Below are 72,089 nucleotides of genomic sequence, written 5' to 3' on the forward strand. Positions count from 1 at the left end.
ATTTCGGAAGAAAGACACTAATATATAATAATCAAGCATAAATTTAAGAAGAAACCATACCTTTGATGTTGTTAGACAAGAAAAACTAAGAAAAGATGACAAGCAAGCACTTTGATGAACACCCTTTCAAAAACCCTCAAGAACACGCCCAGAAATCTTGCACAATAGCAAGAATTGATGAAAACCGTGTTAGGGGTTTTGTTCGTCTTGAAAAACTACTCAAGATGGACCCAAGAATCAGAGGATTTGGTGGAAAATTGAGGGAGTTATGGTAGCTTGAAGGTCTAGGGTTTTTGAGGAAGATGATGGAGAAGATGAGGGAGTTGGGTGAGTTTGGAGAGAGAGAAAGCAGGGAATTTGTGGTGAAAAAGTGAGGTAAGATGATTGGGGTTCGAGTTTGTGGTGCAAAATAGGTTTGGAAGAGGTTTGGTAAGGTGAAAATGGGTTTTAAATCGTTTTTTATGACCTTAGAACGAATCTGCGTCGGAACCATTTTGGGAACCCGTCGCCGACGGGTCCCACCCCGTCGCCGACGGGCAATGGATTTGAGAGGGGGAGACGACGGGTTATGTATCTGCCGACGGAGAAAAGGGTGCCTACGGGCATTTTTAGAACCTGTGGCCGACGGCCACCACCCCGTCGCCGACGGGTAGTGTATAATATTATTTTTTTTTTTTTTTTTTTTTTAGGAAGAAAATTATGAATATTTACCAAAGGGACTATTTACATCAAAAATTCCTAAAAATATTAAAAATATTTTTGTGATTTTTATAAATTAAAAATTTTTAAACAAATAACCGTTAACGGCCCTACCACCCCCCAAAAAAATCGTGTATTGTCCTCAATGCACCAAATCAAGTCTAAATCATACCTTGTATCTTCACGACCCGTTTGGAATGCCCGAACTTCACACAATCAAGAAAGGTTAGTATGAACCGGAAACGATTCACATCCAATTACGCAAACAATTGAATAAGTGTACATAACTTTACAAAACGTGTTACCGGACCTTTTTAATTTACCTCATATGTTGGTACACTTCCCAAGAAACATACCAACTCCACATTTGCATCCTTTTTCTCTTCATTACCATCAAGGAATGGTTTAAGACGGTGACCGTTAACCGTTTGCTTCGACCCGTCCTTCGGGTCCTTGATTGTAACATCGCCAAGTTTCCCGACCCGTGTTATCACATACGGGCCCATCCACTTGCTCTTGAGCTTTCCCGGGAAGTATTTAATCCTCGAATTGTAGAGCCAAACCTTTTGGCCTACTTCAAACTCTTTTGGCTTCAACTTTGCATCGTGTGCTCTCTTCATGTCATCCTTGTACTTTGAAGCACACTCGTACGCTTCTTCCCTAAGCTCCTCCAACTCACAAAGCTTCAACTTTCGCTCCTTTCCTGCATCGTCATATTTCATGTTAACCTCTTTTATAGCCCACCAAGCACGATGCACAAGTTCCACCGGCAAGTGACAATTTCGCCCATAAACTAAGCGATAAGGAGTAGTTCCAATAGGTGTTTTATGAGCCGTTCTATAGGCCCATAAAGCATCATTCAACTTTGTTGACCAATCCTTTCGGTCGGGTCGAACAGTCTTTTGCAAAATTTCTTTTATTTGCCTATTGGAAACCTCAACTTGACCGCTTGTTTGTGGGTGGTAGGGAGTAGCAATTCGATGGTCAACACCATACCGTTTCAAGAGTTTGCCAAAATTAAAGTTCTTGAAATGAGATCCCCCATCACTAATGATTACCCGGGGAACCCCAAATCGAGAAATTATATTCGTTTGAACAAAATTGCAAACAACGGTATGGTCATTTGTTTTGGTGGCAATCGCTTCGACCCATTTGGATACATAATCGACCGCCACCAAAATGTATAAGTTGCCATGTGAATTAGGGAATGGGCCCATGAAATCGATCCCCCATACATCAAAGATATCTACAATAAGGATCGGTTGCATGGGCATTTCATCCCTTTTAGAGATACTCCCCAACTTTTGACACTCAACACAGTTTTTAGCGAAATGAAAAGCATCCTTAAAAATAGTCGGCCAATAAAGGCCGCTATTTAGCACTTTGTGCCCTGTTTTGTGACCACTAAAATGGCCCCCACAAGCAAATGAATGCAAGTGCATCAAGACGCTAGGAATCTCCTCGTCGGGTATGCATCTTCGAACGACTTGATCCGGACAAATCTTGAATAAGTCCGGTTCTTCCAACGTGTAGTACTTGATTTGAGACAGGAAATGCAACCTCTTCCTTCTATCCCAATGAGCCGGTAAGTCACCTGTAACCAAATAGTTAACAATATTAGCATACCATGGTAATATTCCAACTTTTAAAATGTGCTCATCTGGAAAAGTCTCATTAATTTCTTCACGGGAAGAATCCTCTACACTCAACCGAGACAAATGGTCCGCGACCACATTCTCACTCCCTTTCTTATCTCGAATCTCCAAATCAAACTCTTGTAATAGGAGTACCCATCGTATCAACCGCGGCTTAGCATCCTTTTTCTCCATGAGGTACCTGACAGCACTGTGGTCAGAATAAATAATAACTTTGCTACCCCATATGTAAGCCCGGAATTTATCTAATGCATAAACTACCGCAAGTAGCTCTTTCTCAGTTGTTGTATAGTTAAGTTGTGCATCCGAAAGAGTCTTACTTGCGTAGTAAATGGCAACCGGCTTTTTGTCTACCCGTTGACCCAACACGGCCCCAACCGCATAGTCGCTTGCATCACACATAATTTCAAATGGTAATGACCAATTTGGTGATTGCAAGATTGGGGCTTCAACCAATTTCTGTTTCAACACATTAAAGGCATTTTCACACTGTTTGTCAAAATTAAAGTCTCGGTCTTTTAACAAAAGATTACATAGAGGTTTTGTAATATCACTAAACCCTTTTATAAACCTCCTATAAAATCCCGCATGACCTAAAAACGACCTAACACCTTTAACGGTCGTGGGATAAGGTAGAGTAGATATGACTTGTACCTTAGCACGATCAACCTCTATCCCACGACTTGACACTACGTGCCCCAACACAATTCCCTCTTGAACCATAAAATGGCTCTTTTCCCAACTTAGAACCAAACTAGTTTCAACACATCTCTTTAACACTTTATCTAATTGGTCCAAACAAGTCTCAAACGATGATCCAAAAATTGAGAAATCATCCATGAAGATTTCTAAAGACTCTCCCACCATATCGGAGAAGATACTCATCATGCACCTTTGAAAGGTGGCGGGAGCATTACATAATCCAAACGGCATCCGCCTAAATGCGAAGGTACCGTAAGGACATGTGAAAGTAGTCTTTGCTTGATCTTCCGGATGGATGGCAATTTGGTTATAACCAGAATAACCATCTAGGAAGCAATAAAATTTTTGCCCCGATAATTTCTCAACAATTTGATCAATAAACGGTAAAGGAAAATGATCTTTAGAAGTTGCGTTATTCAACTTCCTATAATCAATACAAATTCGCCACCCGGTTACCGGCCGGGTAGCTACCTCTTCACCTGCGTCATTTTTGACGACTTGTATGCCGGCTTTCTTGGGAACCGTTTGTGTTGGGCTTACCCATTGGCTATCCGAGATCGGGTAAATGATACCCGCATCAAGCCACTTCAACACCTCTTTCTTCACGACCTCCCTCATGTTCGGATTTAACCGTCTTTGCGCATCTCTAACGGGAGTCACATTCTCCTCCGTGATGATTTTGTGCATCACCACCGAGGGACTAATACCTTTTAAATCCGCGATGGTCCATCCAATCGCCGCCCGATTGGTGACCAACACCTCCATCAACTTTTTCTCTTGCTCTCCGGTTAAGTTGGATGCAATGATAACCGGGAGAGTATTGCCCTCTCCAACATAAGCATATTTGAGATGCTTTGGCAATGCTTTCAACTCAACTTCCGGAGGCTCCACTAAAGACGGCTTCAATTTAGTATCAATGCTCTCCGGTAAGCTCTCGACTTGGTGCGTCCATGTCGGTTTTCCTTCTCTAACCGCAAGCACCTCTAAACTCCTCACTTCCTCGTCCATACTTCGTTCCACCTCCACCTGTGACCTGTCAAACACATAACAATCCTCCATTGTGTTTTCCCCATAAACGACTGTGTCGCAAAGAGGTATGCACGTGTCAACAATGTCTGCCATAAAGCATTCATCATCAACTGGAGGGTTCATAAGCCCGGAAAAAACATGCAACTTCAACCTCCGGTTTCCAAATGTCATGTCAACCGTCCCCGTTCTGCAATCAATTTGAGCATTTGCAGTTGCTAAGAACGGTCGACCCAAAATCACCGTAGGTTGCTTGGTTGGGTCCTTGGCCACATAATCAAGTACAAGAAAGTCCACCGGATAGTAAAAATCCTCGATTTTCACTATCACATCCGAAACAACTCCACGGGGTAGTTTAGGTGTCAAATCGGCTAACACCACGGTGGTGTTTGACGATTGAAGTGGACCAAATTCATATTGGTCATATAAACTACCCGGTAGGATGCTTACACTAGCACCAAGATCTAAAAGTGCCCGGTTGATTTTAAAATCGCCCACTTGAATTGAAATGATAGGCGCACCCGGATCTTGGAGCTTAGGTGGAAGTGTACCCGAAAGGATCGAACTCACATTTTCGGTTAAATCTAATTTCTTTGGAAATTTGTGAGTGCATTTTTGGGTACACAAATCTTTCAAATACTTAGCATAAGACGGTACTTGTTTGATTGCATCCAAAAGAGGTAAATTGATTTTTACTTGTTTGAAAATTTCCAACAACTCTTCTTGTTGTGGACCTCTTTTGTTTACAACCTTTTTCGTCGGTCCCTTCAATGCTTCGGGATAAGGGGCGGTATTAACCTCCACACCCGTTTCCTTAGCCTTGGGGACGGGGATGGCCACAACGGGGGTAACATTATTCTTTTTCAAATCGTTTTTGTTTTGACCCGTTTGGCCATCCTCAAGCTCATCATCACTAGCATCTTCCACCACCCCTTCAACAAATTGGGGTGGTGGTGTTTTGACACCATTACCAACAACTCTACCACTACGTAAAGTAACTTTATTAATTGGTACCTCACGTGTGTTCCTTGAATTCGACCCTTGATGCTTAGGGTTTACGGTGGTGTCACTCGGAAGCTTTCCCGTACCTCCCTTGATTTGGGCTACTTCTTCCGCTAGTTGGCCCACTTGCTTTGCTAATGCCTCATGTGCTTTGTCTCGAATCTCATTCTCCTTCTTAGATTCTTGCATCATCGAGAGCATTACATCCATCTTTGTATTCAAATCATTGCCACCGGTTTGGTTGTTTGACCCACCTCCGTTACCGCCTTGATTGTTGTAATTCTTTTGGTATCCACCTTGGTACCCTTGATTGTAATTTCGTTGGTAGCCTCCTTGGTTACCACCTTGGCGGTTTTGGTATGATGACCCGCTTCCCCCTTGATTACCCGCTTGGAAATTCGGGTTCATTTGATTTGAAGCATTACCATACCGAAAGTTGGGGTGATTTCTCAAACCCGGATGGTAAGTGTTGGAGTTCATGTCATATTGCTTCCTATCTCCATACACTTGATTGACTTCTTCGGGGTAACCACTCGAACCCATTGAACATTGCTCGGTGCTATGTCCAATATCACCACAATCCTCACATACTTCGAATTGAACCGCGTTCACCTCTTTCTTCTTTTTCAATTGAGCTATCTCCCGTTCTAAGGAGGAAATCTGATCCTTGGAATCAAGATAGGGAAGTGATCGGGAAACCGGATGCCTTTTTGCTCTATCGGCCGATTCTTTTTGCTTGGACCGTTTGCTCATCCTCTCCAAAAATTCCCAATCGTCATCCTCATGGTTGCTCAAAAGGGTACCATTGCTTGTCGTCTCAAGCCGATTCCACGTCGCATCATCCAAGCCCCGTACGAAACATTTCACCAGTTCCCATTTTTCTATTTGGTGATGTGGGCATCTCCTCATTAGCTCTTTGAATCGGGTGAATGCTTCATGTAACGGCTCACTTGAAAGTTGACGAAATGACCGAATTTCATCCCTAGCATCATCGGTCTTGGCCATGGAATAGTATTCATCCAAAAATGCTTGTTGCATTTGTTCCCAAGTTCGAATACTATTGGGCGGAAGTGTAAAGAACCACTGCTTTGCCTTATCTTTCAATGAAAACTGGAATAGGCGAAGCTTCACTTCCTCTAATGCGAAATTGTGTCCTCCGATAGTGTCACAAATGGATGAGAACTCCGTCAAATGGTTGTACGGCTCATCGTTAGACCTTCCGTTGAAATGAGGAAGGATATTGATGTAATGAGGTTTACAATCAAACATCCTCCTTTCACATACTATTGGAGAATTGTTTTCGGTCACTATCGGTCGGAAACGGTCATTGACTCCCCGTGGAGGTTGTTGACGACGTTGTGGCCCGTTGACTTCTTGATCGACTTGTCTCCGATTATCCCGTCTTTCATCCCTTCGCTCCTCTCTTCGATTATCTCTCGGGTTACCACCTCCCACAAAACGAGGAATCCGGTTAGGGTTTACATTGTTGTTGTTATTGTTGTTGTTGTAAAACCCTTCATTCCGGTTTCGTCGGTTGTTGTTTTGTGGTTGACGGTTGTTCCCATAACCCTCATTTCTTCCACCTCCATAACCATATTCATCTTCCCCAACGTAATTGGCGTTTTGAGACCCAAACTCCTCATCATCATACCTTCGAGCATTATATACGTTTCCCCTATTCAAGTAACCCCAATCTTCATCATCATTGGCTCGATCATCATAATAACCCCCATCGTCCGAATTTTCCGTATGAATACTCACGTGTTCCGGCGATTGATAACCGGGAACACTATACGGTTCGTCATCGGGAATTGCATTCCGTAAATCGTCAATGTTGAAGAATGGGTCTTCATTCACGGGATTGTCGTGATCACGGTTACCTCTTCGATCGGAGTTGACATTCCGATCATCAAGGTTAATAGGCAACGATGCTTGTCGGTGAATAGGTTGTTGCTGAGGTGTTCGTTGGTGTTGTTGGTGTTTTGGTTTCGGAAAGGTGGAGTGGGTGGTCTTGCATTGGTGTTACCACCCGGTAGCTCTTGAGCGGGGAAAAAGGTTCCTCGGGTTTGGAATTGATTTGGGTGGAGGTTTTGGTTTGGGTTAAATTCTTGGTTGGAATTGTGGTTCGCCATTGAATCGGTTTCAATGGTCGGTGTGAGTGGTGGTGTTCGGTTGGTTTGATTAGAAGCAAGAGTTGCTTCTAACCGGCTTGCTAAGTTTCTTCTTGCGAGTCTTTCAATTTCCGGTTCGTAGACTAGAGGTGAAGTCCTCCCGGAATTTCGTGTACGCATGCACTACCTGTAACCTGCACAAGTAACACACCCCGCGTAACAAGGAAAAAGACAATACAACAAGAAAGCAAAACAAATTAAACAGTTAATCACACAACTTCAAACAATATCCAAACACAAAGCGCACGCACTCCCCGGCAGCGGCGCCAAAATTTGATCGGAGTGTCGCGCTCCGGTCAAAGATAATATTTATATACCCTAATTACCCTTAACAAATAGCTAGTGGTAGCAAGGGGTCGAACCACGAAGAGTATGTGGTTTGTGTGCGGATTTGATTGAATTATGAATAGTTGTCACTTTTATGAAGCTTGCTAACTTGTTTTTTTTTATATTTTGGTTTGATTGAAAGATGTGAGTTGAAATTACTAAAACGATTAACTAAAATTAACTACTAAATGCAAGAAGTGAAAATGATTGTTTAAATAATAAGAAGAAAACAAGGCTCACACCCGGTTTCAACAATTGCAAGACTTAGGGTTACTATGTATTTTAATTAATTTTACTTGAAATAGTTCGTTAACGGGTCGCAATCACAAAGCTTAGGTGTCAATCGCTATCAACGTCGTAAACAACGGACCATGATACACTTTGTTACTTTGGATTAACAAATCCTACCAAGAGACAAGGCATAAATACGTGCATTCATTTCACAAAGTCAAATTTAATCATTCACTCGACAGTTTGCAAATTCAATACCAACGTAGGACAATTGTCTAAGATTCAAACGCAATTCAAGTTGTCACAAAACAATTAACAAAACATAATAAACCCTAAACCTTACAAAAGTCTACACCGGGGTGAAACCTCCAAGAAACTAGCCGCTCATGGTATAAACGACACGATCAACGGATGCACAAGACTTCAATTGGATCATCTTTGAGCTTGAGGATGGATGGTGGAATGATTAGGGTTTAGGAATGGTTGGTGGTGATGGATGGATTGAAGGTGGAAGAATGGTTATGATAGTGATGAACTAGGGTTTTGATTCGGATGGTGATTTGGTTGTTGAGAAGATGGATTATGGATTCGAGATCAAGTGGTAGTCAAAGATGGATGAATAATGGCTCCAAGTTATGTTTTCAAACTCCAAAGAAGTTGTAACTCCCGAATTGAAGGAGTTAGGACCAATAAAAATCGAACTAAACCCCCAAATGCGCAAATTCCCGTTTCTGATTTTGGCAGGCCGTCGCCGACGGCCCTCAACCCGTCGGCGACGGGTCTTGGATTTCTTGCTTTGTCCCGACGGCTAAAATACCTGGATACGGTCAAAACTAGCCTACGGGTATTTTAAGGGGGCGTCGCCGACGGCTTGGGACCCGTCGGCGACGGGTTCTCAAAACTTGATTTCCAGCTTTCGCTTGTTTCGCTCCCGTTTGATCCGTAATGCGTTCCAATGTTCCGGTTTTCAATCCGATGACCCGTAAAGCTCCCGAAAAGCTCCTTAAACTCCATCAAACCTGCAAAACACATTCTTGATTAAAAGTAGGCTATTCGAAACTAAAACTTACGTAAAAACGTTAAGTTAAACAATAACAAGCACCGGTTTTCAACCGCGTATCACAAGACATTTTGGTTGGTTATTGATAAGTGACTTATGTAACGGGGCTATGTGTCATATGATAAAAGCATGGTGGATACGCCGCTGGTACTTCCTATATATAAGTGCTTTTACCGTATTATACATCGTTGCATTATATAAACCACTTGGGCAACACATGAAACATTTCATACATAAACATGACATTGTTTTACAAATTACATATTTTATACAAATTCACTTTTACTTGGTTATTCATTTAACCATGCATTATCATTTCATCATCATTTGATTTTCATTGATTTTCACATGGTTTTACAAAGGAAAACATTTTACAAGGTTCATGACTACATTTTATTAAACTCTCCTTTCAAATACAAGTCATGAATCTGCATAAACAAAACCTATGTATCTCACAGGCATTTTTATGCTGACGTACCTATTTTTACATGTGTTTCAGGTGCTAATGCATGATGATGCTTGTGCTTCACTTTGGCGGACTCGGGCCTTAGTGACTTAAAAGACAGTTATTATGTTAGTTTAGTTGAACTCAAAGACAATGTAACTTTAAATTTTAATAATACATAACTTTATTTACCATGGTTGTTGAAACAATAATTCTGTCGCCACTCACCTCCCCGGCGTTTCCGCCGCGGTTTGTCGTTTTACGCGGCCGGGGTGTGAAAGACGTGAAATTTTAAGGACATGCTTAGAAATCAGTAACTAAGGTCATTGTCCTTTCACATGTCCAAAATTCTCGTTTTAAAGTTAAAAGGGCGTTATGGTCAACTTTTAAGCATTTAACGGAAATGTGCAAAAGACCCGGACAAACAACGAACCGGTCACAGAGGGTTATACCATCATGTAACTTGGTCCTAAGATAGTCCTAAGGCATATCTAAGTCATACCATAACGGGTCAGAACTGAAGTCAAAGCAAAAGTCAAAGTTTTGCGACTTTCGGTTCCGAACTGGGTCTAAACAGTAAATGGTCGGATCAAACAAGCTTAGTCCGTTTATAATACTTATTATCATGTTGTATGAGTGTTAAAACAGGTTACACGCCATCTACATTACTGATTATGCATTAAATCAAAAATTAGCATTTTGTTGACTTTTTCTAAGCAAGTTTGACTCGACATTTGGACTAGTTAGAGTGGGAATCAGAGGGTGCCCTTTTAAGGGTTTAATGCCCACATAATTACCAACATATAACTACCTTTGATTCGACTAATCACTGGACCATTTGTGATTAATCGTTAAGTCAACCGTTAATTACGACGGTTTGACTTTTAAGCTATAACTAAGCAAAAACTTAACTAAGAAAGGTTAAGGGTGCTTACCAAAGTCCTATGCACGACTAGGGATGGCTTGGTTCTGCTTTGGAGCTCCAGAAGTCTTCACAATTGCAGATTGAAGTTGTGAACACAATGTTGCACATGAAGGCCTTATATAGTGCTTATAAGTCACTAGATTGTTGACAACCAAGGCTACAACTGATCATTGATCATCAACAAGTGTCCCTAAGGGCTCTAAAGCATGTAGGGGGCGCCCATGCTGCATCATTAATGGATCTAAGTCGGTTAGAGTGAAAAAGGCAGGCATGGAGCAAAAGATTTCGGATCAGATAGGCCCACGCGCCACGCGAAGCCCCCCCCCCCCCCCCCCCCAGGGACCGTCGCGTCGCGCGATGCCCCTTCTGATCAAATCTTTAACTTTTGATTTTTTATGTTTTGGTCCTTGCCCTTTCACAACTTTGTTTGATCTTATTTCTTGCATTTTGAATCTGCTAAGTTGACATATAAGGGCTTCAAGATATATACCCACTTCGTTAAGTCCTCGGTTAACTGTATTGTCACTCGCAAGTCACGAACTTCATTGTTGACGCTTTCAACCCCTTATGAACGAATTTGATCATAACTTCCTCATACGATAACGAAACCTTATGAAATTTTTGTCATGTATTCAAGTGAGCATAATTTACCGTTACAAAGCTCCGGGTTTGTCAAAAGGTCACTCAGAGGTATAACTTAAACATGTTGAAATATTTGACCCCTGTAGTTTGTAATTCTTCACTTTCTTCCACATTTCGTTCCGTATGATCCATGATTCATTCGTTTGATGGTACGAGCATCATTTAGGGTTACTGTACAGTATATTTATCCCTCGTTGACATTTTGAACCCTCGGATTCACATACTTTCTATGTTTGTCAACTTTAGTCCTTATTTAGTATCTCTAACCACGTGTAAACTTATGACACGTGTCAATACATTATAGGACGCAAAATTTCGAGGTGTTACATCCTCACCCCCTTAAAAGAAATCTCGACCTTGAGATTTATTGAAATAAATGAGGGTACTTTTCTTTCATCGTGGACTCTACCTCCCACGTGTACTCGGGACCTCTACGGGCATCCCATTTTACCTTCACAATCGGTATGTACTTCCTGCGAAGTTTCTTAACCTGTCGATCCTCGATCGACACAGGTTTTTCAATGAACTTTAAGCTCTCGTCGATGTGTACATCTGTATGTGGTATAACCAGTGACTCGTCAGCGAAACACTTTTTCAGATTACAGATGTGGATACCACTGAGCTCTTCCGGTAAGTTTAATTTGTAGGCAACCGACCCGACCCGTTAGATTACCTCGAAGGGTCCAATGTATCCCGGGCTTAACTTGCCTTTTTTACCGAATCGCATCACCCCCTTCCAGGGTGATCCCTTAAGCAATACCTTCTCGCCTACTTCGAAATTGAAAGGCTTACGCTTCAAATATGCGTAGCTCTTCTGCCTGTCTCGGGCAGCTTTCAATCGATCGCGAATTTGGACAATCTTGTCCGTCGTTTCAAATATTATATCAGGTCCTGTCATCTGGACATCTCTAACTTCTGCCCAACAAACGGGCGTTCTACACTTTCTACCATATAAGGCTTCAAAAGGTGCAGCCTTAATGCTCGTATGGTAGCTGTTGTTATATGAGAACTCGACTAATGGTAGGTGGTTATCCCAACTGCCACCTAAGTCGATCGCACATGCACGAAGCATGTCTTCCAACGTCTGAATTGTACGCTCACTCTGTCCATCTGTCTGAGGGTGGTAAGCCGTACTGAAGTTCAAACGTGTGCCCAAGGATTGTTGGAAGCTTTTCCAAAAGTGTGACGTGTATCTGGTATCTCTATCAGAGATAATAGACACAGGCACGCCATGAAGGGCTACAATCTTATCTACAAACAACTGGGCAAAGATATCGGAGCTATGAGTCTCCTTTATGGGTAGGAAATGTGCTGACTTAGTCAGTCTATCAACTATTACCCATATTGTATCGTTTCCCTTCTTTATCTTTGGCAACTTGGTGATGAAATCCATCGTCACCATTTCCCACTTCCACTTGGGAAGTTCAGGCTGTTGTAGCAAGCCTGACGGCTTTTGATGTTCAGCTTTCACTTGCGCACAAGTCAAACACTTTGCTACGTAGGTGGCTATAGACTTCTTCAAGCCTATCCACCAAAAGTTTGCCTTCAAGTCCTGGTACATTTTATCAGCTCCAGGATGAATGGAATATCGGGAACTGTGGGCTTCCTGAAGGATAACGTCACGAAGACCTCCATAAACAGGAACCCATATCCTTCCATTCAATCCCAGAATTCCGTCTTTGCCATAGGATAACTGCTCTTCAGTCACTCCTAGCTTTTCGTTAGGATAGTTAGCTTCTAACACAGCTTCTTTCTGTGCAGCTAACAATCTCTCATTCAGACTGTTCTTGATTTCAATGTTCTTGGCATTGATTCTTATCGGTTTCACTCTTTCTTTTCTGCTCAAGGCATCTGCGACTACGTTGGCCTTGCCTGGATGGTATCTCATTTCACAGTCATAGTCGTTCAGAGTTTCCATCCAACGTCGCTGCCTCATATTTAAATCTTTCTGATTGAACAGGTGCTGGAGGCTCTTGTGATCAGAATAGATCACAAATTTAATGCCATACAAATAGTGTCTCCATAGCTTTAATGCAAATACAATGGCACCCAACTCCAAGTCATGGGTGGTGTAATTCTTTTCATGCACTTTTAATTATCGTGAAGCATAGGCAATCACCTTGCCCTTCTGCATAAGCACACAACCCATACCGGTGTGCGATGCATCACAATATACGACAAATTCTTCCATTCCTTCCGGCAATGTCAACACTGGAGCATTGCTTAGCTTCTGTTTAAGGATATCAAAAGCTTCTTGCTGCTTAGGGCCCCAATTAAACTTTATACCCTTCCTAGTTAAAGACGTTAGGGGTGCAGCAATCCTTGAGAAATTCTCAATGAAGCGTCTGTAGTATCCTGCTATGTAACACCCCGTGTTTTCGAATGTCAAAGTCTAAGTCCAAGCCAACTTTGACTTTCTTTGACTGTAGATAGTCAATTTTATGTTTTAGTTGTATTCTGTGGAGTAAGTGTTGTAATCAGCAAGAATCGAAGTAATCGAATGTTTAATCAATGCGACCGATTTACGACTGTGAATAGTAGGAAGTAACAATGCGATAAAGTTAATCAATCAATAATCAAGTTAATCGATTCATCAATCAAACTCGAGACTCGAACTCTGGTATTGTTATATATGTGTGTGTGTGCCTTATGTGTTACCTGTGCGTGTTTACTTTATGCTTTGTGTGGTATTCAAGCGAATCAATCAAAAATCGAATCAAAACTCGAAAAGCAATCGAACTCAATCGAGACCGACATCGAAACAAGAAATGTAGATGCTTGTATGTAGATATAGTGATTGGGACTGAAAGTAATTTGACTAGGAACCCTATCGTATTCGTATCATCGTCCATCGAAATCGAAACATCGAAAATCGTCGCGAAATACTCAAAGTGGGTCGCGGATCGAACAGGAGGCATCCTGATCGAACAGGCCAGCCGATCGGCTAGCATCTTCCTAGCCGATCGAGCAGCCCACTTGATCGGAGCTCCTGGTCGATCGGCTGCCACTTTCCTCTTTTGGAGCCTATAAATAGGGTTGTCATTGTCACACTTTCTATTTTTGGAAAGCTCTGACCGAACCAGCCTTCTTCTCATCTTTTCTCAGATTTCTCTCAACTCCGGTAAGTTTTCACTCTAATTCTTGTACGTTTTTTATCATTGCATGATTCTACACCTTTCTATCTTTCAAAACTTGGATTCTAACCGTGAAATCAACAAGATCTAAGTGTTCTTGGGTGAGGCCATCATGGTGTTCTTGAAGAACATCATGTTTTGGTCTCATTCAACCATGAATAGCTTAGATCTGACCGATTTCCACATAAACAAACTAAGATTCTTACAAATCTTAACATTTTTATGAATGATTTCCAACTTTCTTCAACCTTTTTACACCCGAAACCTTAAAACCGGTAGAAACGGAGCTTGGACCGGCTAACTAATCATTCTAACAGTTAAGAGGTTCAAGATTCGGATTCTATGTACAAGGTTCACCGACAATGGGTTAAACTCTAACCCAACGTTCCGAACCGTTCACCGACCGGACTTGGGTGATTCCCGTCCGAGCCAAGGAAACAAGTAGGAACGGAGAGTATCATAGTTCAACTCGTTATCAAGTTACCTCAAAAGAATGACAAATAATCAAACAGCCAAGTGTCAGACGAAAGGCCGACCAGGTCAGAAATGCTGGCCGAACGGCTGGGCTGTTCAAACAGCCCAGCCGATCGGACATACCAGCCGATCGACCGGGCCAGCCAATCGGCTAGCACATGGTCCCACACTTTCAAATTTCATGAAGCATAGTATTGAGGAAGGGATGTTCGATCGAACCGCGTTTGGTGAACATTACTCTTCGGATCATGAGATACTACTCTTCAACACTTGATCGATTGTACCACTCGTTCGTAGTAGGGAATGCCAGCCGATCGAACAGACTGTTCGATCGAGTGACATCCTGTTGAGAACCACTTCTAAATTTCCCAGCCGATCGGGTAAGCCGGCCGATCGAACGGACCGTTCGATCGATCGACCTGAAAGGTAAGAACACTTTAGTGTTCTCATATACTGCAACGAAAACTTCAAAAGTTCAAATCCTCAAACACAAACACACCAGAGGAAGAAACAATCCACTCGAATGGCCCAGCCGATCGAGCCTGTCGGCCGATCGAACAGGACTGTCCAACGGATATACCAGCCGACCGAACAGCCTATTCGATCGAACCTGCCGTTCGATCGACCAGCCTATTCGATCCATTCACACTTGTTTACATCTTCGCGTTACTCATTGTTGTGCTATCGAACTATTCAGGCTAATCTTACTCTCAGCGCTCCCTTCAATCCATAATCAATCACTGTGAGTATACTCGATCCCTTTTTGCTTTTAGCACTCTTGGGTGTTACATACGTTGCTTATATCAAAACACAAACGATCACACTACTCAAACTATTTGAACGCTAACCAATATGCATGTATTACGTGACTTAATGAATGCTTGTTGATTGTGTTTACACGTGGAATGCTGTCTACCTGCCTTAACGACGTAGTACTATAGTTTGGACTCGGCACCCATTCACACGGGGGTTGTTAAGGACAATTACTTGCATGGATTACGGTGGTAATCATGTATTGCGAACCGTCTCAGACGGTCAACCCGCAGTCATTGGTATCGATAGGTCCATGTCGAAAATTAACATGCTTCGTTTTCCTCTGTGTACGTGCTGGTTATGCGTAAACTATTCGAACTCTATATGCTATTATCAAACTTGTATGCTCACCTTTACATTTTATGTATTGACTTTATTTTAACGTATGTGACAGGTGCTTAAGTTGCTAGGATGCTTAGGTGCATGGTGATGTAATCGAGGCTAGGGAGGTCTAGAAATAATAAACAATTGTCTGTAATAAAAATCTGAGTTGTCGGAACATAATTACTTGTTTGGTTGTTATCTGTAATAATATGTTTGTTTATTCGGGATACGGTATGGGACGTATCTTTAACTGGATTATATAAATAGTTGTTATGGAAACTCCTAGACAATCTGTTTCGCTCAGTGCCGCGCCCCTATAGGGAATTAGGTTAGACACGACCTAGTCCGGGTCGCTGTCTTAGAGACCTAGACTATAGTTAGGAACCAACAGACCCAGTTTATGTGCCTTATTCTACAATTCTTTACTATCACTGCACTCGAATTTTCAATTAAAGTCAGGCGATTCAGTCAGGAATAGGTGTGAAAACCGCAAACTCCCGACTAAATTGGTTGACTTGTGATGATTTTATCCATTTATTTATGCTTGTCATAATATTTCCAATTACATATAAGGAGAATTATACCAAATCAGGAGTGAAACCCTCATTTTGATGGAAAGTTCTCCTTAAATTTTCTTAAAACTAGGATGAAATTGCTAAGCCAAGGGGTGAAACCCTAACCTTGGCAGTTTGTTCTGGACTTTATTTATCTCACCAAGGCCTCGATGGACTCCAATGACCTGAACTCACAAGTATGACCTAGGGAACGCGTGTGAAATGCCCAAGAATTGAGGCAGAAACACGACCCCTAGAGTCGAAAATGATGACAAGTCTACTGTGAATAGTCGAGTTGCCTTGGGTAGTCGATGTCTAGTAGCCGCAGACAATCTATCTCTCGATTTTTTTTATGTGTTTCGATTCTGAGAACCGCAGCCGTGTACTCGGATGACTCGTTGATTTTATGTGTTTTCTGTGTGCTTTATCTGTTTACGTGTTTATAATTTTGGATATTATTCGATTTTACTGCCATTTCGATCAACACACACAACTCACATTTGCTGTTCTATCTCAATTCGACATCCAGTTGTCGCAAATCTAGACGATGTCATACTATGTTATGCTATACGACAAAGTTAGGCTATACTATACGGTGCTATGCGATATGCTATCCGAACGACACGTGAGCTTTGAAGGATAGGTTTCTGTTTTCTGACTGCTTCTGTGATTAAATATCTAGGTACTTATGTGCTTCTGTGTTTTGTGCTCTACGTGCTTGTGTGTTTTTTTATGACTTATGTGCTCTATGTGCTTCTGTGCTCCGTGATTAGGTGTATCTGTGATTCTGTGCTTATATGTTACGAAATTTGACGTAATTCTAAGCTTTAGATAAGTAGTAGACGTGTGAGGTAAGATTCGATTTCGTATGTTGAGTCCCGTGACGATGTCTAATGCAGACAATGTCGTCGTCTGGATCCCGACACTGTCTGACTCGCCAAGAAAAGAGAGACCGACGCCTCGCTGAGTGGCGAAAGCCGTGAGTGAGGTGTATGAAAATGCCAGCAAAACGTCTGAAGAATCCCGAGCTGAAAACCCTAAGGATTCAAGCAAGGCTGCTTTCAGCTTCAAGCAGTTCAAAGCATGCGGACCAAAAGAGTTCACTGGCGAAGATGGTCCTACAGCCATGTTTCACTGGTTCGACTCAGTCGAAGTCACTCTGCGCCAAAGCGGATCTCCTAAACATCTCCGCACTCTCAATGCTACTGGCGTCTTCCAGTCCCGTGCTCTAGACTGGTGGACGGCCGAACGAAACAAGCGCGGAAATGATGCAGCTTACGAGCTAACATGGGAGGAGTTGAAAGCAATTATGATCGACGAATTCTGCCCTCCCCATGAGCGCCAAAAGTTGGAGGACGAGTTCTGGGTAATCAAGCAGAAGGATGGAGACAACGCTGCTCTCACTGCACGCTTCAAGCAGCTTAGTATCATATGTCCCGACCAAGTCAAGACCTCAGATCAAGCTATCAAGAAGTACAATCGAGCCCTGCCCGACTGTGTAGCCAACTTTGTTCACGCCGCCAAGCCAGCAACGATCGAAGAAACCTACCTACTCGCCGCTGAGATCAATGACAAGCGAGTAAAGTCTGGTTTCTGGGATAAGCAAACCAAGTCTCTGCACCAAGCCACCGCAACACCCACCGACTCATCTGCTCAATCCTCCAAGTCATCGAGAAGGAAGAAGAAGCACAACAACAACAGCTCCAGCAACAAGAACTGCGCTGTGATAACTACTGCTGCTCCTCTTCAAGCTGTACCGGTTCAACAGCAACAGCACCAGCGCTCAGCTCCAGTGATCAATGCACCGCCAGCGAAGCGTGCATACACAGGCCCTCACCCACTCTTCCCGACTTGCTCTTATCATCATCCAGTGGGTCTGGCTTGTCGTTTTTGTGCTCACTGCAACCTTTACGGTTATTTCACTGCGAACTGTCGCTATGGTCCCCGTCAAGCCCCAGCTCAAGCCACTGCCAACCAAGCTCTACTCCCTGCCCCTCAAGGCCAACAAGCAGCTCAAGCACCAGCAGCCAATGCTCGAGTCTGCTTTGCATGTGGTGACCCTAACCACTTTGCAAACAGGTGCCCGAACAGGGTGGTTAAGCAAGAGCCCCAGCAGCAACAGCAGCCTCAGCAACAACAACAGCCTCAGCAACAGCAGCAAGCAGCCCATGCCCGAACTTTCAACATTAATGCCCGTCAGGCTCAGGCGGATAACAACGAGGTTAATGGTACGTTCCTTGTGAATGGTATTGATGCATCATGTTTGTTTGATACTGGAGCCGATAACTGCTTTGTGTCATTTGAATTCGAGAAGCTCCTTAGTCGTAAGCGCTCTTATCAGTCCTCGTCATTTGAAGTCGAAGTCGCTACAGGAAGAACTATTGTCGTTAATTCAGTACTCCGTGATTGTACTCTCGAACTCAACAATCACATTTTCCCAATCGACCTTATTCCAATGCAACTCGGAAGCTTTGATGTCATAATAGGCATGGACTTTCTTCGCGAAAACCATGCTGAAGTTGTGTGCTTTGAAAAGATGATTCGATTCTCGCTCGCGAATGGTGATCTATGTGTGTATACGGTGAAACGGCGTCGAAAAGTCTCAAGCTTATGTCATGCGTCCAAGCTAGCAAGTATCTCCGCAAGGAATACCGAGCCTTCTTGGCCAACATTGTAGTAGCGGAGAAGGAAAAGAAAAAGAAAGTTGAAGTCAAAGACGTTCCAGTGGTTTGTGAATTTCCTCAGGTGTTCCCTGATAATCTTCCCGGACTACCACCAAGTCGAGATATCAACTTTCGTATCGACCTCATTCCTAGAGCTAACCCCATTGCCAAAGCCCCTTACCGACTCGCACCATCCGAAATGAGGGAACTCTCGAATCAACTCCAGGAATTACTCGAAAAAGGCTTTATTCGCCCAAGCACCTCTCCTTGGGGCGCGCCAGTCCTCTTCGTCAAAAAGAAGGATGGATCGTTCCGGATGTGCATCGACTATCGGGAATTGAATAAGCTAACCATCAAAAACCGATACCCCTTGCCCCGAATCGACGATTTGTTTGATCAGCTACAAGGTGCATCATGTTTCTCTAAGATCGATCTGCGTTCAGGATATCATCAGCTACGGATTCAAGAGGAAGACATTCCTAAAACCGCTTTTCGAACCCGTTATGGCCATTACGAATTTGTTGTTATGCCCTTTGGTCTAACCAACGCACCCGCGGTTTTTATGGACCTTATGAATCGCGTGTGTAAGCCTTACCTTGACTATTTCGTCATCGTGTTCATCGACGATGTCTTGATTTATTCCAAAACGAAAGCCGAACACGCGCAACATCTACGTTTGGTTCTCGAGTTACTCCAGGGGAACCAACTCTGTGCCAAGTTCTCCAAGTGCGGATTCTGGTTGGAGGAGGTTCAGTTTCTGGGTCACATCGTGAATAGTCAGGGTATCCATGTCGATCCTGCGAAGATTGAAGCCGTCAAAAGCTGGATTACGCCTAAGAACCCGTCTGAAGTTCGTTATTTTCTCGGACTAGCGGGCTATTATCGACGATTCATTGAAGGATTCTCCAAGAACGCTGTGCCACTTACCGCTCTTACTCATAAAGACAAGCCTTTTATGTGGGGAAACGCACAAGAGACCGCTTTTCAAACCCTCAAGCATACGCTGTGCAACGCTCCGATTCTTACGCTGCTCGACGGAAGCGACAACTTCATTATCTACTGTGATGCTTCTAACCTGGGTCTCGGCTGTGTCCTCATGCAGCGAGACAAGGTTATAGCCTACGCATCTCGTCAGCTCAAGATCCACGAGAAGAACTATACAACCCATGACCTCGAGCTAGGCGCGGTTGTCTTTGCATTGAAGATCTGGCGACACTACCTGTATGGCACTAGGTGTACAATCTACACTGACCACAGGAGTTTGCAACACATCTTTAATCAGAGAGAGCTTAATATGCGTCAACGCCGATGGGTAGAACTTCTCAACGATTACGACTGTGAGATTCGCTATCACCCAGGCAAGGCGAATGTGGTTGCCGACGCGCTCAGCAGAAAGAGTTACGTGCTCAGTACCCGAAACGTCCAAGCCCAGCACAACCTCGAAACCCTTATCCGCGAAGCTCAACATGCTTGCTTTAACGAGCGTACATTGAAGAAAGAGAGGATCTATCACGATGGAGCTCAGTTGGTAAGCAAATCCGATGGGATATTCTATTATCTGGACCGAATTTGGATCCCTAAGCGGACCGAATTGCGAAAGATTATCATGAATGAAGCCCACAAGTCCCGGTATTCTATTCATCCAGGCGTAGATAAGATGTACCAGGACCTACGCTACAAGTACTGGTGGTCGGGCATGAAACGAGATGTCACACCCCCAAAATCCACACGCGGAGTATCACCGCTTGGGAGCGTGACTGACCAGGATCAAGCCACCAATCATATTGAACATGTAATTAATCTTAAGTAAAATAAATGTAAACCATCCATTCAATACGATAGGTGTTCAAAACATAACCATAGTTTCAAAGTGTAGCGGAAGCATAGTAAATAAACCAACAATAGTTAATAGTTTTAAATGTCATAATAGTTCAACGTAGAAATCACGATCCTTGCCCACAACGACCCGCTTCTCCAGTGCAAGCTCCAAGTACCTAACGATCTGCAAGGCATGTAACAGAATGATCAACAAACTAGTTGAGCGAGTTCACAGTAAGTAAATGCGTAACAGTAAGTAACGGGTGGCTCTACAGGGCCAATAGTAAGTTATACAGGTGGGGGCTTCCCATGTTATGTGACCACTAGACTATTCGTATCATCCCTGTTCTTCGTCCGAGAACAGTAGCGCGTATGGGGTGTGCGTAGGTTTTACGCACGTATCCTTCATAACCGAGGATAGAAGTAAGTAATGCGTACACGTAGGTTTTACGTGCGTGCCTGACATCCGAGGCAGTAATTGGCATGTGACCACGTAGGTGTTATCCCAACCTACGGAACCGTCCTGACATCCGAGGACCATGATAGGTGATAGTCTAGGAAAAGCATATATACGTTCTTAGTCAATGATAACCTTTAACCCATTCCCACGACCCGGGAATCCCATGCCTTAGTAGGAGTGTGAACTCACCTTGGTTTGCTCGGTATGCTAGGTTATGCACTCACAAGTAATTAATCACGTCCTATTGTATGCACGTATACAAATCAGTTCATGTTCGCAATGATACGCATGCAATCTAATGTCACATAGTGCTTGATAGCCAATATCATGCATCAATCATGTATCACATAACAGTCAGTTTGCACATCGGCACAACACGTATCATTTCACATTTAATCATCAGCTAGTGTGCACGAATACAAATGTTAACATTCATCACCAAGCATGGCATGCCAAATAAATCAAGCATACATTCCATCATTCAAAGTATGTTTATAACCCCCCATTATCTTTCGACCCAACTGTTATCTTTCGACACAACAGTTATCTTTCGACATATTAGTTATCACAGTTATCTTTCGGACCAATTGTTATGTTTCGAACCAAATGTCATCTTTCGACCAAATGTCATCTTTCGACCAAATGTCATCTTTCGGTCAACACTACTATGGTTCGGTCAATGCTATCCTTCGGTCAACACTACTATGGTTCGAAGGACAAGTATCTTTCGGTCACAACAACTATGTTTCGACTAACAAGTATCTTTCGGTCACAACTATGTTTCGAATAACTAATATCTTTCGATAAATATCAGTTACGTTTACTCAAAGTTTCCAAGTTTATCCGTGATTATCAATTAACACAAATTCAAGTATTCGGTTACCTCAGAATCGATCAAACAGGGAGTTTCATAGTAAACCTCATGAACCCTAATTTAACCACATGAACAATAATAACACTTAATCATATTATGTTCCGGTTCCATGAACAATAAAAATTCCGAATTGCATAATATCACAGCCGATCCACAAAACATTATCATTAAACATCATCACAACAGATCCGATTAACATACACATCCGATTAACATCCATATCCGATTAACATACATATCCGGTTAACATACAAGCAACATATCGCAAGACAATTGATAAATCATGAAATCATATACACTCAAAGCATCATCTATTAACATAAACAACATCACACACTAACCGGAAAAAATCTGGATTACGGAACGAGATCTTCGAACAGAGAATGGGTCTGCTATGCCGTCACACACACACAATGGAACTAGGGTTTTTTGAAATAACTGCCGACTTACATGCATTCACGTATATAAAACGTATCACAGGAATGGGCCAAGCCCATTAGAAAGACTGGGCCGAAAGATGTCGAAGGATCCTATCTTTGCTCGAAGGATAGAGTCCTTGGTCGAAGGATATGTTTCGTGATCCTTCGAACCGAAAGTTGATCCTTCGAATCGAAGGTTATCTTTCGTGATCCTTCGATCTGTATGTCATGTTTCGTGATCCTTCGAAGGTTGGACCTACCCTTCGGAGGATCTTTATGTTTCACACTAACAAGTTCACACATTTGACAAGTTTCACAAATACAACCAAACAATCAAACCATAAATAACTTCATGGTAATCAATACATGATCGTGCAATAAATATGAAATAGAAATTTTGGAAATTTGAGTTGTCACATTATCCCCAACTTAAAAGAAATTTCGTCCCGAAATTTGGTACGCACTCACTGAGGAAGCTGGGTAAGTTACATCGTTCACTGGTTTTCCTGGGGTGTCACATCATCCCCCCGTTGATTTGGAATTTCGTCCCGAAATTCAGTAGTAGTAGCTTCAGCCTCAGAAGTGGATGCATTGGTTTCGAATAGCTGGGGGTACTTTTCTTTCATCTGGTCTTCGCGTTCCCAGGTATACTCTGGGCCACGCTGGGAGTTCCAACGAACTCGAACAAGAGGGATTCTCTTGTGTTTGAGGACCTTAACATCCCGGTCCGTGATTTCAACTGGTTCCTCGACGAACTGCAACCGCTCGTCGATAGTGAGTTCCTTAAAAGGAACTATAAGGGTCTCATCTGATAGGCATTTCTTCAGATTCGACACGTGAAATACATTGTGAACTCCACCGAGTTCAGCTGGTAGGTTTAATCTGTAGGCTACTTTGCCAATCTTTTCTAAGATTTCGAATGGTCCGACGTACCGCGGATTCAGTTTGCCTCGTTTACCAAATCGAACCACACCCTTCCAGGGTGAAACTTTCAATAAAACCCGGTCCCCGACCTCAAATTCCAATGGCTTTCTACGCTTGTCCGCGTAGGCTTTCTGACGGTCGCGTGCTGCCGCCATGCGTTGTCGTATCTGCGCAATCTTTTCTGTGGCGTCCACTACAATCTCTGGACCCGTAATTTGACTATCCCCCACCTCTGCCCAACAGAGAGGTGACCGGCATTTACGTCCGTACAATGCCTCAAATGGAGCGGCTTGAATGCTGGTGTGGTAACTGTTATTGTATGAAAACTCCACTAAAGGGAGGTGCTTTTCCCAGCTGTTGCCGAAATCGATAACGCACGCTCGAAGCATATCTTCTAGAGTTTGGATAGTTCGCTCAGACTGCCCATCCGTCTGAGGATGATATGCTGTGCTCATGTCTAATCGTGAGCCGAAGGATTTGTGCATCGCTTGCCAAAGCTCTGACGTGAATCGTGCATCGCGATCCGAAATAATAGAGGTGGGCACTCCGTGCCTCGAAACAACTTCTTTAAGATAGACGTCTGCGAGAGTGGAGAACTTGTCCGTTTCCTTGATCGGCAGGAAGTGTGCAGACTTGGTGAGTCGATCAACTATGACCCATATTGTATCGTTCCCACGCTGAGATCTAGGTAGACCTGTAACAAAATCCATGGAAATTTCTTCCCATTTCCATTGCGGTATCTTAGGCTGCTGAAGTAGACCAGCTGGTTTCTGATATTCAACCTTGACTCTCGCACAGGTTAAGCATTTTCCAACGTACGTAGCGATATGAGCCTTCATACTAGGCCACCAATAAGTAGTGCTGATGTCGTGGTACATTTTATCCGACCCTGGATGTACCGAATAGCGAGACTTGTGAGCTTCATCCATTACAAGTTCGCGTAAACCGCCATAAAGTGGGACCCAAATACGCCCCGTTACATAGTAGGCGCCGTCTTCCTTTTGTTCCATGCGTTGCCTTGAGCCGCGTAAGGCTTCAGCTTTGACGTTTTCGGGTTTCAGTGCTTCTAACTGAGCAGCTCGTATCTGTGCAGGAAGGCTAGACTGAATCGTAAGCTGTAGCGCTCGCACGCGCCGAGGTAAAGTGTCCTTTCGACTGAGGGCATCAGCCACAACATTGGCTTTGCCTGGATGGTACTTGATGGCGCATTCGTAATCATTCAGTAGTTCAACCCATCTTCGTTGACGCATGTTCAAATCCTTTTGCTTAAGAATATGCTCGAGACTCCTGTGATCGGTGTAAATCGTGCACCTGGTACCGTACAGGTAGTGTCGCCATATCTTAAGCGCGAAAACAACAGCTCCCAGCTCTAGATCGTGCGTCGTGTAGTTTCGTTCGTGAACCTTGAGTTGCCGCGAAGCGTAAGCAATAACTTTATCCCGCTGCATCAATACACAACCAAGCCCCTGTATCGATGCGTCACAATAAACCACGAAGTCATCCGTGCCCTCTGGCAATGAGAGAATAGGTGCGCTGCAAAGCCTATCCTTTAAGTACTGAAAAGCGGTCTCTTGCGTATTACCCCATCTGTAAACGACACCTTTCTGTGTTAGCATAGTAAGTGGTTGCGCGATCTTTGAGAAGTCTTTAATAAATCGCCTGTAGTAACCCGCCAAACCCAAGAATTGGCGTATTTCTGTCGGTGTACGTGGTGCTGGCCAGTTTCTGATCGAATCAACCTTGGATGGATCGACATGAATCCCATCCTTGTTCACCACATGGCCTAAGAAGTGGACTTCACGAAGCCAGAAGTCGCATTTTGAAAACTTTGCGTACAATTGCTCTTTTCGAAGAAGTTCCAAGATAAGACGTAAGTGCTGCTCGTGCTCCTCCTGACTCTTGGAGTAAATCAAAATGTCGTCGATGAAAACGATAACAAACTTATCAAGATAAGGTTTGCACACCCTGTTCATAAGATCCATGAAGACTGCAGGCGCGTTCGTAAGCCCGAATGGCATGACAAGAAACTCGTAATGACCGTAGCGAGTTCTGAAAGCGGTTTTGGAGACGTCCTCATCCCGGACTCTCAGCTGATGATACCCTGACCTTAAATCAATCTTGGAATAGTAACACGACCCTTGCAACTGGTCGAATAGGTCATCTATGCGCGGAAGAGGATAACGGTTCTTCACCGTCACCTTATTGAGTTCGCGGTAGTCGATGCACATCCTGAACGTACCGTCTTTCTTCTTCACAAATAACACTGGAGCTCCCCAAGGCGAAGAGCTTGGACGAATAAAGCCCTTTTCCAAGAGCTCTTGTAGCTGCTTCGACAGTTCTTCCAGTTCGGTTGGAGCTAAACGATACGGTGCGCGGGCTATTGGTGCTACTCCAGGAGCTAACTCAATCTGAAACTCGACTTGACGATGAGGAGGTAAACCAGGTAAATCTTCAGGAAACACTTGAGGAAAATCACGCACAACTGGTATATCCTCCAGCTTCTTTTCCTTTGCTGATGCGTCAGTGACAAGTGCCAGAATGGCAGTATGTCCCTTTCATAAACATTTCTGCGCCTTTAAGAAAGAGATGATGCCAACCACAGCACCACTCTTGTCACCTTGTACTTCGAGAGGTTCTTGGCTGGAGCGAGGAATACGAATAACTTTTTCTTTGCATAAGATCTCCGCATGATGTTGGGATAACCAATCCATACCGATGACGACGTCGAAACTACCCAAAACTATGGGTATGAGATCAATCGAGAAAGTCTGACCCGCTAGAACAATACTACAACCCTTGACTACATGAGCGGCCTCTACACTTTTACCATTGGCTAGTTCTACGACATGTTTGGTGTCTAGGGGTGTTGGTGTACGTTTTAATAATTTACTCATTTTCAATGACATATAGCTTGTATCAGCACCCGAATCAAATAAGACAGTAACATAAATATCGTCGAGAAGAAACTTACCCATAACCACATTGGGATCATTCACTGCGTCACCCCGACCTAGCACAAAAGCACGACCCCGAGCTTCGTTGCCATTGTTGTTGTTGTTTCCCCCGTTATTGTTGTTATTGTTCCCGTTGCCCTGATTGTTGTTGTTGTTCTGGTTCCTGTTTAGCTGAGGGCAGTGTCTCTTGATGTGACCTTCAGCACCACAATTATAGCACCCCTTGTTGCCCTGTTGCTGATTCTGCTGTGCCGGTGGCTGCTGCTGATCCTGATTCGCAGGACGAGGGCTTCTACAGTCTTTGGCCTCGTGACCCATCTTGAGGCATCTTTGACAACGGCCCTTGTTACACTGGCCGTTGTGGTGCCTGTTGCAGTTGTTACACTTTGGAAGGTTTCCGCGATATCCACCCTGCCTGTGGCTACCTGACGACTGCTGGTTAGGGCTTTGATAGTTGCCAGTCTTTCGCTGCTGATTCTGGGACTGAACCGAAACTGATGCTTTGCTTGAATCCCCCTCCCATTTCCTCTTGTTGTCACTGAGGGTAACGGGAGTAGCTGAAGGAGTGACTGTAGCAGTAGCGCTGACGCGCTTAGGCAGTTTATTCTGATCCACTGCCTGATCGGTGATGCGATGAGCGAGACGCTGGATTTCCTGGATGTTGTTGAGGTTAGCCGAGGTAACGTGGCTCTGTATTTCTGGTGCCAAACCTTTGAGATACAACTCAATACGCTTGTATGGAGGGTCCACCATAGTTGGACATAACACAGCCAACTCATTTGATCTCTTGGTGTAAGCTTCGATTTCCGAACCAACCATTTTCAAGTTATACAACTCGTCCTCCAACTTGTGAATGTCTTCTCTAGTGCAGTATTCCCTCTTGATCAGTTCTTTGAAATCATTCCAGGGTGTGGCGTTAGCAGCTGCCAACCCTAAGATCTGCACTTGTGCGTTCCACCAAGTGAGCGCAATCCCTTCAAGTGTGCCAGTGGCGAACTTCACCCTGCGAGCCTCAGGGCATTCACACATTTCGAAAACCGACTCGAGCTTTTCAAACCAGTGGAGGAGTCCAACTGCTCCCTCCGTGCCACTGAACGAGCTAGGACGACAATCCATGAAATTCTTGAAGGTGCACCCAGGTTGTTGCTGAGCGGGTTGACCTATTGTGTACGAATAGGGCAAAGTTAAGTACGAGAATTAATGTAGGATCTAAAGATCCTAGTGTCTATACTGCAGGGTATACTACCTGCTTGGGCGGCTGCAACTGCCGCAGCAACGAGAGCCTCTAGCTGGGCTTGAGTCATGTTAATTCGTGCGGCCATTGATCTTCACATCAAAGGCAACATAAGTGAGAAAGGTTCGCGAATAGTGCGATGACAGAAGAGTGTAAGCACATAAGTATTCTCATGCAATGACAAGTTGGGAGCAAGGTAATGTAAGCATACTACGAGCAAAGTTCTATGCAAATTTCTAGCATGTAGGCAATAAACATAAACCTTATTACCTAGGAAGTTGAGTCTTGCACGTGGAGCGAAGCGTCGTTGTGGATCGTTGAGAGCACTGTTCTGGTTATAGTCTGGTTTTAATAAAAACGTTTTTCCATATTAAAACCAAGTTCTCTATAACCAATGGCTCTGATACCAATCTGTCACACCCCCAAAATCCACACGCGGAGTATCACCGCTTGGGAGCGTGACTGACCAGGATCAAGCCACCAATCATATTGAACATGTAATTAATCTTAAGTAAAATAAATGTAAACCATCCATTCAATACGATAGGTGTTCAAAACATAACCATAGTTTCAAAGTGTAGCGGAAGCATAGTAAATAAACCAACAATAGTTAATAGTTTTAAATGTCATAATAGTTCAACGTAGAAACCACGATCCTTGCCCACAACGACCCGCTTCTCCAGTGCAAGCTCCAAGTACCTAACGATCTGCAAGGCATGTAACAGAATGATCAACAAACTAGTTGAGCGAGTTCACAGTAAGTAAATGCGTAACAGTAAGTAACGGGTGGCTCTACAGGGCCAATAGTAAGTTATACAGGTGGGGGCTTCCCATGTTATGTGACCACTAGACTATTCATATCATCCCTGTTCTTCGTCCGAGAACAGTAGCGCGTATGGGGTGTGCGTAGGTTTTACGCACGTATCCTTCATAACCGAGGATAGAAGTAAGTAATGCGTACACGTAGGTTTTACGTGCGTGCCTGACATCCGAGGCAGTAATTGGCATGTGACCACGTAGGTGTTATCCCAACCTACGGAACCGTCCTGACATCCGAGGACCATGATAGGTGATAGTCTAGGAAAAGCATATATACGTTCTTAGTCAATGATAACCTTTAACCCATTCCCACGACCCGGGAATCCCATGCCTTAGTAGGAGTGTGAACTCACCTTGGTTTGCTCGGTATGCTAGGTTATGCACTCACAAGTAATTAATCACGTCCTATTGTATGCACGTATACAAATCAGTTCATGTTCGCAATGATACGCATGCAATCTAATGTCACATAGTGCTTGATAGCCAATATCATGCATCAATCATGTATCACATAACAGTCAGTTTGCACATCGGCACAACACGTATCATTTCACATTTAATCATCAGCTAGTGTGCACGAATACAAATGTTAACATTCATCACCAAGCATGGCATGCCAAATAAATCAAGCATACATTCCATCATTCAAAGTATGTTTATAACCCCCCATTATCTTTCGACCCAACTGTTATCTTTCGACACAACAGTTATCTTTCGACATATTAGTTATCACAGTTATCTTTCGGACCAATTGTTATGTTTCGAACCAAATGTCATCTTTCGACCAAATGTCATCTTTCGACCAAATGTCATCTTTCGGTCAACACTACTATGGTTCGGTCAATGCTATCCTTCGGTCAACACTACTATGGTTCGAAGGACAAGTATCTTTCGGTCACAACAACTATGTTTCGACTAACAAGTATCTTTCGGTCACAACTATGTTTCGAATAACTAATATCTTTCGATAAATATCAGTTACGTTTACTCAAAGTTTCCAAGTTTATCCGTGATTATCAATTAACACAAATTCAAGTATTCGGTTACCTCAGAATCGATCAAACAGGGAGTTTCATAGTAAACCTCATGAACCCTAATTTAACCACATGAACAATAATAACACTTAATCATATTATGTTCCGGTTCCATGAACAATAAAAATTCCGAATTGCATAATATCACAGCCGATCCACAAAACATTATCATTAAACATCATCACAACAGATCCGATTAACATACACATCCGATTAACATCCATATCCGATTAACATACATATCCGGTTAACATACAAGCAACATATCGCAAGACAATTGATAAATCATGAAATCATATACACTCAAAGCATCATCTATTAACATAAACAACATCACACACTAACCGGAAAAAATCTGGATTACGGAACGAGATCTTCGAACAGAGAATGGGTCTGCTATGCCGTCACACACACACAATGGAACTAGGGTTTTTTGAAATAACTGCCGACTTACATGCATTCACGTATATAAAACGTATCACAGGAATGGGCCAAGCCCATTAGAAAGACTGGGCCGAAAGATGTCGAAGGATCCTATCTTTGCTCGAAGGATAGAGTCCTTGGTCGAAGGATATGTTTCGTGATCCTTCGAACCGAAAGTTGATCCTTCGAATCGAAGGTTATCTTTCGTGATCCTTCGATCTGTATGTCATGTTTCGTGATCCTTCGAAGGTTGGACCTACCCTTCGGAGGATCTTTATGTTTCACACTAACAAGTTCACACATTTGACAAGTTTCACAAATACAACCAAACAATCAAACCATAAATAACTTCATGGTAATCAATACATGATCGTGCAATAAATATGAAATAGAAATTTTGGAAATTTGAGTTGTCACACGAGATATCGCCCTATACGTTGGAAGCTGCTTAACTTGTGCAAGAGTCAAGGCTAAACATCAAAGACCTTCTGGCTTACTCGAACAACCGCCGATACCTATATGGAAGTGGGAGAGTATAGCTATGGATTTCATAACAAAACTCCCGCCCACGCCATCAGGTCACGACAGTATTTGGGTCATAGTCGATCGTCTAACGAAATCAGCCCACTTTTTGCCAATACGAGAAGACTACAAGGTGGAGCGACTAGCCCAAATCTACACCGACGAGATCATTTGTAATCATGGTACGCCTCGTGACATCATTTCAGATCGTGACGCTCGGTTCACTTCGTGATTGTGGGAAACATTTCAAGCGGCCCTTGGTACGTCGCTTAATCTGAGTACTGCATTCCATCCTCAAACCGACGGACAGACTGAAAGAACGATCCGTACTCTTGAAGACATGCTCCGAGCGTGTGTCATAGATTTTGGTGGTAGTTGGAACAAACACCTGCCATTGGTGGAATTCTCGTACAATAACAGCTATCATGCTAGCATTCAAATGGCACCTTTCGAGGCTTTGTATGGTAGAAGATGTCGATCGCCTATTGTGTGGCACGAGATCGGTCACTCGCAACTAACCGGTCCCGAGATTCTACAAGAAACGACTGACAAAATCCACCAGATTCGAGACAACTTGGTGAAAGCCCGGAACAGACAGAAAAGTTACGCCGATAGAAGACGCAAGCCCCTTGAATTTGACGTTAGCGACTACGTACTCCTAAAGGTGTCCCCTTGGAAGGGTGTAGTCAGATTCGGCAAGAAAGGGAAACTAGCGCCTCAATATGTTGGACCTTTCAAGATTCTGGAAAGGATCGGAAAAGTCGCCTACAGACTCAAACTACCGGAGAAACTCAGTAACGTCCACCCGACTTTCCACGTCTCTAACCTCCGAAAATGCCTTGCTGATCATGATCTGATCGTACCGCTCGACGATCTTCAGGTCAACGAAACGTTACACTTCGTGGAAAAGCCTGTCGAAATCATGGATCGCCAAACCAAGCAACTCAGGCGCTCTCGCATCCCGATCGTGAAGGTCCGATGGGAAGACAAACGAGGCGCGGAGTTCACTTGGGAACTCGAAAGCGACATGAAGGCCAAGTACCTGCAGTTGTTTAAATAAATAGATCTGAAGCATCAAATTGGTAAATCACGGCACTGTGTAGCCTTCGAGCCTAATTTCGGGACGAAATTCCCTAAACAAGGGGTGGCTGTAACACCCCGTGTTTTCGAATGTCAAAGTCAAAGTCAAAGTCCAAGCCAACTTTGACTTTCTTTGACTGTAGATAGTCTATTTTATGTTTTAGTTGTATTCTGTGGAGTAAGTGTTGTAATCAGCAAGAATCGAAGTAATCGAATGTTTAATCAATGCGACCGATTTACGACTGTGAATAGTAGGAAGTAACAATGCGATAAAGTTAATCAATCAATAATCAAGTTAATCGATTCATCAATCAAACTCAAGACTCGAACTCTGGTATTGTTATATGTGTGTGTGTGCCTTATGTGTTACCTGTGCGTGTTTACTTTATGCTTTGTGTGGTATTCAAGCGAATCAATCAAAAATCGAATCGAAACTCGAAAAGCAATCGAACTCAATCGAAACCAACATCGAAACGAGAAATATAGATGCTTGTATGTAGATATAGTGATTGGGACTGAAAGTAATTTGACTAGGAACCCTATCGTATTCGTATCATCGTCCATCGAAATCGAAACATCGAAAATCGTCGCGAAATACTCAAAGTGGGTCGCGGATCGAACAGGAGGCATCCTGATCGAACAGGCCAGCCGATCGGCTAGCATCTTCCTAGCCGATCGAGCAGCCCACTCGATCGGAGCTCCTGGCCGATCGGCTGCCACTTTCCTCTTTTGGAGCCTATAAATAGGGCTGTCATTGTCACACTTTCTATTTTTGGAAAGCTCTGACCGAACCAGCCTTCTTCTTCACCTTTTCTCAGATTTCTCTCAACTCCGGTAAGTTTTCACTCTAATTCTTGTACGTTTCTAATCATTGCATGATTCTACACCTTTCTATCTTTCAAAACTTGGATTCTAACCGTGAAATCACCAAGATCTAAGTGTTCTTGGGTGATGCCATCATGGTGTTCTTGAAGAACATCATGTTTTGGTCTCATTCAACCGTGAATAGCTTAGATCTGACTGATTTCCACATAAACAAACTAAGATTCTTACAAATCTTAACATTTTTATGAATGATTTCCAACTTTCTTCAACCTTTTTACACCCGAAACCTTAAAACCGGTAGAAACGGAGCTTGGACCGGCTAACTAATCATTCTAACAGTTAAGAGGTTCAAGATTCGGATTCTATGTACAAGGTTCACCGACAATGGGTTAAACTCTAACCCAACGTTCTGAACCGTTCGCCGGCCGGACTTGGGTGATTCCTGTCCGAGCCAAGGAAACAAGTAGGAACGGAGAGTATCATAGTTCAACTCGTTGTCAAGTTACCTCAAAAGAATAACAAATAATCAAACAACCAAGTGTCAGACGAAAGGCCGACCAGGTCAGAAATGCTGGCCGAACGGCTAGGCTGTTCAAACAGCCCAGCCGATCGTACATACCAGCCGATCGGCTAGCACATGGTCCCACACTTTCAAATTTCATGAAGCATAGTATTGAGGAAGGGATGTTCGATCGAACCGCGTTTGGTGAACATTACTCTTCGGATCATGAGATACTCCTCTTCAACACTTGATCGATTGTACCACTCGTTCGTAGTAGGGAATGCCAGCCGATCGAACAGACTGTTCGATCGAGTGACATCCTGTTGAGAACCACTTCTAAAGTTCCCAGCCGATCGGGTAAGCCGGCCGATCGAACGGACCGTTCGATCGATCGACCTGAAAGGCCGATCAATGCCATAACCGTAGGTTATGAGCAGGTTAAAAATAATTAAAAATCTTTAAAAATCCCAAAATATTATTTTACATCAGTGTGTAAAAGGTTTGGTGTCGAAATTTGGGTTTAGATAGGCTTTATACTAATTGCGCCGTTTAATTACTAAAGTTTCCGTAATTGCGCTATTTAGCATAACTCCTATTCTAGACCTCGTATTGATGTGAAATTTTAAGGACATGCTTAGAAATCAGTAACTAAGGTTATTTTCCTTTCACATGTCCAAAATTCTCGTTTTAAAGTTAAAAGGGCGTTATGGTCAACTTTTAAGCATTTAACGTAAATGTGCAAAAGACTCGGACAAACAACGAACCGGTCACAGAGGGTTATACCATCATGTAACCTGGTCCTAAGAGAGTCCTAAGGCACATCTAAGTCATACCATAACGGGTCAGAACTGAAGTCAAAGCAAAAGTCAAAGTTTTGCGACTTTCGGTTCCGAACCGGGTCTAAACAGTAAATGGTCGGATCAAACAAGCTTAGACCATTTATAATACTTATTATCATGTTGTATGAGTGTTAAAACAGGTTACACGCCATCTACATTACTGATTATGCATTAAATCGAAAATTAGCATTCTGTTGACTTTTTCTAAGCAAGTTTGACTCGACATTTGGACTAGTTAGAATGGGAATCAGAGGGTGCCCTTTTAAGGGTTTAATGCCCACATAATTACCAACATATAACTACCTTTGATTCGACTAATCACTGGACCATTTGTGATTAATCGTTAAGTCAACCGTTAATTACGACGGTTTGACTTTTAAGCTATAACTAAGCAAAAACTTAACTAAGAAAGGTTGAGGGTGCTTACCAAAGTCCTATGCACGACTAGGGATGGCTTGGTTCTGCTTTGGAGCTCCAGAATTCTTCACAATTGCAGATTGAAGTTGTGAACACAATGTTGCACATGAAGGCCTTATATAGTGCTTATAAGTCACTAGATTGTTGACAACCAAGGCTACAACTGATCATTGATCATCAACAAGTGTCCCTAAGGGCTCTAAAGCATGTAGGGGGCGCCCATGCTGCATCATTAATGGATCTAAGTCGGTTAGAGTGAAAAAGGCAGGCATGGAGCAAAAGATTTCGGATCAGATAGGCCCTCGCGCCACGCGAAGCCCCCCCAGGGACCGTCGCGTCGCGCGATGCCCCTTCTGATCAAATCTTTAACTTTTGATTTTTTAAGTTTTGGTCCTTGCCCTTTCACAACTTTGTTTGATCTTATTTCTTGCATTTTGAATCTGCTAAGTTGACATATAAGGGCTTCAAGATATATACCCACTTCGTTAAGTCCTCGGTTAACTGTATTGTCACTCGCAAGTCACGAACTTCATTGTTGACGCTTTCAACCCCTTATGAACGAATTTGATCATAACTTCCTCATACGATAACGAAACCTTATGAAATTTTTGTCATGTATTCTAGTGAGCATAATTTACCGTTACAAAGCTCCGGGTTTGTCAAAAGGTCACTCAGAGGTATAACTTAAACATGTTGACATATTTAACCCCTGTAGTTTGTAATTCTTCACTTTCTTCCACATTTCGTTCCGTATGATCCACGATTCATTCGTTTGAAGGTACGAGCATCATTTAGGGTTACTGTACAGTATATTTATCCCTCGTTGACATTTTGAACCCTCGGATTCACATACTTTCTATGTTTGTCAACTTTAGTCCTTATTTAGTATCTATAACCACGTGTAAACTTATGACACGTGTCAATAAATTATAGGACGCAAAATTTCGAGGTGTTACAAAAATAATATAACTAATACACATAATATACAAATAATCACACACATGGTGACATCTAAATATATATTTTCCTAAATACATATTTAGTCGTTTTTATAAATAAAAACCAACCTCCAATATTGTTAAGTTTTGAACAAAAATCTGTGGCAAACTTTATGTGAAAAACCATGGTTAAAATCTACTTACAAATACTTCTTTAAAAATATTTTTCTAAGTGTTTAAATTCTACAAAAATTTTGCCATAGTTTCCCCTTAAAAATGGAGGTTTCCATGCTTTTCAAAACATATCATTTTCTTTTAAAATCATCATAAATCATCCACAACATAAACAAGACTTACCATATGCTTTAAATACACAATTTACACTTTGACATGAACTTGAAATTTTTTAAAAAGTTGTAGTAACTTAGTATGCTATTTAGTAGGTTAAGTTACCCTTAAAAACATAGTTCATAGTTTATGAAACTCATTCTTGAAGATTTTAGTTCTTCACAACTTGTACGAAGATTTTCAAAAAATATTTCTTCTTGTATTTTTCTTGTTAACAATATGTTTCTAGCTTTGATTTAACACTTAAAACATGTTTACTTCCTTTAAACACCATGACCATGTTAAATCTTGTAGTAACTTTAGTTTCTTGAAAATATTATTCTTGAAATCTTTTATTTTCAAAACTTATAGCTTGTAGAAATAATCATCATGTACTAATACAAGTTTATTTTCAAGTTCATGATTTACATAAACGATGATCATTACTAATTTCTCAAGATCTATCCTAACACTTGCTAGATCAGGTGTTTAATCATCATCTAGCAAGGTTCTTATGATGATCAACATCACAAACACAAGATATCAACACTCAAGTATACTACATACACTTAAAACAACTTGATCTTCATGTTTTAGAGCTTTATGTTCAAGTTTATGCTTATGTTTCTTCATGATCTTTATGTTTTTAACATCTTATATCTTCTTTTAACCAACATAATATGAAGTAAAACGAGATCACAAGAGTCATACTACTAGCACAAGGCTAGGGATGAACAAGAGAAGAAATGAGGTGGATAAAAGCACTAGAGAGAGGTCCTTCCAATTCCATTGCTTACAACCTTCTTAGATAGGCCCGAGACACCTTAGAATCACCTTGGATTACTTAGAATTGGATTGAAAATGAGAGTGGTATGGAGGGTTGTTGTGGCCGTGAGCTAAGGAGGAAGAAGAGAAGTTGTGGTGTTGTGAAATGGTTAAGTGTTAAGTCTCATGGTCCTTATAATCTTACACCCAACATTTAGATGGTATAAGGCATCTTATGTGTGGCATATTCTAGACAAGATTTATAAAAATATTCAAGAAAAATCCTAAGTGGGCCCATGTTCTAACCGGCCTCAAATGGGGGGGAGGTAAAGTGTAATATTCCAAACATTAGTTACTTGATTTAGTTGGGATGTAATGGAACTAGTTAGGTATTTTAGATGTTTAGTGTTTAGGAGATGTAATATGATGTTCGGTGACCATAACTAGCTTCGTAACATAAAAACAGTGCTTTTAGTAAAAATTTGATGTTTCGGGTAGTGTCCAGTTGTTCGTTTCGTTACTGTTAGTTAAAGTGCTAAATTGCGCAGTTTAGTGCGCTTTATGTTGGATTTTATGACAGTTTCGATTCCCGACACTTAGGAAAGTATTCAGGACCATTAAACCACTTTTCTGCATTATAATTAGATGTTAAATTGCTGGAAATTGCTGAATTTATTTATTTTCTGCAGAATTTTGCAGTTTTTAGTGTGTTTTTTGCACTTTCCGGTACCTATGTCATCCTAGGAAGGCAGTTTTGTAATCACTACTTTCCTACACACTATACTAGTGTAATACTTGGTCCTGGGGCTTATTTTGTGTCTAAACCTCCTGTCTGTCTAAGTACTTAAGTACTGAACTCCCATCAGTACCTCTAGTTTATCTGACAACTGTGCTAACTCTACTTTGTGCACCCATAGATCTATATTGAGTTGCATGCAGTAATGACAAAAGTCTTGCAACATGAAATGCCATGGTATATATATATAACAGAAATCAGAAATTCATTCGTCTTATAAACTAGATCATGCACAGTCATTAAAGCACAGATTACCATCTAATTATTGTACAAAATGTACAGAAAAGTGCCAGTTGTCACACCACCCCGGGTGGGCTTGGGTTTGGGCGTGGCCCAAGGGGCGGGAGTTTAAGACCGGTCGTTGGGCATGCCTAGCGGAACTACGTGGCCGGCTCCTATTCGTTTGTTGGCTACGTCATAGCGGGCTACATTTAAAATTCAAATTATAACCGTTTGGCTAAGCCAAGCGGTTCACCCACCCAACTGTCCACATCGCTATACATATAACCCCCAACCCCACCGGCTGTCCACCACTACCCCAACCCAAACACACTTGATCGAACCCGCTACCCACACACACTTGATCGATGGCCTCTTGGACAAACGAGGAAGAGCTAGCTTTTGTCACGAGCGTCGTTGATGCAATGAAGGGTCGCCAACCTAGTGAGACCCGTTACTAGCCGGAAGCTTTTGCTAGCTACCGGCATAACGTGGGAAACGACCGACACAATTTAAACGCGTGCCAACACAAATGGCGCGAGCTACGACCGAAGCTCGATCATTTTAAAGCCTACTACGACAGCGTCCCGGGCGGTGAGATAAGTCACGAAGACCGAGTGACGGTGGCCAACATCGAGTTCCGGGGCAAGGAGCAGAAGCCGTTCGACAAGTCGCCCTTTTCGAAATCTACCTAACGCTCTTGGTTTTTTTTTTTTTTTTTGGTAATCCTTTTTTTTTTGTAGAATTTTGTAATTTTTAGGAATTTAATAAAATTTTAGGCTTTTTTTTTAAATGTAGTGTGTTTTTTAATTTTTTTTATTTTTATTTTAATAAACTGCCAAGCCACGCGGGCTAGCCACACCCCGTCATACCCCACAGACACGTCACTCACCAGCGGGGGCGCTCGAACTCCACGTGTCAACCCATGCCCCAAACCCCTGCCCCACCATACCCCACGGTCTAAATTACAAAAATCGTCCTTTATTAATGTCACATATTGCAAACTGTGTCCTTTGTCTTCAATAATTACAGAAAACGTACTCGATATTTGCAAACTCTTGCAAGTTATATCCTTTAGCCCTAATTCAGTTAACTTTTTGTGGTTAAATCTGACCAAATGGACCCCACGTAGGGGTATTTCTTTAGTTAAATCTGACCAAATGGACCCCACATGAGAGTAAAATGACCAAAACACCCTCATGTGGGGTCCATTTGGTCATATTTAACCACAACAAATTAACTGAGTTAGGGCTAAAGGACATAACTTGCATAGATTTGCAAACATCGAGTACGTTTTCTGTAATTATTGAAGACAAATGACATAGTTTGCAATATGTGACACATATAAAGAACGATTTTTGTAATTTACTCTTAAATCAAAGAATTTTAGTTTTGAAAATGACAAGTTTGATTCAAACTACAACTACTGAAATTGAATCAAATTCAAACAAGAAATGCATAACCAAATCAAATTGTATATTTTTCGAGCCCAAAATAAGAAATGCATAACCAAATCAGATTTTATATTTTTCGAACCTAATTTAAATACTTGGCACAAAATCTACAAGCATTTCCCACAAAATTATCAGCAGCCATTCCTTCATCTTTTGTGCCCACAAAAGTCAACATTACAAAAGTCAACAGAACGCTTGTACTTACTAATTTAAACCTTTCAGTGGCTAACAAAAGAGTTAAAAGCGATTTTAGTCCTGTGGTTTAATCCATTTTACCAGTTTAGTTCAAAGATTTTATTTTTTTGCATGTAAGTCTAAAAAGGTTTCACCATTGTCATTTTAGTCCATTATTTCTGTTAACAAGAAGGGCAATTCGATCATTTTATATGGCTGAATTGCCCTAGTTAACTAAGATAATTACATATAAAATGACAACGGTGAAACCTTTTTAGACCCACAGGTAAAAAATGAAATATTTAGATTAAACCGGCAAAATAACTCAAACCACAAGAACCAAAATCACACTTAACTTTAAAAAAAAAGTTTTCACAGAAGACCATTTTAAAAACTGTGATTGAAAAATAAAAAGCCTCAGGCAGCCTAGTTATCATCAAAACAAATTCAGTCGGTAATTCCAACATTTTTTAATTTACATCATCATTGGCTTTCAACTTTTTCAATCAATTAAACAACAATTTGAACTACAATAAAATGTAGTCGCAAAAACCGGCTCTGTGAATGAACGGGAATTTAACAGTTCACAGGTTCCTATAAATTGCGAAACGAAAAAACTTAATATCGGTTCAATCATAGCATCGTCGGTCATTGCAACTTTAGCTACCAGCGACGTGGCATCGAACCTGTTATTAAAATTCAGACGACTACTGAAACATAAAAATAACAACCGAACGATCTATACAAATTGAGGAAGTAGGCGAATGATGAGATAACTGCAGACGAATAATGGTGTATATGTAGAGAATTGTAAAATGGTAAACCCTAATTAGGTCGATATATTTGGGGTCAGGGGATATGCCGACCCATTAAAGCTTCTTAAAGCCCATACCGGTGGCTCGAGCCCAAGTGTATATTTTGATGTTCTCTTTTAAGTAAACTAGTATTTTTAGCAGCCGCGCGTTGCAGCGGCGTAACCAATTCGTTTTTGAAGACATGTTTCACTGAACACAATCTACATCAAAACGTAGACTAACTCAATACATACATTTGACGAACAAAATAATTTACGTTGAGATGTAAAACCTACCCGCCACGTGTTGCGGCGGGTCAAAACACAAACTAAGTCAAATTAACACCGTCGATCCAAAATAAAAATGTATTATATACGACCTACGCATACATAGGAAACATACATAAAAGTTAGAAAACCTTCGCAACTAAGATCCCTAACAAACTTAATTCCGTGTGAAGGTGGGTGCTACAAATGCCATACCATTGATCCTTGAGTGGCAGGGGATTTCGTTTTCGTATACCTCATAATTATGGATTTGATATAGGTGACTCAGATTTGAAAACCAAACACTTGTTAGCCGCTATAGTAATCTAAGAAACCATCTTCAACTGGTTCTTTTTCAACACGGTTGCCAAGTTTGTTGCGCTCACCCTTTAGGCCTTTAGCATGCCTAAAACATAAGAAATCTTATCAACAAATGAAGATTCATTATGTGCGCAGCTATAAGTGCGCAATAAAAAAAGAGTAGATATATGTTGATTTGAATGATACCAAAAATCAATTTGGCAAAGTGATTTATCATAACTTGTTTTAACAGCACTTTTATAAATCCATATGAAAATTTATTAATTAAAAAGCTTCGTAATTTCCTAATGATTAACACTTTAAACATGCGAAATCACATACTGGTTCATCACTTTCTTTTAAAGAAATGAGAAAGGCCCCAGTGTGATTCTACCATCAATCCCTCAAATAAAAAAGTAAAAGGCTTCAATTTTTTTGTTAAAAAAAGATCAAATTGCAATAAATAGCACACTTTTACACTTAGGACGTGAATCACTTCCGTAATGACCTGAACCACTTCTTACCTGTAACAAACTCTGTAATGACTTGATCGTTCACGAACCCGTAATGACCTGAACCACTTACCTGTAACAAACTCTGACCAAAATGTCTTCCAACCCGAACAGGTCCACAGGTATAACCGTGCATTTATAACCGATGAAACTTTGCGTAAAAAGCGCATTACCGATTAGAGATGCTTTTGTGGAAATCCAAAATAAATTATAGAAAGCGATGAAACCGATTGGATTTTAATATTGTGGCGAGTGGATTTCAGTTCAGTGCATCTGCTTTCAGGTTTCCTCCCCTACTCATTAGCCCCAATTTGATTCCTTTTTATTTTTATTTTAAGGTGTTCTCCATCAATTCCAAGTTTTAGTAAAAAAGGTTTGTTTACTAAAAACTTCATGGTTTTTCTGCTGAATCAATGATATATGTCTGTTTACTCCAATGGAGTGAATCGATGATGTATGTACATATTGTTAAAACAATAGTTTTACATGTTCTTTTTCGTTGTCGGACAAAGGGTAAAATGGTAACATTTGAACATTCCATCCAATAATGTAAGGCAAGTGAATTCCATAACTGAGATAAAAAAAAACATAATTTTGAATGGAATGTTTTCTAAATCCGTTATGTAATCCAATTAATTGCGCGAACCAAATGAACCCGAAGGTAAATATTCAATTCAATCAATACATTAGTGTGCAAATCAAATAAACCATTACCTTGTTTGCTTTCTTTCCGAACACGAACTTCATGGCATCAATCACATTGCTTTCGGTGTATCCCCCTGCCACTAAGACCAACTACAACACAAAATTCATGTTCAATTCAAGAGTATCAAATCACATTAAAATCAACAAACCTTAAAAAGTAATTCATGGCTTTTCTGTGATGTTGTACAGGAACAAACCTCAAGTTATCGCATTAGAATAACATCAAATTAAACAAAGAAGAAGCATACATCAAATTGAACATCATTCTCCTCTCTAGCCACCGCTACGGAGACAACCCCAATCATCGTCGTTGTCGGATTGGCAGTGGAACCCTAGAGGCCACTAAACCGATAACCCTAAACCACCGTCATCGTCGGCTTTGTAGTAGAACCCAAGCCGCCGTAGAGCCATGTACGGCGGACCATAGTCACAGGAAACGCAGATCCCCCCTCGAATCCCGAATCGGTTCGGCCGTACCAGAATCGAGTACAGAAGAGACAAGAATGCTTTCAATCCGACCTCCAGTTTTAAGACCGAATGTTGTTCCTCGATCATACACCTTTTATTTGTTCAAAAGGTTATAATCATATGATAATAAAAGATAAATAATAATTAATAATAATAAGTTAATACAATAGGTATGTCAAAAGTGTGTACCAAATTGAATTAGTGAATTCCACATAACGGCCCCTTCTCAGTTGCTGCCATGCCTTGTGTTTATCAGTGAATGGCATATCCTTTCTCCTTAGTAAGTACAAACATGTTCAATCATCATTTCAACATTCAAACACAGTGGTAAGTTCGAATCAGATGAAAAACAACTTCAGAAACAAAAGTTACCTGGAGAGACAACTAAATATTCTTCACAAAATATTTCTGCTAAAATAACGGACACAGGGGAAAAGTTATGCAAGGGGAAACAATCGAAGCGGAAATTTGAACAATTAAGAAGGAAAATAAAGAGGCAAAATAACGCACCTGAACTCCAGCAATGACTTGCGTTGTCGCATTCCGGCGGCCAGTTCGCAAAGCAACCCTAACGCCGCCGCTTTGGGGCTTGGCCAGAGATAAAATGGAACCAATGGCCATGTAAATCGCCGTTTTGATTTGAGACGGCGGCGGTTGTGGAAATCGCCGTTTTGATCTAAGAGAGTGGTAACGCCGCCGCTTTGGGGCTTGGCCGGAGATAAAATGGAACCAATGGCCATGTAAATCGCCGTTTTGATTTGAGACGGTGGCGGTTGTGGAAATCGCCGTTTTGATCTAAAAGAGTGGTGGTTGTCATCTGACGATGCTGGAGGTATGGAGAGAGAAGAACATATTTTTTAATGAGATTTTTTAGTTGATGATAATCTCATCAACACGTGGCTATTGGTTGGATGATGAGGCCACCACCTCTAAAAGGCCCAATTAGCCTTCACCACCATATCAAGCAAGGTGCCAGACAAGATGTCTGGCACTATTCATTCTGTTTGATTATTAACATATGTTAATAATTAATGTTAATTTTAATTTAATTTAATTTTAATAATAATAAATAATAACAATAATAATAATTTTGGCAAAGGGTTTGATTTAAATGGTGTGTTCTGGCACCCTCAGCACACCAGCTTTTTAATGTCCCAAGGCTTAAACACCGCCCGGGGGTATCAAGGTCACCTCCGTTAGTGCAACAACGGGCGCTAATATTATTTTTTGATATTTGTGTGAGTTGGACCAACGAGAGTGCCACAAAGTGAAGATAAGGAATGCACCTCCACACCATGTAGCCTTATTGTATTAAAATTTCATCCTGGAAACATTAACAAGGAAATTAATTCGAGGATTGTTAACATGGGTATAATTGATATGAAATATGAAATTTGAAACATTCAAAATATATTATGAGGTGGTTGCTCAGATATAGATACGGCTAGGGCCGGCAATTTTACACGAATACACGACACGAACCTACACGAAATTAACAGGTATCGTGTATGGTCTTAACAGGTATCGTGTACCAAACAGGTAGACACGAGATTACCTGTTAATTTTCGTGTATAAACAGGTTAAATACCTGTTTACCTGTTAATACCCGTTAGTACACGATAAGAAATTAAATTAAATAAAACTCATCAGCCATGTGCGTGTGGGTTCCTTAATTTCTTTCTATTTTCATTCGTCATTCAATTAAAAAAAATAAAACCCTAAACTCCCTCTGTAACTCTCAAATAGCATGTCATGTTCGTGTTTTTGTTCGTGTTAACAGGTATTAACAGGTAATTTTCGTGTATAACAGTCGAATAGTCATGTTAACAGGTATTAACAGGTAATTTTCGTGTATATCGTGTCGTGTTCGTGTTTGAGAAAAGGGACACGATAAGTTATCGTGTCGAGTTCGTGTATCGGATTTCGTGTATCGTGTCTTATCCTGTCGTGTCTTACCGTGTACGGGTATACACGATATTGCCAGCCCTAGATACGGCTTTTGATAATGTTTACCCCGGTGCTATGGGGCGGGATGGTGGTCTATGGCGCCGAATACCACCCGAGTACAGGTGGCCTTTGGGAGGAAGGACACTCAAGGGTAGTATCATAGCCCAACCAACCAACACTTATCATTCATTTATTTAAAAGTACCTATTAGCTAGTAAACAATGATGATACCTACCCATGTTATAAATCATTTTTTTTAATTTAAATAAAGTCAAATGTTATAAAAAAATTAAGGGTCATGCTAATTACACACGCCAAAAATAATTTTCACACCCCTAAGCGCCGCGCTATGGCCAAAGCGGGGCGCTTAGGGCGACAAAAGTTGATACGAGGTTTGACTGACTGACCGATAAGTCAGAGACATAAAGGTGATACGAGGTTTCAGTTGCCCCGTGAACCCTAAGCGCCGCGCTATGGCCAAAGCGCGGCGCTTCGACCACAAATGCTGCCTTTAAATCCTTGCACAGACTCGACATTCATCATTCGATTTGTTTTTTGTTGATCTTCTTTGCTCTATTAGTTACATGTTTTGAAAAAACGATGTCGTGGTTAAGTAACTATCTTTTCGGTCAATATTCTGATGAGTCAGTTGTTCCTGATTCTTACGAGGGGACCGCTATTTCTGACTCGTTTGAGAAACCGGTGTCGTCCAACTTGAGGGAGACAGAGGTTGTATATGGCATTCGTTATCGTGATAACACGGTGAAGCTGGATTTGAATACCCCTGTTGAGGACCCTTACGCACAACAAGGTTATTCGAATTTCGGTTACGTTGGCGACTATAGCTTTGTACAGCAGGAGTGTTATCCAAACGACAGTTACGGTTGTCAACAGAGCTTACAAGGTTATTCGAATTTCGGTTACGGTGGCGAGCAAAGCTTTGTACAGCAGGAGTGTTATCCAAACCAGAGTTACGGTTGTGAACAGAGCATTGAACATCAAGTCTATTCGAACCTCGGTGACGATGGTGAGCCAGAGGATGTGTCTGTTGACGAGGAAGGTTGTTACCCGGTTACATTTTCGTTTGATACAACGCAGACCTTTTCGTCACGTAAAGAGTTGGTGCGTTGGGTACAAGACATGGCAAAAGACAATGGTTACCTCATTGTGACTAAGAGGTCGAATAAAAGAGGAGAGAATTACAAGATTTGGTTTCAATGTACTTTTGGTGGGGAGCATAAGAGTATAGCTACACAGAGGAAAACGGGTAGCAAGAAAATAGGCTGCCCGTTCGAGATGATCGGGTTTTCGGAATCATCCGGAAGTGTTTGGAGGATCGAGGTGACGAAGGCGAAGCATAACCACACTCCTATTGAAAACTTCGAGGGTCACGCGTATGCGAGAAGGCTTTCTTCGGAGGACAAAAAACTGGTTAAGGAGTTGGCAGAGCAAGATATTCCCAACTAAAGTATCTGGCGAACGCTGACAAAAAACAATCCGGCTAGAAAGCTTATTCCGAAAGATATACACAACGCTGTTCAGAAGATCAACGCCGAAAAAAATGTCGATAAGTCTCCGATGCAAAAACTTGAAAACATTCTTATCGAAAAAAATTACACTTATTACATGCGCACGAATGAGATATCGAACGAAGTTGAAGACGTCTTCTTTGTTCACGAAAAATCATTCACTATGTGGTGTGCCTTCCCGCATGTGCTAATGATTGACGCCACCTACAAAACGAACATGTACAACCTACCATTTGTTCAGGTCGTAGGCATGACGTCGACAAACAAATCGTTTACGGCTGCTTGTGCGGTAATTTCCGTTGAGAAGTCAGAGAACTACCTATGGGTGTTGCAGAGGATCAAGTCTATGCTGGCAGGATGTATGGAACCGCGCGTGATTTTAACAGACAGGGATTTTGCGCCAATGAACGCGTGTGAACAAGTTTTTCCAAAAGCGCATAAGTATCTTTGTCGGTTCCATATTCAACAAAATATTAATAAGAACAGCAAGAAGAAATTCTCTGACAAGGAGTGGAAAGAATTCATACGTACATTTTGGACATTGTGCGAGTCTACGACCGAGGAAATATACAGGTATAACTTGGAAAACCTTGAAGCACAGCTGAAAGAAGTTGACCGTGAACGTGAGTATTTCTTACATAATTATGTTCAAATTTTATATAATAACAAAAACTGACTATTTACGTTTTTTAATTTTAGAGGTTTTTGATTATTTGAAGAAATCCTGGTTGGATCTGTACCGTGAAAAGTTTGTATCTTGCTGGATTAACAAAACTATCAACTTTCACCAAACTACGACCAACAGGGTTGAGGGCATGCATGCAACATTAAAAAGTCACTTTCCAAGTCATCGCAACACACTGGATAAACTTGTACTGTATGTTGATCATGTTGTTGATAGACAATACACCGAGATTAGAAGTAGCTTTGAAACAAGCCTCCGAAAAGTGATGACGCACCACAAGAATTAGCCCATGCTTGCATATATTCTCAGAAAGGTTTCAATATATGCGATTGAGCTTTTGAGTATCGAACTAAAACATAAGGAAGACGGGTTGAGAGCCTACGGTGCAAGCTGTGGTTGCCAACTTTTTACTAGCTATGGTTTGCCATGTGCCTGTCGTTTGGAAAAGATGGAAAATAACGGTAATTAATATTTTTGACATTTCTCGGTATGATTTTGCCACCTAATTTGTTTTCATCCACAGGTCAGCAAATCCGTATCACACACATAGACGTGTTCTGGAAGAAGCTTGACTTCAAGCCTGCAAGGAATAACATAGAAGATATCGATGTAGACGCGGAATTTGAAAAATTGAAACAACAGATCGATCCAACACCCCCTCAAGTGAAAAGGAGCTTCTTTGAAAAGTTTCAGCAAATCCTCAATCCAGGGAACAATAACAAAAAACCTCCTGCTGTTCTGAAGAAAACTCGTGGTCGCCCAACATTGAAAACGCAGGAAGAAAGAAAGGTTGAAACCGCTAGAAAAAGCTCTTACATTCCGTCAGAAGAAACTTGGGTCGAGGCCTCAGACGATCTTCCCCGTCACAGCTCGTACATATCACCCGAAGATTCTAGAAGAGAAAAGAATACCAAACCGCTCAACCTACACCCTGATTTCCCGATGATCAAGCTCGGTCCTAAGACGGATATAGCGATCCGCAACTACGCATCTCAGATTCCCAAAGTGATCCATCCATACATCGTTAGAATAAAGGACGTGAAACCAGATGGTCATTGTGGGTTTCGATCGGTGGCTGTTGGGTTAGGAGTGAAACAAAATTCATATTTGATGATCCGGAAACAACTTCTAAAGGAGTTACGTATGAACGAATCGCTTTGGAGGCAGGTTTTCGATCCGGAAAACATAGGACATTATGATGCGCTGGTTACACGGATCGATTTCAAGGGGTGGTGTCACACCCCCAAAATCCACATGCGGAACACCACCGCTTGGAGGCGTGACTGACCAGGATCCAGCCACCAATTATACTGAGCAATTTAATTAATAACATAAGTAATACTCACCAACCACAAGGTTGGCAAATATCATAACCAAAGTTCAAAAGTATTCAAGTTTAAGTAAGTAGCGGAAGCATAGACAAGATAGTTTAAAACAAGATTCTTAGTTCAAGTTTGTTAAAAACCCAACACACGGGTTAGACGACCACTACACATCCGCAAGCTGCAAGCTCCTGAATCACTAGGTACCTGCAAAGCATGCAGTAGGGTATCAACATAATGTTGGCGAGTCCACGAGGTGTCAAGTTTTAGTTTTTGAAAACGTAAGTTGTTTAGATAAAGCATTTATAATCACGTTGTGGGGAGCTACCCCATCTGTAAGCTCACTAAACTGTAGATATCGAAACTGTTGACGGAAAGTTGTTGTGCCCCGAGTCAATGTCTATCGTCATTGACCAAGATGCAAGGTCTACTAGTTCACGCCCGATCTCCCCCGGTCACGGTGTGAGGTTGTCAAACCTAATAGCGCTATCAACTAATAACCCGTTCGCCCCCGGCGATTAATCGGTACTGTAAGCAGGGACTTAAGGTGATAGAGTTTCGTTTAGCTTGGAGTTGTGATTTATAAATAATATCCAAACGTATCTCCCCCGGAGATAGTAAATACCCATTCGGATTTCCCTTGGAAATAATAGTTCAAATGTATTTTTCCCAAAGTTGGTAGTTTGTCCGTGTCCCTCCTTGGGACGCATGCTTTTAGTGTGTGAACTCACCTTGGGTTGCTCGGCAGGTTACTTGTCAAACACGCTGGTCACCACGTCCTAACATGGTTACCAGTATAGGTCAGGTTTGGGTACAGAGAATGTCGCGTATATTTAACACATAATCTAACACATAGCATGCATACAGTTACATGTTGAGCTATTGGGCCTGCTCTACTATTGGATCAGTCAACAGTAACAACTAACACATAGTTCAGTTAAACCGGCAGCCCAAACAAATCACATCATGGCCCAATAACTAAAGTGAACAGCCCAGTCGAGACAAGGTGGTCTCGACTCGAGAACATGCGGTCTCGAGTCGCAACCAGGAGGTCTCGACTTGTAATGGTTGGTCTCGAGTGGTGCAGGCATGACTCGCAACTTCGGAGGTCTCGAGTCCCGTCTCGAGTTGTCACGATGTGGTCTCGAGTCGAGACCTTGACGGTCTCGAGTCCCTGAAGTCCGTTTTGAAGTTGCTTGGCCCAGGTCTCGAGTCGCAACCGTTGCGGTCTCGAGTTGTTTACCTGCTGATTCTGATGCATCTGCCCGAATTGTACTATGCAACAGAATTCTGATTTCATGCCTTTAAGTACTATCCAATAAGGTTCCACAAACATGTTCCCTTGTCTAACACTTAACCAAAATGGTTCAAACAACAAGTTTTTCCAATATTTGTAACAACATTCAACACATATTCATCACATGTTCATCTAGTTCATCTTTAGGGTTTCTCTATTAACAAACATGTTCCTCCTACATAACCATGCATTCTATGAACAAAATCACTTAGATATCAAGATCATCTTGCAAGAAACAAAAGAACATTTATTTTATAACATTGAACATAATCCGGATGGTCATAAACACTCTTAAACTATCATTCTTTTGTCATTTTGAACATCTTAGCAAACATCATCATATAATAGTTCACACACAATATCAAACTCACCAATCAAACAAAAATCATACAAAAGACCTCTAGACTAGACATGTTTCTTATTCATTAACACACCAAAACTCTTAACACACATTAACACTAACCGGTTGATGAAAAGGCACCGAGTCAAGGAAGATGGTGAGAAACTAAAGTATCCGGGTGATGGTGATGAGCTTGACCGAGTTCCTTGTTGTTGCCGATTGAATCCGAGAGAGGGAGAGGGAGGTGAGCTTGATTGCTAGGGTTTAAGGTTTTCTAGAGAGAGAGGGAGTGAGGATGAGGTGAGAGAGAGTGTGAGGGTTTTCGGGTTTATGTATGTAAGGTGGTGTACCCTAAGTGGGTTTCCGAGTGGGCTAAGGGAGGTTGCGGCCCAACAGGCCCAACCGTTTACTGTTTACTCGAGACCGAGAGTGGTCTCGAGTCGGGTTCGTGGTCTCGGTTCACTATTATACACATACATATATATATATATAATTCACATACTTAATACAAGGATCACATAACTCGTCCAGGTAATTCACGAACTTTCATATAATAATATAAGTACACCAAAGGCTAATACAAGAAGGTCGCTCGGGAAAACCTAGAGTGTCACATTATCCCCAAGTTTTAAGAACTTTCGTCCCGAAAGTTAAGGCAGCCACTGACAAGCTAGTACGTGTGAGAATGTTTCAACGGGGTGTCACATCATCCCCCCGTTAGTTTGGAATTTCGTCCCGAAATTCGGTTGTAGCTTCAGTGCTGGGGGTTTCGTTTGGGAACAACTGGGGATACTTGCACTTCATCTGGTCTTCCCGCTCCCAGGTAAACTCTGGGCCACGTCGCGAGTTCCAACGAACTCGCACGAGAGGTATCTGGCTACGTTTGAGGGTTTTGATCTCGCGATCCGTGATCTCAATCGGTTCCTCAGTAAAGTGTAGCTGTTCGTCAATAGTGAGTTCCTTGAAGGGGATTATGAGTGTTTCATCTGACAAACACTTCTTCAGATTAGACACGTGAAAAACATTGTGCAGCGCACTCAGCTCTTCAGGCAGATTCAATCTATAAGCGACCTTACCGATCCTCTCGGTAATTTTGAATGGTCCAACATATCGCGGATTAAGCTTGCCCCGTTTACCGAAACGAACCACACCCTTCCAGGGTGAGACTTTAAGTAGAACCCGGTCCCCGACCTGGAATTCTAGCGGTTTCCTACGCTTATCAGCGTAGCTTTTCTGACGGTCACGAGCTACCGCCATGCGTTGTCTGATCTGGGCAACCTTCTCCGTCGTGTCTACCACCAGTTCTGGGCCTGTGACCTGGCTGTCACCAACTTCCGCCCAGCAAAGAGGTGATCAGCATTTACGACCGTACAATGCCTCGAAGGGTGCTGCCTGAATGTTGGTGTGGTAGCTGTTATTATAGGAGAACTCCACTAGCGGTAGATGCTTCTCCCAATTCTTGCCAAAATCGATCACACATGCTCTAAGCATGTCTTCCAGGGTTTGGATGGTGCGTTCAGACTGCCCATCCGTTTGTGGGTGATAAGCGGTGCTCATGTCCAAACGTGAGCCAAAGGATTTGTGCATAGCTTGCCACAACTCCGAAGTAAAATGAGCGTCTCGGTCGGAAATAATGGGGGTTGGCACCCCGTGCCTCGAAACTACTTCCTTTAAGTAAACCTCCGCCAAGGTAGAAAACTTGTTTATCTCCTTAATAGCCAAAAAGTGTGCGGACTTGGTCAATCGATCTACTATTACCCAAATAGTATCATTCCCGCGTTGGGATCTAGGTAGGCCAGTGACGAAATCCATGGAAATTTGTTCCCATTTCCATTTAGGGATTTCTGGTTGTTGGAGTAGGCCTGCTGGTTTCTGATACTCAGTCTTGACTCTCGCGCATATCAAACATTTGCTGACATATGTTGCTATGTGGGCTTTCATGCCCGGCCACCAATACATAGTCCTTAAGTCGTGGCACATCTTGTCCGAACCAGGATGTACTGAGTAACGGGACTTATGGGCTTCGTCCATCACAAGTTCACGTAGATCTCCATAGAGTGGAACCCAAATGCGCCCTGTCACATAGTAAGCGCCATCTTCTTTTTGTTCTAATCGCTGCCTCGATCCTCGCAGGGACTCAGCACTGATGTTTTCTGGTTTCAGAGCTTCAACCTGAGCATTTCGAATTTGAGTAGGGAGGTTAGACTGAATGGTAAGTTGTAGCGCTCGCACGCGCTTGGGCGTGGTGTCTTTTCGGCTGAGGGCGTCTGCCACGACATTGGCCTTGCCCGGATGGTACTTGATTGCGCATTTATAATCATTCAAGAGTTCGACCCATCGGCGTTGTCGCATGTTTAATTCCTTTTGCTTGAAGATATGCTCGAGACTCCTGTGATCGGTGTAAATGGTGCACTTGGTACCGTACAGGTAATGTCTCCATATCTTAAGCGCAAAAACCACTGCTCCCAGTTCCAAGTCGTGCGTAGTGTAGTTCCTTTCGCGAGTCTTAAGTTATCGAGAGGCGTAGGCAATAACTTTCTCGCGTTGCATCAGCACGCAACCAAGCCCATGAATGGACGCATCGCAGTAAACCACAAAGTCGTCGGTACCTTCAGGTAACGAGAGAATAGGAGCACTACAGAGGTTATCCTTTAGCTTCTGAAATGCGGATTCCTGAGCTTCATTCCATTTATAAGCAATACCCTTCTGAGTGAGAGCCGTGAGAGGCTGAGCGATCTTTGAGAACCCCTTGATAAATCTACGATAGTATCCTGCCAATCCCAAGAATTGGCGAACTTCGGTAGGGGTTTTGGGCGTAGGCCAATTCTTTATAGAGTCGATCTTAGCTGGGTCGACATGAATCCCGTCCTTATTGACCATGTGCCCAAGGAAATGGACTTCTCGAAGCCAGAAGTCGCATTTCGAGAACTTGGCGTACAGTTGCTCATTGCGAAGGAGTTCGAGGATAAGGCGTAGGTGCTGTTCATGCTCTTCTTGACTTTTCGAGTAGATCAGGATGTCGTCGATAAACACAATCACGAATTTGTCGAGGTAAGGCTTGCACACTCGGTTCATGAGATCCATAAAAACCGCAGGCGCGTTAGTCATTCCAAAGGGCATGACAAGGAATTCGTAATGACCATAACGAGTTCTGAATGCAGTTTTGGAGATGTCTTCATTACGGACTCTTAGCTGATGATAGCCCGATCGTAGGTCGATCTTAGAGTAGTAGCTCGATCCCTGCAACTGATCGAATAGATCGTCGATACGCGGGAGAGGGTAGCGATTCTTGATGGTAACTTTGTTCAGCTCACGATAGTCGATGCACATTCGGAATGTGCCATCCTTCTTCTTAACAAAGAGCACTGGTGCTCCCTAGGGTGACGAACTAGGACGGATAAATCCTTTATCCAATAGTTCCTGCAGTTGCGTAGAGAGTTCCTTTAGTTCCGCGGGGGCTAGTCGATAAGGCGCACGAGCTATAGGCGCTGCTCCGGGAGCTAGCTCGATTTGGAATTCGACCTGACGGTGGGGAGGGAGTCCAGGTAGTTCTTCAGGGAACACCTCGGGGTAGTCGCGTACCACTGGAAAATCTTCAATCCTCTTTTCCTTTTCCTGTGTGTTGGTGACAAGTGCTAAGATAGCGGTGTGCCCCTTTCGTAAAAATTTCTGGGCCTTTAAGAATGAGATGATGCCTGTGACTTCTCCGCCTTTGTCACCTTGCACGATGAGGGGTTTGCCAGAACGGCGGGGAATGCGAACCATTTTCTCTTTACAGAGGATTTCCGCGCGATGTTTGGATAACCAATCCATACCGATAACGACGTCGAAGCTTCCAAGAGCAATAGGGAAAAGATCGATGCTCTAGGTCTGGCCGGACAGTACTAGTTTGCAGTCGTTGATAACATGTGAGGTCTCGATGTTTCTACCATTAGCTAGCTCGACGATATGTTTAGAACTTAGTAACGAAGGCGGGTGCTTAAGCTTCTTACTAATACGTAGGGACACATAACTAGCATCGGCTCCAGAATCAAATAATACAGAAACATAACGGTCATCGAGTAGGAACTTACCCGCCACGACGTTGGGGTCATTCCCTGCTTTTCCAGCTCCAATCACAAAAGCCCTTCCCCTTGCACCATTCCCAGCATTGTTGTTTTGATCGTTGTTTCCAGCTCCCTGATTGTTGTTGCGGTTCTGGTTCAGTTCAGGGCAATTCTTCTTAAAGTGCCCCTCAGCTCCACACTGGAAACAACCCTTGACGTTCCCATGATGCTGCCGCTGCTGCTGGTTCTGCCCCGCGGGACGTGGACTCCTACAGTCCTTGGCCTCATGCCCCATCTTGTTACATCGCTGACACTGACTTTTCCCACAAGGCCCACTGTGATGTCGATTGCACTTGTTGCACTTGGGGTGGTTCCCGCGATAGCCACCCTGTTGTGGGCCCTTGTTGTTGTCAGTTTTCCTTTGCTGTGTCGGGGCCTGAGTGGGGTTAGCATCCTTGCTTTGATTTCCTTCCCACTTACGCTTGTTGTCATTAGAAGTTCCAGCAGTAGCACTGATCCTTTTGGGCAGCTTGCCCTGTTCCACGGCCTGGTCAGTGAGTTTGTGAGCAAGACGAACGACCGGCTGAATGGTATTGAGGTTGGCTGCAGTCACATGGCTTCGAATTTCTGGAGCCAAACCCTTGATGTACAATTCGATTCTTCGGTACTTGGGTAGAGACATGTTTGGGCAAAGAGCAGCATAGTCGTTGGACTGTTTGGTGTAAGCCTCGATATCTGATCCAACCATCTTGAGCTCAAAGTACTCGTTTTCGAGCTTGTGGATGTCATCCCTGTGACAATACTCCTCCTTAATCATGTCCTTGAAATCCTCCCACGCAGTAGCATTAGCAGTTTCCAATCCAAACATCTGAATTTGCGCCTTCCACCAGGAAAGCGCGTTTCCTTCGAGCGTACCAGTAGCAAATTTCACCCAATTTGCAGGGGGACACTCACAGACAGCAAAGACGGCTTTGACTTTCTCAATCCAGTGCAGAAGACCTATGGCACCCTCAGTGCCATTGAATGGGAGAGGTTTGCAATCCATGAAAGTTTTGAAAGTACACACGTGTGGTTGCGCAGGTGCATGCTGACCTGTTGTGAGAAGCGAAGCGAATAGGTTTAGGGGTAAAAGACGATGCGGCGGTAGGATCTAAACATCCTAGGATAACGAGTTTACCTCCAGGGTGAGCTGCGAAAGCTGCAGCCACCGTGTTAAGCAGGTTAGTGAATTGAGCCTGAGTCATGTTAATGTTTCCTCTTCCACGTCCACTCATTGTCTTCATAATCAGAAAACATAGTATGAGTGTGATGTCGTAATGTAGCGAGAATGAGATAGAAAAGGGAGGTGTATCTATCTAACTAGGCACACTAGTACGTATAGCAAAAACGGAGAACATAAAGCAAGCAAGCAAGTAAACACTAGTCCGAGCTATGAGGTCTAATGCGTTGAGTCTTGCACTTGGAGTGTAGCGTCGTCACGAGTCACGAGTTATAGTCTGGTTTTTCTCAAAAAGATTTCCCCTTTTTAAAACCAAGTTCACTATAACCAATGGCTCTGATACCAATCTGTCACACCCCCAAAATCCACATGCGGAACACCACCGCTTGGAGGCGTGACTGACCAGGATCCAGCCACCAATTATACTGAGCAATTTAATTAATAACATAAGTAATACTCACCAACCACAAGGTTGGCAAATATCATAACCAAAGTTCAAAAGTATTCAAGTTTAAGTAAGTAGCGGAAGCATAGACAAGATAGTTTAAAACAAGATTCTTAGTTCAAGTTTGTTAAAAACCCAACACACGGGTTAGACGACCACTACACATCCGCAAGCTGCAAACTCCTGAATCACTGGGTACCTGCAAAGCATGCAGTAGGGTATCAACATAATGTTGGCGAGTCCACGAGGTGTCAATTTTTAGTTTTTGAAAACGTATGTTGTTTAGATAAAGCATTTATAATCACGTTGTGGGGAGCTACCCCATCTGTAAGCTCACTAAACTGTAGATACCGAAACTGTTGACTGAAAGTTGTTGTGCCCCGAGTCAATGTCTATCGTCATTGACCAAGATGCAAGGTCTACTAGTTCACGCCCGATCTCCCCCGGTCACGGTGTGAGGTTGTCAAATCTATTAGCGCTATCAACTAATAACTCGTTCGCCCCCGGCGATTAATCGGTACTGTAAGCAGGGACTTAAGGTGATAGAGTTTCGTTTAGCTTGGCTAGTTGTGATTTATAAATAATATCCAAACGTATCTCCCCCGGAGATAGTAAATACCCATTCGGATTTCCCCTGGAAATAATAGTTCAAATGTATTTTTCCCAAAGTTGGTAGTTTGTCCGTGTCCCTCCTTGGGACGCATGCTTTTAGTGTGTGAACTCACCTTGGGTTGCTCGGCAGATTAGGTTACTTGTCAAACACGCTGGTCACCACGTCCTAACATGGTTACCAGTATAGGTCAGGTTTGGGTACAGAGAATGTCGCGTATATTTAACACATAATCTAACACATAGCATGCATACAGTTACATGTTGAGCTATTGGGCCTGCTCTACTATTGGATCAGTCAACAGTAACAACTAACACATAGTTCAGTTAAACCGGCAGCCCAAACAAATCACATCATGGCCCAATAACTAAAGTGAACAACCCAGTCGAGACAAGGTGGTCTCGACTCGAGAACATGCGGTCTCGAGTCGCAACCAGGAGGTCTCGACTTGTAATGGTTGGTCTCGAGTGGTGCAGGCATGACTCGCAACTTCGGAGGTCTCGAGTCCCGTCTCGAGTTGTCACGATGTGGTCTCGAGTCGAGACCTTGACGGTCTCGAGTCCCTGAAGTCCGTTTTGAAGTTGCTTGGCCCAGGTCTCGAGTCGCAACCGTTGCGGTCTCGAGTTGTTTACCTGCTGATTCTGATGCATCTGCCCGAATTGTACTATGCAACAGAATTCTGATTTCATGCCTTTAAGTACTATCCAATAAGGTTCCACAAACATGTTCCCTTGTCTAACACTTAACCAAAATGGATCAAACAACAAGTTTTTCCAATATTTGTAACAACATTCAAACACATTCAACACATATTCATCACATGTTCATCTAGTTCATCTTTAGGGTTTCTCTATTAATAAACATGTTCCTCCTACATAACCATGCATTCTATGAACAAAATCACTTAGATATCAAGATCATCTTGCAAGAAACAAAAGAACATTTATTTTATAACATTGAACATAATCCGGATGGTCATAAACACTCTTAAACTATCATTCTTTTGTCATTTTGAACATCTTAGCAAACATCATCATATAATAGTTCACACACAATATCAAACTCACCAATCAAACAAAAATCATACAAAAGACCTCTACACTAGACATGTTTCTTATTCATTAACACACCAAAACTCTTAACACACATTAACACTAACCGGTTGATGAAAAGGCACCGAGTCAAGGAAGATGGTGAGAAAATGAAGTATCCGGGTGATGGTGATGAGCTTGACTGAGTTCCTTGTTGTTGCCGATTGAATCCGAGAGAGGGAGAGGGAGGTGAGCTTGATTGCTAGGGTTTAAGGTTTTCTAGAGAGAGAGGGAGTGAGGATGAAGTGAGAGAGAGTGTAGAGGAGAGTGTGAGGGTTTTCGGGTTTATGTATGTAAGGTGGTGTACCCTAAGTGGGTTTCCGAGTGGGCTAAGGGAGGTTGCGGCCCAACCGGCCCAACCGTTTACTGTTTACTCGAGACCGAGAGTGGTCTCGAGTCGGATTCGTGGTCTCGGTTCACTATTATACACATACATATATATATATAATTCACATACTTAATACAAGGATCACATAACTCGTCCAGGTAATTCAAGAACTTTCATATAATAATATAAGTACACCAAAGGCTAATACAAGAAGGTCGCTCGGGAAAACCTAGAGTGTCACAGGTGGGACGAGCAGGTATCGAAAATTACATGACGATGCCTGAGACGGGGTTTCTTATTGCCCAACGATACGGTGTGATTGTTCACACCTTCGACATTCGTGGGAGCGATACAATTTTCCCTCTGCTGGGCGGGCCAAACGAAGCTGAGCAACCTCCCCTGGTGGTTGCGATTGTGTTCGTCGACAAAGGGCATTTCATACATGTAGATCTTGGAGGTTGTTATCCAATGCCTCCCCCAAACCTACTTTGGAGAGCGAACAGAACAGAGCGCGCAGCAGCCTGGCATACATTATACATGGATCAGATCAACGCGTACGAAATGCTTACGTATCGTCCCCCTGACCTTAATGTAACCCCATATGTTCACGATGTATCTTAAATGTGTTTAATAATAATCACGTTTGTGTTTGTTCAATATATGCGTTACATCACGTTAAAACCGAATGTCACCGACACGACCCAATCAGATTCAATACGCACTTGTACGACCCAAAATGACAATATACATCATAATACTACAATTAATGAAAAAATACGTCATGTTCATGTACGGTAGGCGGCTGATACACATAACACTTCTCACATGAGTACTTGTGCTTTCAAACCAAAATGATACGAAATAACGGAATAAGACATCACACGTAACCGATTTGATCCGGAACTTGCAGTATAGTCCATATATATTAAAAAATGATGTATAATGGAAAAAACGTAAAATTTAGACTATTTATCGACGCGTTTGTGAATTAAAAACAATTTTAAAAAATTTAAAAAAGGCCCAAAACGCCCCGCTATGGCCGTAACGCTGCGTTTTGGAGACCAAAGCGCCGCGCTATGGCCATAGCGGGGCGCTTCGGTCCTTCGTTATACACTGAAGCGGGGCATCTTCTCCCCCACTTCACCCAAAAACAAAAACACACACATAAGGTGCGATCTCACACACTAGAGCCGGATTTCGAGTTTTTCGAGCTTTCAACCGCTAAAAGGTAAGATCGAACACCCTTAATCGTTTCGGTATAACATACATGTTGATTGTTGTGTTGATTGGGGCCTTAATCGATCGTTGCTGGTTCTGTTCTTCAGAATGAAGAACCAAAGCGCCGCGCCGAGGCCAAAGCGGGGCGCTTTGGTTCATGTTTATTTTTTTTTAATTTGTTATTTGTTTACTTATTATTATTTGTTTATTAATATTTATTTAATATTATTATTTGTTTATTAATATTTGTTTAATATTATTATTCGTTTAATATTATTTGTTTATTTAATATTATTATTTGTTTAATATTATTTGTTTATTAATATTTGTTTAATATTATTATTTGTTTATTAATATTTGTTTAATATTATTATTCGTTTAATATTATTTGTTTAATATTATTTGTTTATTTAATATTATTATTTGTTTATTTAATATTATTTGTTTAATATTATTATTTGTTTATTTAATATTATTTGTTTATTTGTTTATTTAATAATATTATTTGTTTAATATTATTTGTTTATTAATATTATTATTTGTTTATTTAATATTATTTGTTTAATATTATTTGTTTATTTAATATTATTATTTGTTCAACGTGCAGGGATGGATTCCTCCGATGACGAGATTGAGCATATGGAGGCTGAGGGAGAGGTGGGGGACGAGGGAGAGCCGGCATGTCCGTACCTGCAGTTTCCGCAGGGGTCACGGGCGAGGGGGAGATGCGCTAGGTTGCGCACCATAGAGATTGGGGAGCATGTAGGGATAGACTGGGAGCTGCTGACTACCTTGGGAGAGGTCGAGCGGGCGCGTGATATAGTTGGACTAGATACTCCTTGGTCGCGCCTATTTGAGTTAGTGATGGAGGACTCGTACCCTGAGCTTACGGTCGAGTTTCTTTCTACGTTTACATACGCGCCGCATCCGGCGGATTACGTGGAGGACCCGGATTTTCCAGTCCACGAGGTTACATTCCGTCTCGCCGGTCAGGAGTTTCAGAAGAGTGTGCGGGAGTTTGCTGTCGTTACAGGTTTGTACACAGAGCCTGAGCTTGATACTGATTTATATACGTAGGCGGTTACGATGATGGACAGACAGACGAATATCAGTTTCTAGAGGGCCATTTCCAGGGCTCCCTTTGGGAAATCCTGGCAAAAGGCCACCACCATTAGAGACCCCTTGCACCGATACCTGCACCATGTTATCGCGTCGACTATCGTGCCGCGGGGTTCCAGCAAGGAGAAGGTCAACCTCAGTGACCTTTTCTTTCTATACTGCCTACTACGCCGCCAGCCCTGCGATCTAGCAGCCAGCCTGGCAGATTACTTTTCTACAGCATACCACCGGCAGCTCCGTGGGCAGCTGCAGACTGGCTCATACATCACCGCCATTGCACGCTCGCTAGGGATAGTGCCCGAGCATGATCCGCTGCTGTCCGATCCGGTCCCGTCATCCAGGTTGGGCCGCGCGTCAGTATCTAGCATGCAGATCACCCGTACCTTTGATGTCGGTCTGAGGTTCAGGGGTGCTGACGGGCTGATTTGGCAGTCGGAGGTGTTGCCGGAGGTCATCCCGGTTGTTATTGAGGTGAGGCGTGGAGTATTAGCCCCTCCTGATGTTCAGCAGGCCGCTCGGCAGGCTCAGCTATAGGCTCTGGGTATCGATCAGCCTCAGGCTCAGCCTCAGGATCCGGCTCAGGAGGAGCATGTCGAGGAGATCGGGACTTCGACCACCAGTTCAGCCAGCTCCTGAGCCGCCAAAGTACCCGCAGCACGTTTACGCTGACCTGCCTCCGGCAGCGCGTGAGGTGGCTCGGGACTTCGACCGGCACCTCAGACGTCAGGGCGCACGCATTGACTGGATCGTCCAGACGCTCGTTGATCTACGAGAGCTCGCTGCGTTGCCTCCACTTCCCCTCCCACCGTCCCCACCGCACGAGGATTAGTACATTACTTTGTTTGTTTAGTGTTTTGTTATGTGTTATGTACTCAGTTGTACCTTTTTGTTGTGTATTGTATGTACAAACTGATATATATATATATATATATATATATATATATATATATATATTGCAGTTAATCTTCTATTTACATCACGTTGGTTCTGGATTGTTTACGTTTAATTCTTATGGCTTTCTGTACATTTTATTTAACGTGTTCGTATAATTTAACAAAATAAACAACGTTAAGAACTTATATTATACACATTCTATAAAAATAATGACGTAATGACGTAATTATAAAACAACTATAAATTATATGTAATAAAACTAAAATAAAAATTTTTCCTTCAAAAATCTCTATCAAACTAATTCAAACAAAAATCCCTACCAAACTAACCCACATCAACCCAAATCCAAGCTGTCTAAAAAAGACATCCAAAGCGCCGCGCTATGGCCAAAGCGGGGCGCTTTGGTCTTGGTCAACAGACAATGACTGACTTCAAACAAATATTGGCCCTAGCCCTAAAACACCTTCTTAAATAAATTTAGGCCGAAAATGGAAAATACAATATTGGCCCTAGCCCTAAAACACCTTCTTATATATTCTGCATGCAAGTTGTGTTCTTACAAACACCAAAACCCTAGTATTGTTGTATTCTCTAACGATGGAAGACGTGTTACCAGAAAGTGTCATGTTGGACGTTTTATCCAGACTTCCGGTCCAACTGCAGTGGCGGATCCAGCCAGTTTTTTCACTGGGTTCCTTTTTCCAAATCATACAAGGTTTACACTACAAAAAAACGTTTTTTTCCAAATCATACAAGATTTACACTACAAAAAAACGTTTTTTTTCCAAATCAACTGGGTTCCTGGGAACCCGGTAAACCCCTCTAAATCCGCCCCTGAGTCCAAGCAATCATCCGCTTCAAGCGCGTGTGCAGGAAGTGACGTGATCTTGTTTCCGATCCTTACTTTGTTCGTCTTCATCTCTCCGGATCCCGTGAGGCCCTCATGATTGATAAATCTTGCGTTTACACGCAAGGAAGATTAGAGTGGGTCGAGATGATGGAACACGAAGATGAGTGCCACCTCCACACTGTGAAGAACCAAATAAACCTTATAGGTCCTTTTGGGTTCTGTCAATGGTTTAATCTGCTGTTATCGTCCATATAGTTTCGTTTACATAGGTAATCCTGTTTTGGAAGAATATGTGATCCTTCCTAAACTACCATTTAAGAATATGATATATACTTATGGTTTCGGTGTTTCAGCAGCTGGGGAATACAAAGTGATACTTTGCAACGGGAGTGTAAGCAAAAATAAGGTTTACGCGATTGATCATATTTTGGTTCACACCATTGGCACTAACTAATGGAGAGTTTTGGGACAAACCCCTAACTGCCCAAACTCAATACAGAAAGGTCCTGGTGTTTTTTCTCAATAGTCATATGTATTGGCTTGGTGATGGCCAAGTTTACGGTTTTGATTTGAATACAGAGACATTTGAGTTATTTCCATCCCCTTGGGGAGATTACCGAAAATTCAAGTTGGGAGTCCTGAAAGGTAGGTTAAGTCTAATTATATTGGTTTACTTTGGATTAGAGGTTTGGGTGATGTATGGGAAATCTTGGTATGCAGAGAGAACTATCCGAGAAAATATTCTTGGATATGGATCATATCCCGTGTGTCTCATAGATGGTTTAAAAGGTACTGGTATTTTGATAGTCCATGATGAAGCAACAAACGAGCTTCTGGCCTATTGTCTTACCACGAATGCTACTCTATCCCTAAATTGTCAGTCCGACTCCTTTATGATAATAACTTATCGTCCTAGCTTTGTTAAACTCCACAACTTTCAAAGAGCCATAACAAAACAACATTATTATTTGTTTTGAAATTGTTGTTTGTATTTCTTATTATTTGGTTTGGTTGGTCGCGACTAATCTGCCATAAAACTTTGAAAGACAAGATGGCTTGAATGCAAAGTCACAGACAGGGAAGCTTAGCTAATCTATGTTGAAGAGGCTATATTGAGTTGTAGTGTTTGTTTAGACAACATTTTAACTATGTTTTTATTTGGCTTTTGCTTTGATCTATTTGAGTCAGCCTAACTTTTTAAGGTAATTACTGTGATGATATGGTGGTATTGATTGTTTTTAATAGCTTTTTAAATGCTCATTTGTTAATCAAATCAAAGTAATTAAGTTTTGAAAATGATAAGTTCGATTCAAACTACAAGTACTGAATTTGAATCAAATTCAAACCTGAAATGCATAACAAAGTCAAGTTTCATATTTTTCGATTCTAATTTAAATACTCAACACCCCTAACTCACACAAATCTACAAGAATTTCCCACAATATTAACATCAGCGGACATTCATCCATCTCTCGTCCACGTCGCCTAGAAATTTACAATGATTTAAACAACAGTTTGAACTATAATAAAAAAATGTAGTCACAAAAACCGGCTCTGTGAATGAAGAGAAATTTACCAGTTCAAAGCTATATAAACTGCGAAACGAATAAAAATAAGAGCGACATGGCATTGCAACTTTAGTTAACAGCAACGTGGCTTCAAACCTGTTATTAAAGTATGTGGGTCAACATTTAACAGAACCCGACTCAATCCGAGTTTCATGAATAGTTTCACATTCCCCTGAATATTCTAATCACCCAAAATGCCCATTGTTCATTTTAAGTCTCGCCTTACTAATAACACACTCATTGGTGTCTTAAGACACTCTTACTAATGCTCTTTCCATCTCCATTATTAACAAACCAAACGCCAAGTGTTTGCTTTTTCACCTGAGTCTTTATGCCGAGTGTAGTTTCCATAGTGTTAATAAGCTGACTTACAAAAGTTAATAACATGTTTTTATAGTATTTGGGTTAGCTTATTCAAGTTGTTTTTGTGTGTTGAGAAGTTAAAAATGAGAAGTTAGTATTTGTAAATTATAGCTTATGACTTATATAAGTTGATAAGTTGTTTTTGAGAAGGAATCCCAAACACCCCGTGATGTAGAGTTCGTTTCATGAATTGGAATGGGAATTCCTAGAAATTGAAATTTGATTTGTAATTTAGGTTTGTTTGTTTTGCAAAAGTGAAAGAAATTTGGATGAAATTGGAATGTAGATTCACTTCCTTATTTTGTTGTTCAATTCCAATTCATTTTCTTGTTGAAACCAACAATATAAGGAGTGAAATCAACATTCCAATTCCATCAAAATTCCATTCCATTTCGTGAAACAAACACTACCTAAAAGTCCACTCTAGTAGGGGTATATCATTAGTTTTTTTTGAATGGCCAATGAATCCTCCAAATGTGCTACTGGCGAAATTCACCACATCAGGATACACTCGCCTCAGCCTCCGAACAGGGGAAAACCCTCACCTAGGGCCGAAGCTCGTGAACACTCGCCCAAAGGCACGACAGTGCGGTGAAGTAAAACCTGTTCAGTTCAAAGATCGAACTAGCGATTAGCACCTATTCGCTTAATCTCTCATCATCACCAGATGATGTAGAAAATAATAGGGAGCGCAGGAATCAAACCTGATTCTTAGAACACCTCTCTTCCACATAGTAAAACGCGTTTATGCTCTAATATAGAATTATATTACAGTAGCCATTCCTACATCTCTCTTCCACATACATACATAATCTGCAAGTTTCATCCACCATTCCACCCTGGTTGAGCTAAAGGTTATTTTAATTTTATCTTCAAAATGTAACAGAACAATCAGACGGCCGATTTATCAAAACTGTGAAATCAGACTGTAATTCAAATTTTGAAATAACTTTCCCCACCAAAGAACAAATTAAAAAACTGTGATTGAAAAGTAAAAAGCCTCAGGCAGCCTAGTTATCATCAAAATGAAATCAGTCGGTAATTCCAACATTTTATATTTTACATCATCACTGGCTTTCAACTTTTTCAATCAATTAAACAACAGTTTTGAAAATTAAGATGTAATCACAAAAACCGGCTCTGTGAATGAACGAAAACATATCAGTTCACAGGTTCCTATAAAATGCGAAACTTGATATCGGTTCAATCATAGCATCGTCGGTCATTGAACCTTTATCTACCGCCGACGTGGCATCGAACCGTTATTTTAAATTCAGACCATGAGAAAACCTAAAAATGACAACCCTCAGTCTGGGTTAATTCAAATGAAAGTGAATGAAGAACGCGAAAGATGAGATAATTGAGGACGAATGATGGTGTATATGTAGAGAGAATATTGCAAATGGTAAACCCTAATTAGGTCGATATATTTGGGGTATGGATACGGCCCATGAAAGCTGTCAAAGCCCATAGTGATGGCTTTAGCCCAGCCCAAATGTAAACGTTTTGACATGTTCTATTTTAAGTAAATTAACAATAACAATTAACAATAACAATAACAATATTATACTCTAATATTTATTTGAGTTGGACCAATGAGAGCGGCACAATGGAGGGCGCACCTCGCACCTCCAGACGGTGTAGCCTTATCGTATTAAGATTTAATATGGAAAATATTTACAAAGAAATTAATTCGTTAGATGTTTAATATGGGTATAATAGATAAATATGATATTTGAGAAATTCGGAATCGATTATGTGTTGGTTGCTCAGATACAGACACGGGTGCTCATTTGATTACTAAAACCAATCTACTACCTACGTAGTCGCATCTATACCGAATAAAGTAACATACTAAATAATATACAACGAATACATACATTACTCTTTTTCTTAACTTGATATTTTAAAAAATATAAAATTAGAAGTACACATATGTATTTGATATTTCAAGTTGTTTTTTGCGCAAGAATAATATCAGTTTTTTGGTAATGCGAATCTTGTCGAGTCATTTTTAACCACAGGATATTATAATCGAGTATATCGGTTACTCACATACAAGCAATCTAGTAATACGTAAGATGTATCCATCAAAGTTGAAAAGACTCATAAGATATTGGAAGTATGAGTGTCTGACTGTGCTCTGTGTGATATTTGACTTTCCCTATTGCGATTACTCTCTAGTTTCATATAATTTTTCTCTTAAATTCCATAGCCATTGTTGAATCTCATGATGTGGAGTCTTCCGTTAATCGACTCCTAGTTGAATCAATGCTCTTAGATCTCTTTGTGTATTAGTTTCTTAAATGATATTATTTGGCAATGTTTTTTGAAAATTTATGAGTTACGTTTTGGGCAATGTACTTTGGAAATCTGAATGTGACTATTAAAGGTCATCTTATGGTTATTTTTTATTTTTGAACGGCTAACTGCTTTCCACGTGTAAACCCACCCTTTCGGAGCTATGTCCAAAGGCCGACTACTCGACCACCGCTAGAAAGCGTAGCACACTCCTGATGCGCGGAAACCCCGTGGAATAGGTAAAACCGCGCCCCCCTTGGACTCGAACCCGGATAAAACCCCGGGCCAAGCCTTCACCGAGATGTCCAAATACCCAGCCTCAACCAGGGATCGAACCGGTGCCTCCTAAGAAGACAGCCGGCTTCCCCACCAACTGAGCTGGGATAAGTGGACTTATGGTTCTTTTGATACTTATACTTAACTTTATTAAATGGGATGCATCATATGTACTTTGTTTTTTTTTTTTTTTTCCTTGTTATTTTCTTTCATATTGGCACATGAAAAAGGATGTTTTGAAGCTCTTCATCATGACAACATGTTGAGCGCTTTGCTTTGCAGATTTTCAAGTATTGTAGGCAGAATTTGAGTAGAAACTTGACTTCAATTATTAAAACCTGATTTTCAACTTAATCATAAATTGTTACTTTGATATGGTCGGTTTTAAGCTTAGATAAAAGAGCAAGGTCGTAATTTCTCTTTTGCTTTGAGCCACTGAAAAGGTTAAACCGGGCCTCGTGAATTCATAACAACTTATTAACTTAACAAAAGCATTATAACCATGTCAGTCACTTTGGACTATTTTGGACCGAAGACACAAGATGATGGTTAAAAATTGAAGTGAATTTTTATCCGAAACGGTTAAAATAAACAAACTGTCAAGAAACTGGTATCAAGAACAGATATATTCAAACCCAGTTATTGCTAACACTAAGAACAACAATCCGAACTGGAAATACAAAGAATCACGAGACTCTTACAACTCTTCTCACAAGCAGATTATCAAAACGATAATCTGCATAGACAAACACTGGAATCAACCGAAAAGTGAAACAAAAACACTTTAAAAACCCTAGATCGTCTATACAAGAGAGAGAGAGAGAGTACAAAGGGAAAACTGAAAATGCTAAAGTAAAAGTCGGTTCACAACCCCCTAGATTCTTTAATACTTATCTAGATGCATAACAGCAACCGAGTTATCTGGAGACTTCAAAACAACAAGCTTCAGATCAATATTAAAGCCCAGCTCCATTCAGTCCAATAAGCAAGCCCATTTGTAGTCCAGTAGATAAGCCCAACTCACATGAAACAAAGAAAACGAAAACAAATATTAAATAGAATTGTAATAGGAAAAAAATGTATTATTTTTACACCCCCCCACAATTCTATTAGTTAAACAGATCAAAAAGTTTCAATTTCTTACAAAGAACTTGATGTATTTTGACCAACACTCCTTTAGTAAATATGTCCGCAACTTGATTTGCGGACTCAATACCAACACATTTCAAAACACCTTTCGAAATCAAATCTCTTAAGAAAAATAAATCCAATTCAAAATATTTGGTCCTATCGTGAAAAACTGGATTTGCTGCTATAGACATAGCAGCATTATTATCACAATACAAGTTGATAGGTATATCAATTTTAATTTGTAACTCTCCCAACAAATTTTTCAACCAAATTAACTCACATGCAGCAACACACATCGACCTGTATTCAGCCTCAGCTGAAGACCTCGACACTGTACTTTGTTTCTTACTTTTCCACGATACTAAACAATTACCCAAGAAAATACAAAAACCTGTAACTGACTTTCGAGTAACTAGACACTTAGCCCAGTCAGAATCAGCAAAACCAGACAGATTCAACGAACTACTCTTACTAAACAAAAGACCTTTTCCTGGCGCAGATTTAAGATATCTCAACAAGTGAAAAGCAAGTTTCAAATGTCCTTCAGTAGGACTATGCATAAACTGACTAAGAACATGTACTGCATATGAGATATCAGGTCGAGTATGGGACAAATAAATTAATTTACCTACCAACTGTTGATAACCAGTGATATCTTTTAAAGGACCAGAATTAATGTTAAGCAAATTATTAACCACATGACTTTGATCAATTGGTATATTAACAGGCTTACAACCTAACATACCGTATTCCGACAAAAGATCAGTACAATATTTCCTTTGTGATATACATATACCATCATCACAAGACAACACTTCTATGCCTAAAAAATATTGCAACTCACCAAGATCTTTGATCAAAAATTTCGTTTTTAAACTTTGCTTAATATTTTCTATCTCAGTTAATGAATTACCTGTAACAACAATATCATCTACATATACAAGTAAAACAACAAAGATACCATTTTTACTTCTAATAAACAAAGAAGTATCACACTTACTTTGTATAAAGTCAATGCTAAGTAAAACACTAACCAATTTTTCATTCCACATTCTAGGAGCTTGCTTAAGCCCATACAAAGACTTATTAAGTTTACACACTTTGGACAAATCATTAGACTGATAACCTTCAGGTAATGACATATAAACTTCTTCATTTAGATCACCATATAAAAATGCATTATTAACGTCTAATTGATACAAGTTCCAATTGTTTTGAACAGCCAATGCGATAATACATCTAACAGTAACCAGTTTAACCACAGGAGAGAAAGTTTCTTCATAATCAATTCCCTCTTTTTGGCTAAACCCTTTAGCAACAAGCCTAGCCTTAAATCTTTCTACTTCACCATTAGATTTATACTTAATTTTATAAATCCATTTACACCCTACAATACTTCTATTTTTAGGTCTGTCAACAACATCCCAAGTATGATTTCTATGCAAAGCTTGAATTTCATCATTCATTGCAGAAACCCAGTTGGGATCTTGAACAGCCTCATTAAAGTTCTTAGGTTCAACAGCTTTAGAAAGAACAGAGGCAAAACATTTATTATCACACGTAAGTTTAGAAAAATTAACAACTCGTTCAATCCCGTATTTAACCTTCCCTTCTAAAACAAAATCATTTAAATTCTTTGGTAAATTAGAAGTCCTAGAGGACCTCCTAGGAACAAGAGATGTCTCAGAACCCATTGTGTCACCCTCAGACGGAACTCGGACTTCATCTGTGATACTCACCGGTTCTGCCCTATCAGAAGACTCTCGAACCTCATCAGACTGCTGAGTACCAGTCTCAACATTAGAGGTATCAAGACTCGTTGATTGCTAAACTCCTGCACCAGTCTCACCTTGACCCCTTCTCTCATCATAGGGATCCTCCACAGTTTGAAAAGGTTTGGGCTCAGAGTTTTCATAAACGTCAAAAAAATTGAGAGCATTAATGTCTTTAATAGGATTTGAATCATAATTGTTAAAAACAGATTGTTCCTTAAAAGGAAAGATTGTTTCATAAAACTTCACATCCCTTGAAAAAATAATAGACTTTGAATCAAGACTAAAAAGTTTATACCCCTTTTTTTTCAAGTGAATATCCTATAAAGACACATTTTTCTGCTCTACTATTCAATTTATCAGATTCATTCAAAACGGTATGAAAACACAAGCACCCAAACACTTTAAGATGATTCAAGAAGGGTTTAAATTTATAAACTAATTCATACGGTGTCTTTCCAGCAAGTACGGAGGATGGAGTCCTATTAATAAGATAGGCAGCAGTTAGAACACATTCATGCCAAAACCTAACAGGTAAATTACTTTGGAATAGTAAAGCTCTAGTAACATTCAGCAAATGCCTATGCTTTCTTTCAACAATTCCATTTTGTTGAGGAGTATAGGCACACGAAGTTTGATGAACTATCCCTAACTGACTACAAAACTGACTCATTTGATTGTTTACAAATTCTGAACCATTATCGCTTCTAAAACATTTCACTGTTTGTTTAAATTGAGATTTGAGAATGTTAACAAAATGTCTTATATTAACAAAAACTTCAGTTTTATCTTTCATAAGACAAACCCAGACAGCTCGGGAATAGTCATCAACAATAGTCAAGAAATACTTGTGACCTTCCCTACTAGCAACCCTATAGGGACCCCATACATCTAAGTGAACCAGCTCTCCCAACTGATAACTCTTATGTTCACTCAAAGGAAAGGGTTCCCTATGCTGCTTAGCCCTATGACATACATCACAAGGGCCATGATCAACCTCAGTTGAAATGTTTAAAGTATCTTTAAACATTTTAATAGCTTGATCAGCAGGGTGTCCTAATCTAGAGTGCCACAGCTTATACACAGAAGCATTAAAGATAGACAGATTAGACACAACAGCATTACCACACATATATAAACCTTGAAGTTGGTTACCAATCACCAGGATTTTCCCTGTTAACAAGTCCTGTACATAACACTTATGTTCATCAAACCCAACAAACAACTTATTATCCCTGGCTAACTTATGTACAGAAATTAGGTTAACACTATATTCAGGGACGACAAAAACATCATGTAAAATCACACCATCAGCCAATTTAAAAGTTCCAATTTTAGTTACATAAGCATTTGTACCATTAGGATGCTTTACTTGAATTTTAAGATTAGAAACATCAATGTAATTAGTTAAATTTGTTTTAGAATTTACCATGTGATTATTAGCCCCTGAATCTATTATCCAACCCAAACCTTTACTCACATCACACCCAAAAGAAAAAACAGGACTGCTAAACACAGTTGAGCAAAACAACCCACCTGAAACATTACAGCTCTGTGATGATTCAGGTATCCTGTCATTAATCAAACTCAGCAATTTAGTCAACTGATCAGAAGTCAAAGCAGTAATAGGAACACTTGACTCTTCAATTTTAGAACTATTAGTAGAACTATTCTTCTTTCCCTGATTCCCTCTTGGTGGTTTCAACCAAGAAGGATACCCTATTATCTCAAAACACTTCTCTATTGTATGCCCAACCTTATTACAGTGAGTACATTTTAGATTTTGATTTAAAGCTCTATTAGTTTTCTTAAACTCAACAGGTGGGCTAACTTTAGAAACAAAAGACATGTTTGGATTTTTCTTATTACCACAACTATAGTTTCTATGAGATTCCTCTCTAGAAACTATAGCAAAAGCCTCTTTAACAGTTGGTAACGTTTCTTTCATCAAAAGATTAGTTCTAACTCCTTGATACACATTATCCAACCCCATTAAAAACTGCATTAATTTTATCATATGATTAAAATCATTGAACTCCTTAGCAGCATTACATGAACAGGAAGGCAATTGCAAAATCTGATCTAACTGACCCCACATAACATTCAACTTATGATAGTAATCAGATACACTAGATCCATTTTGACTAAATGAGTTAATTTTCTGATACAAATCAAACACGACAGATCCATCAACCTTGTTATAAGTTTCCTTCAAATCTAACCAAACATCACTAGCCAATTTAGAAAAGACATTACCCATATATAACTCTTCACTAATTGAATTCAAGATCCAAGTTAAAACTATAGAGTTACACCTATCCCATTGCCTAGCAAGAATCTCATTTGTTTCAGATTTAACACAACTTTTGTCAATAAATCCCCATTTATTTTTTACTTGTAAAGCAAGTTGCATAGCATTAGACCAAATTGTGTAATTCTCAGACCCTTTAAGTTTAATAGAAACAATAGTCAAGTTACTAGAATCAGACGGATGCAAGTATAACGGGTCACTTGCATCAAGCTTACTCACAAGAGTCTCAGGTGGTAGATCATTAGGACCAGAACCGCCACTTGTGACAACGAGACCATCAACCATTGTAACACTCAATCAACTAACAACAGGAACAACAACCAGATAGTTGCAACAATAACACTAAAGAATCACAACAATCACAAATCCTAAAAGGGCGAAACCTTGACAGGGACCAGATCAGAGGGTCATCACTCAAGGTGCCTCTGCAAGCCTTATCAAGGGAGCCGACTAGACACACTCAAAAGATCACCAGCAACAAGTAAAAACAAATAGCAACCAAAAACAGGAAACAAATAATAAACAAAGCAAGAATCAAGCCACAAACAGATAACAAATAAAATGCAACAGGATGTACCCTTCCTGTGTCCCAATCAACACCGGCCCGACTAGTCCAGCAAACGAAATGCCTAATGCAAGAACAGAAATATAAAAGGAACTAAATCAAGGAACGAACTCACCAGGGGGTGCGTATAAATCCTGCAAATCAGACTTGCGGCCTTCACTTAGGGCTACAAGAACTGATTAGAAGACCAATCAGCTACACAGATTCGGTCAGTTTGCTTTATAACCTTCTAGGGTTACAAAGACCAACACGAGTCACTGCAACAGAACCACAAACCCTAGATGAGGGTTCCAATCCTTCAAGAATCCCAAATTCCTTCACTATACACGCACTTCAAGAACCGGTAATAACAGTTTTCACAAGGATACAAGAACTGGTAGACAATACGAACCACCAACCTCCTTAGATCTTCTTGAAACTCCTCAGATCTAGACAGATCTGACACAAACCAAACCCTAATGCAAGAGATCTTCAAGAATACTGCTCAAACTTTACAGATCTGAAAACGGCAACAGATATACAACACCAAACTTGAACGGATCTCCAAGAAGAAACCTTCAAACACAACGGATCTGATGAAATTAGACTGACTCGCAGCGGAACAGAGATAAAAAACAAAAAAACACAGACTAAACCCCAAGAGCTATTAAAGCTCTGATACCATGTCAAGAAACTGGTATCAAGAACAGATATATTCAAACCCAGTTATTGCTAACACTAAGAACAACAATCCGAACTGGAAATACAAAGAATCACGAGACTCTTACAACTCTTCTCACAAGCAGATTATCAAAATGATAATCTGCATAGACAAACACTAGAATCAACCGAAAAGTGAAACAAAAACACTTTAAAAACCCTAGATCGTCTATACAAGAGAGAGAGAGAGCACAAAGGGAAAACTGAAAATGCTAAAGTAAAAGTCGGTTCACAACCCCCTAGATTCTTTAATACTTATCTAGATGCATAACAACAACCGAGTTATCCGGAGACTTCAAAACAGCAAGCTTCAGATCAATATTAAAGCCCAGCTCCATTCAGTCCAATAAGCAAGCCCATTTGTAGTCCAGTAGATAAGCCCAACTCACATGAAACAAAGAAAACGAAAACAAATATTAAATAGAATTGTAATAGGAAAAAAATGTATTATTTT

At 41.3% G+C, this 72,089-nt stretch overlaps 2 long non-coding RNA genes and 4 other non-coding genes across 9 annotated transcripts; all 6 read right to left on the reverse strand.

Moving 5' to 3' along the window:
* Positions 1-39,073: 39,073 nt before the first annotated feature.
* Positions 39,074-39,157, reverse strand: LOC118491044. Its single transcript, XR_004890269.1, has one exon. It is a non-coding gene; the product is annotated as a small nucleolar RNA snoR77Y (small nucleolar RNA).
* A 42-nt stretch (positions 39,158-39,199) lies between these two features.
* Positions 39,200-39,351, reverse strand: LOC118491055. The gene has a single exon (XR_004890280.1). It is a non-coding gene; the product is annotated as a small nucleolar RNA snoR2/U65 (small nucleolar RNA).
* A 379-nt stretch (positions 39,352-39,730) lies between these two features.
* Positions 39,731-42,605, reverse strand: LOC110872243. 4 transcript variants are annotated; one of them, XR_002554323.2, is made up of 5 exons: positions 42,220-42,605; positions 42,082-42,117; positions 41,899-41,985; positions 41,490-41,800; positions 39,731-41,331 (listed from the first exon to the last, which is right to left on the reverse strand). It is a non-coding gene; the product is annotated as an uncharacterized LOC110872243 (long non-coding RNA). The 4 variants fall into 4 exon arrangements; XR_002554326.2 differs by having other exon boundaries at positions 41,439-41,800; XR_002554327.2 differs by having other exon boundaries at positions 39,731-40,130; positions 40,549-41,800.
* A 19,546-nt stretch (positions 42,606-62,151) lies between these two features.
* LOC110872242 lies at positions 62,152-63,938 on the reverse strand. Its single transcript, XR_002554321.2, has 2 exons — positions 63,285-63,938; positions 62,152-63,183 (listed from the first exon to the last, which is right to left on the reverse strand). It is a non-coding gene; the product is annotated as an uncharacterized LOC110872242 (long non-coding RNA).
* LOC118491045 lies at positions 63,574-63,657 on the reverse strand. Its single transcript, XR_004890270.1, has one exon. It is a non-coding gene; the product is annotated as a small nucleolar RNA snoR77Y (small nucleolar RNA).
* Positions 63,698-63,841, reverse strand: LOC118491056. The gene has a single exon (XR_004890281.1). It is a non-coding gene; the product is annotated as a small nucleolar RNA snoR2/U65 (small nucleolar RNA).
* Positions 63,939-72,089: the final 8,151 nt, after the last annotated feature.

Source organism: Helianthus annuus, chromosome 3 (assembly GCF_002127325.2).
Source record: "Helianthus annuus cultivar XRQ/B chromosome 3, HanXRQr2.0-SUNRISE, whole genome shotgun sequence".
Taxonomy (NCBI): Eukaryota; Viridiplantae; Streptophyta; class Magnoliopsida; order Asterales; family Asteraceae; genus Helianthus; species Helianthus annuus.